This window comes from Arachis stenosperma, chromosome 4 (assembly GCF_014773155.1).
Source record: "Arachis stenosperma cultivar V10309 chromosome 4, arast.V10309.gnm1.PFL2, whole genome shotgun sequence".
Lineage (NCBI taxonomy): Eukaryota > Viridiplantae > Streptophyta > Magnoliopsida > Fabales > Fabaceae > Arachis > Arachis stenosperma.
In genome coordinates, this window is record NC_080380.1 from 66919927 (window position 1) to 66992015 (window position 72089).

The 72089-nt window shown below is 38.0% G+C and overlaps 1 protein-coding gene and 1 non-coding gene across 6 annotated transcripts; both read right to left on the bottom strand.

Moving 5' to 3' along the window:
- Positions 1–15606: 15606 nt before the first annotated feature.
- Positions 15607–24387, bottom strand: LOC130974059 (uncharacterized). Of its 5 annotated transcripts, XM_057898804.1 has the most exons (10): positions 24177–24387; positions 22890–23757; positions 20551–22808; positions 20388–20474; positions 19412–19564; positions 18701–18864; positions 18466–18613; positions 17537–17659; positions 17356–17443; positions 15608–16427 (listed from the first exon to the last, which is right to left on the bottom strand). In XM_057898804.1, exons 2-10 carry the CDS (start codon positions 23338–23340, stop codon positions 16252–16254), a joined length of 3648 nt encoding a protein of 1215 aa, XP_057754787.1. In that variant the 5' UTR covers positions 23341–23757; positions 24177–24387; the 3' UTR covers positions 15608–16251. The 5 variants fall into 5 exon arrangements, with proteins under 5 accessions (XP_057754788.1, XP_057754787.1, XP_057754786.1 ...); XM_057898803.1 differs by having other exon boundaries at positions 20551–23321; positions 24177–24362; XM_057898802.1 differs by having other exon boundaries at positions 15609–16427; positions 20551–23757.
- Positions 24388–36224: 11837 nt separating this feature from the next.
- LOC130977317 (small nucleolar RNA R71) lies at positions 36225–36328 on the bottom strand. Its single transcript, XR_009085015.1, has one exon. It is a non-coding gene; the product is annotated as a small nucleolar RNA R71 (small nucleolar RNA).
- Between the last annotated feature and the right edge of the window lie 35761 nt (positions 36329–72089).

The following is a 72089-nucleotide window of genomic DNA, read 5'->3' on the forward strand; positions in this document are numbered from 1 at the left end:
AGAAAAATAAGGAAAAGATATTTTTTATTTTTTTTGAATTTTTAATGATGAGAGAGAAAAACAACAAAAATGACTCACAACATGAAAATTATGAATCAAAACTCATGATGCATGCAACAACACTATGAATGTCAAGATGAACACCAAGAACACTTTGAAGATCATGATGAACATCAAGAACATAATTTTGAAAAATTTTTTATGCAAAGAAAACATGCAAGACACCAAACTTAGAAATCTTTAATGCATGGACTCTAACCAACGAAAAATGCATAAGAAAAACAACAAACAGCACAAAACAAGAAATCATCAAGATCAAACAAGAGGATTTATCAAGAACAACTTGAAGATCATGAAGAACACTATGAATGCATGAATTTTCGAAAAATGCAAGAAAAAATTTTTTAAAGCATGCAATTGACACCAAACTTAAAAATTGACTCAAGACTCAAACAAGAAACACAAAATATTTTTGTTTTTTTTTATGATTTTATGATTTTTTTGTATTTTTATTAATTTTTTTCGAAAACAAATTTTGGAAAAACGAAAAATAAAAGAAAAATTTTGAAAAAAAGATTTTTGAAAAGAAAATTACCTAATCTGAGCAACAAGATGAAACGTCAGTTGTCCATACTCGAACAATCCCCGGCAACGGCGCCAAAAACTTGGTGGACGAAATTGTGATCCATGCTCTTTGTACTTGTATGAAATTTAATAATTGGCTCTATTTGAATTCACAACTCCGTTCAACTTAACCAGCAAGTGTACTGGGTCGTCCAAGTAATAAACCTTACATGAGTAAGGGTCGATCCCACAGAGATTGTTGGTATGAAGCAAGCTATGGTTACCTTGTAAATCTCAGTTAGGCAGATTAAATTGGTTTATGGGTTTTCGAAAGTAATAAATAAACAGAAAATAAAATAAGATAGAAATACTTATGTAAATCAATAGTGGGAATTTCAGATAGGCGTATGGAGATGCTGTGCTCCTCTTGAAACTCTACTTCACTACTCACTCTTCCAATCCTCCTTATTTCTTTCCATGGCAAGCTGTACGTAGGGCATCACCATCATCAATGGCTACTTCCAATCCTCTCGGGAAAATGGTCCTATGCGCTGTCACTGCACGGCTAATCGTCTGGAGGCATCACCCTTGTTGATAGCTACATCCCATCCTCGCAGTGAAAATGGTCCAAATGCTCTGTCACAGCACGGCTAATCATCTGTCGGTTCTCAATCAGGTTGGAATAGAATCCATTGATTCTTTTGCGTCTGTCACTAACGCCCAGCCTTCAGGAGTTTGAAGCTCGTCACAGTCATTCAATACCGGAATCCTACTCGGAATACCACAGACAAGGTTAGACTTTCCGGATTCCCAGGATCCTACTCGAAATACCACAGACAAGGTTAGACTTTCCGGATCCTCATGAATGCCGCCATCTATCTAGCTTATACCACGAAGATTCTGTTGGGGAATCTAAGAGATATGCGCCCGGCCTAGAGTAGAACGGAAGTGGTTGTCAATCACGCGCGTTCATAGGTGAGAATGATGATGAGTGTCATGGATCATCACATTCATCAAAGTGTTGTGCAACGTATATCTTGGAATAAGAATAAAAGAGAATTGAATAGAAAGTAATAGTGATTGTATTGAAACTTGAGGTACAGCAGAGCTCCACACCCTTAATCTATGGTGTGCAGAAACTCCACTGTTGAAAATACATAAGTGAAATGTTCAGGCATGGCCGAATGGCCAGCCCCCATGATCTGAGAACTAATCGTCCCAAGATGTCTAATACACTAGTAAAAAGTCCTATTTATAATAACTAGCTACTAGGGTTTACATGAGTAAGTAATTGATGCATAAATCCACTTGGTGTATGCTTGGGCTGAGCTTGATCTATCCACGAGCTGAGGCTTCTCTTGGAGTTGAACTCCAAGTTATAACGTGTTTTGGGCGATCAACTCCGGATCATGACATTTTTCTGGCGTTTAACTCAAGACAGCAGCATGTACTTGGCGTTCAATGCCAAGTTACGTCGTCAATTTCCGAATAAAGTATTGACTATTATATATTGCTGGAAAGCTCTGGATGTCTACTTTCCAACGCCGTTGAGAGCGCGCCAATTGGAGTTCTGTAGCTCCAGAAAATCCATTTCGAGTGCAGGGAGGTCAGATTCCAACAGCATCAGCAGTCCTTTTGTCAGCCTTTTTCAGAGTTTTGCTCAAGTCCCTCAATTTCAGCCAGAAATTACCTAAAATCACAGAAAAACACACAAACTCATAGTAAAGTCCAGAAATGTGAATTTAACATAAAAACTAATGAAAACATCCCTAAAAGTAGCTTGAACTTACTAAAAACTACCTAAAAACAATGCCAAAAAGCGTATAAATTATCCGCTCATCAATCATTCTGTTTTAAATCCAAATGCTTTCAAAAAAAAATATACCTCGCAATTTAACTACGCTTTTAACAACGAATCAGGCTCATATGATAAATAATAGATAATAATTAAGAGGACAAATTGGTAGCGCTCAGTTTTCGGTATGATCTAGACATATTGAAAATTGGGTCGTTACACCCCCCACCCTCCGGGGACGAAGGAATCAGCACCACCATCAAGTCCAACAAATCGGATACAACCGTTCTGACCAGCACAGAAGATCTCATCCGAGATCGACCTACAGTTTCAGGTAACCCTCGGAACAAGTTCCATAGTTGACATTTCCCAAATTTCTGAATTCTGCTTAAGTTTTTATCTGTTTACTTTATGTTTGAGAATAATTGATAATGTTAGGATAGTTTATGTTTTATTTTGCTTGAAGTCTTTTGTGAGTCCTTTAATATGCAAGAAAGAAAATGCAATGATAACTGTAGTCTTTATTTACATCAATAAAGCAGAGTTTGTCTCCATAAGAGTTGTTGTGAGTGTGTAAGAAGAAGAGTAAATGAGACTAAGACCAAGAAAGCTTATTCAAAAGAACTAAGGAACAAAAGACTAAGTGAAGAACCTTGAATGAAGTAAAAAGAAAATGAGTCATGAAAGGTAACTAGTCCTAGAAGGCATGACAAGTAGAAGTTGAGGGGTGTTCCTTGAATATCTATAGAACCAAGAAGTTGTAAGCAACAAAGACCCAAGGCTCTGAGCATCAACTACTAGGGAGGGAAGAGAAACATTGAAAAACTCAAAAAAAAAGAGAGAGAGAGAGAGTTAGAAACCCTAGTAGATGCTTATGGTGAAGATGTGTCAGGAAGAGGCCTGGGCAAGTAAATTCTCAGGGGTGTTTCAACACCTAGCACCCTAAAGCCAACTGGCTTGGGAGTGTTAATTGAAAGCCTAACTAAAGGGTTGTCTTGAGACAAAACACTTAGAGTCGTGGTCAATAAACAAAAAAGAAGCACAAAAGGAGAAAATGAGATAACTCTTACTACTTCAAGGTGACAATCAATGAAAAGAACCCCTAAGACACATACTTGGAAAAACCCTTACAGATCTAGGAGCCCTTTGTGACATTCAAAGCATTCATGCATGTGTTGAGCACTTAGTCCAATTCTTAGTTATATTGCATTCATTCAAGGTCAAGTCTCAATTCACCAAAAAGACCACTCACATTGATTTGCTTGTGACAAGCAAAGCTTAAGTTTGGTGTTATGATGACTTACATCATCTACCCTTTTTCTTGCATAAAAAGGACCATAGAAGAGGCATAATCTCATTTGATCATTGCAATTCATGCCTTAATTGATGAATATCATAGTACATTGCATTGAAATGAGTTTGTGTTGGATTTCAGGTGGAGAAGACATCAAAAATGGGAAAGAAAACAACAAAACAAGTGGGGCGTGTGAAGCAGGCGTGCCACTTGGAAAAAACGCCACAAAAATGTATTGGCGTGGCACGCCAGAAGCTGAGCGTGGCACGCTGGTACAACATTCCAGATAGCAAAAAAATGAAGACCATCAAAGGGGCGTGGCACGACAGAGGCAGGGCGTGGCATGCCAATTCGTTACTAGAAGAACCATCACTATGGTGTGCCACTTTGTGTCAAAGGCGTGGCACGCCAGTCCCAGCGTTCACTTGGGCGTGCCACTTGAGGACCAAGGCGTGGCACGCCAAGCCTATAAGACCAACAATTGAATGGGCGTGCCACTTGAACAACAAGGCGTGGCATGCAAGCACCTAAGAAGGCCAAATAAAGCTGGGCGTGCCACTTGATATCGAAGGCGTGGCACGCCAGCTCAATCATCCCACTTTGGCGTGCCACTTGAACATCCAGGCGTGGCACGCCAACCTCTGGGACCATGGCAAATGAAGGGCGTGACACGCCAGTCTCATGGTGTGGCACGCTGGTAGTGTTTTCCAGAGAAGAAGTTAAAGGGCCAGTGAACTCAGGCGTGCCACTTGGGAGATGAGGCATGGCACGCCAGCAAAAAGATGAAACAAATGAAGGGCGTGACACGCCAGTCTCATGGCGTGGCACGCTGGTAGTATTTTCCAGAGAGGAAGAAGAGGAGCCAATGAACTCAGGCGTGCCACTTGGATGAAGAAGCGTGGTACGCCAGCAAGATGGTGAAGCTTTAAGAAGGGCGTGGCACACCAGACCCTGGGCGTGGCATGCTAGTACAAATTTCCAGAAGCATGGAGATAAGGAAGATGACCTTGGGCATGCCACTTGGTGTCGAAGGCGTGGCACGCCAGGTTACTTGGCCATTTAAAATGTCCTGGGCGTGCCACTTTGGCTCGAAGGCGTGGCACGCCAGGGGTTAAACAGAGGATGGCGTGCCACTTGAATGGAGAGGCCTGGCATGCCAAATCAGAAACAGAGGGGGCGTGACACGCCAGAGAAGCGCCAGTCACACGCCAGCTGGAAGATCACGTTTGTTGAGTTTCTTTTCCCTCCAAATTGTAATTTTCTTTTCACTTTTGTAATTTTCCTTTATTTTCTAGATCTAGGAGTAGTATAAATACCCTTGGAAGTATTGGAAAAGGGGTTAGCAAGTCACAGAGTTTAGTTTTGGATTTCACTTCTTACTTTTTACACTTCATCTCTTCCATCTTTTGTACTTTCTCTCTAAGCTATGAGTAGCTAAATTCCCTCTCATTGAAAGAGGGAGCTCTATTGTACTCGATTGATTAATGATAGTGAATTTCTTCTTCTCTTTGATTTGCTAGAAGGAATTTCAATTTTCATGCTTAGTGTTCAATTAACTTGGAAAAGAGATTGAATGCAAAAATGGGTTTCATGGGAACCTTGGAAAAGAAAACATGAAACCATGCTAGAAATCCCTTCTCACACTTGAGTAGAATCTGGGTTTTGGTGTTTGGATATGGTGACATACAATCCTCCCTCTACTTGGACCTATGATGATGTGTGGTATAATAAGGGACCAAACATATCTCTCTTCATGAGCAATTAGACCAAGGAATTGGCTATTGATCAAGATCTGAGAGATTGAGTCACCAAGGGATTGGGGCTCAATCAATCATGATTGCTAAGAGGTCAATGAGTTGCATGATTGAAGAGGAGATGAGCTGGATTTAATCCAAAGAGATAAATATCTCCTGATCTCAATGAATTCCCCCATTCTTATCTCTCCCATTCTTTTATAGCTTTATTTACATTATACAAAATCTCATTCCCCTTTACATTCCTGTTATTTTCATTTCTGCATTTTATTGCTTTCTTTTATTCCTTTGCCATTTATGTTTCTGCCATTTATAATTCTGCACTTACAACTTATTTTGTTGAGCTTGACTAATTCACCAATTGATTAAAATTGCTCAAATCTACCAATCTCTGTGGATACAATCCCACTCCACTGTAGGTTAATACTTGACGATAATTTTGGTGCGCTTGCCAAGAGCGGATTCATCAATATTATTGGGAAAGTGTAGTGAATTCCGCCGATCAAGCACCAAATTTATCAATCAAACATCTAAGACGCAGTTCATATAATTCATTTTAGTTAAATTCTTATATTTTAATAAAATTCAGACATAACCTCCCCTAAAAGTGGACTTAATCACTCTTTAAGGGTTCCCTCTATCTCAACAATCCACCAATCTTCTTTTTAACAATTACCTCCAACAACTTTTCAAAAATCAACTTATCATTTTTCAATTTAAAAAATAATTCCAAATCCATCACCATTCATAGCCACAAACTCAACAATTTCTCATTGCAATCAGCTAACGATCAAAATTTTCAACATTTTCAAACAATCAGGAAATTAATCACATATTCATCAAATTTAGTCACTTTCATTGTCACAAACTCAACTCAATCTCATCATTCAGTCATTTCAGAAAATCATAAATTATTCGCAATTATTCGATAAACTTTATTAGCATTCATGATTTAAAATATTTAGTTCGAAAATGAATCCCCTAACTCAACATGTCAAATTCAACAGAAATTAAGCCTGACCCCCCTCGTCCTAACTCGCAGCAGCAATAGTCTTGAACTGATCAAACAGCAGCGGCATCAGCCACACCGACTACCCTGAGACATTAACACCCAAAACCCTCAAGAAGGATATAACCAAGGTTCAGAAAACCGGACCGGTCATCGAACCGCTCTAGTCACTGGTTCACTGGTTCATTGGTCTAACCGGTTCAATCGTGGTCCAACCGGAAAAACCGTTTTAGAATAAGATAATAAATAAATTATAAATATACATCCTAAAATATAATTATAATCTAATATAAATCTTAAAATATCTTCTACCATATGATCTTATCAAAATACAAACTCAAATTTTTTTAACACTCTTAAAACATGTTTCCGAGCACTTTCGTCATCATCAGCTTCAGCTTTACACTCATCACTCAGTTAAACAATTCACAACCTAATCCTCTATGATTTCTTTTGGAAAAATAAAATTCCGTTCAAGAAGAAAACCATAGCAGTAAGTAATTAAGAATATTTGTCAGACTTAGCACCAAGACATAAAACAAGTATACATATAGGACAGTACCAAACAATCCAATTCTCAATTCCATGAATCATAAACAAAAGGGTGTCTAAAATATCCACATAATCAATCAAATTCAACATTAAAAAATATCAAAAATTAAATTTTGCAATTGAAAAAAATGAAGTAAAGATAGGATTTTATACTAACAAATTCCCCTTAATCTTGAACCATGTCTCAACAAATACTTTGTGGGCAGCAGCAAGATCATATTTACAAGCACAACCCAATTCAATTGGAATATCAAACTCAGAACTATCACTCTCCAAACCCATGTGATAAATTCTACAATTTCTCTCCACTTTCTGATTAGTATTACTAATAATATTATTAACAATATTAACATTGCCAACTGATTAGTGGATATTGGAACTTTAAACACTCTTTAACTACAAGCTATAGCATGATCCAAATAAAAAATTAACCAATTTAATGAATACACAACTCCAAACACAGCAAGTAATCTGCTTCATACACACCTCAAAAGTGGTCCTGAATCATTTGCAATAACAGTGAATTATGCTTCATAAACAACTCAAATTGTCAAAATCAGAAACATGAAGCACACTATTTAGAATCTACAGAGTCATACCAATTTCAATAAATACATAATTGGCACAATTTATCAAGCATGGAAAAACTAAGTTCTCAAAGAAAAATTTTAATTGAAAACAAAAAAACAGCACCACAGTCAACAGAGCACAGCAGCAAAGAAGACATAAAACAGTACAGTACATCACAATAGAACAATAGCAGTGAACAGAGCTAATCAATAATCAATTAATCGTTCAATAATCCATATAATTGCTGAACAAAAAATAAAACAAAAAAAAAGAACAAGCACTAGCAGTGAGTAGAGAAGCCATTGCCTTCTTCGATTTGCGCAATCTGGGTAGAGTATGAGAGAAAGTGGTTAAGCATGATGGACGACGGCGACTAGGCAACAAGCACGACGATGGACGGTAGTAGAAGTGCAGATGAGCAGAGGTAGACCAGACGACGAACGCTAAGCTCGACAAAGAAGCTGCGATTGGAGTGAATAGGGGCTGGAGAGCTCAAGAACGACGACGGTGCGACGGACGGCGACACTATCTCCCTCCTTGCCGCGGCGGTGGAGGCTACTGTAAACTAGGGTTTCTTTTTAGGAGAAGAGAGCTTCGTTTGAGTGAGTGAAAGTTGAGAGGAGTTGGAGTAAACAGGAGTTGGAGAGCTCAAGAACGACGACGGCAGTGTCTCCCTCATTGCGGCGGCGGTGGAGGCTACTCCTAGTCTGCTAAGGTTTTTGTTTTGGGGGAAGAGAGCTGCTTGAGAAAGTGAGAGTTGAGAGGAGGCACTAAACGTCTGAAGGCTTCCCATTTTTTCTTTTATCCAAAACGCGAAACGACACCGTTTTAGGAGAACGGCCGGCTCCCAGTTCGGTCCAATCGACCGGTTCTTGGCCAGTTCACCGGTTTCTAAACGGTTTTATAACTGGCGGTTTTATAAGTTAAACCAAACCGTAAAAGCATTCGGTTCACGGTTAAACTGGTCAGACCAGCCGGTCCGGTCTGGTTTTCAAAACATTGGATATAACACAACAATAATGATAATGATTTTAGATCAGGAACCCACTGCAGTTATGAAAAAAATAGAACAATGGAGCAGCAGCAGCTCCGGTAACGGTGGAACCAATGGAGAGCAAGCTGACAGAGGTTCCGGCAGTGACGTTCGGCGACAACAACAGCATTTTTTGACAATAGAGAGCCCGACAAGCTTGCAAAAACGTGACGCAGAGACGAAGCTGGGTCAGCTTCCTCGTCGGACCTCCCACAGCAGCGTTGGCAAAGAATGGTTCCATCAATAGCGTATAGTTCGACGAGAAATGGCCCATACTGATGGTGGCAATGGTGGCAAGAGAAACACCCACCAACGCGTCCTTTAGCTCCTCGTTCGTCTTTTTCTGGGCTTCCCCCACTGCGACGGCCACGCTAACCGCGACGAGCCCTAGCAGCACAGCGGCGGAAGAGCCCTCATCTCCCTCTCGCATCACTCTGTCTCTCTCCTTCTCTTCCCCTAGTATCACTCTCTCTTCTGATCGGTCTCCCTCTCTTCCTTGCGAGCAGCAACGGCGACGGTGGCTCCTAACCCCGCCGGCGCCGTCCTCTCCTGCCTTTCCTTCTTCTTGCACTCTCCTCCGTCTCCCTCCCTTTATTCAGTGTGCATGTGTTTGGGGATAGAAATTAGGGCAAATAATTAGGGATTCTAGTATTAAGGGATTTTACAAAGAAAAAGTGTAATGGACTAGCAACTTTTGTGTTTTGTGGCCAGCACTTAACGATTAAAAGAAAAGTGAGTGATTTTCTACTATTGGATGTAATCTCACACCATTAAAAACATTATTGATGGTCAATTGATGGTTACAAAACACAAAAATTGCTAGCTCCCTAACACTCATCTTTTATAAAAAGATAAGGGTAGAATAACAAATTTTTTATTATTTAAATTAAATTAAAAACTTTTTATTATTTCTTAATTATTAAAATTTTAATTTTAATTATAACAAAAATTAAATAAAATTTCTAAGTAATTTAAACTCTAATTATTATAAAATTAACATATGATTTTTAATTATTTTTAAACTCAAAGTATTATAAAATTTAATTTAATTACTCTTAGTAAAATAATTTTTTTTAAATAAAAATTTTAACAAATATAATAAATTATAAATAACACATTATTTACTTTTTTTTTTAATTAAGGATGTTATAAGAGGCGCACGCCTATTTTTATTTTTAAATTTAAATTATTTTTATTTAAGTTTAATAATTAAATTTTTTTAATTTAAAAAATTAATTTTTAGTCAGTATTTAGAACCTGATTATTAGTAAAATTATATTTTAATTTTTTAAAAGGAATATAAAATAATATCTCTAATTTTTAACATTTATAATTTAACGTTTAATTTTGTATAAAAAAATAATTAATTAATCAAATAATATTTTAAAAATCAGATTTTTTAAACAAAAGTAAAATTATCTAGTAAAAAATTATATAAATAATTTTTTTCATCTTTAAAGATTTTAATATTTTAAAATAATTTTTTTAGTTACAAAATAATTTTTGTATTTTGTGACAAACAAATAATTTGTTACAAACAATATTAAATTTTGTGACAAATTAATTTTTTGTTACAAAATATTTTGAACTTTTGCAACAACTCATTTTTTATTACAAAACATTATAAAATTTTGCAACAATATACCGGTTCATTACAAAGGCCAACATAATTTATAATTAAAAAATCAGGTTGTTACAAAATATCAAAATATTTTGTAACAAATTGTATTGTTGTTACAAAATATTGTTTTTCTGTAACAATCATTATTTTTTGTTATAAAAAAAATAATTTTTGTAACAATTTTAAATTTAACACAAAATTTTGTTACAAATATTCTATTTTCTTGTAGTTAGATGTTGCTTGCCTCAATTCAATAATTCTCGTGAGAATGATATTCACTCACAGTGGTATTACTTGAAGTGATTTGGTGCACTTGCCAATTTACGAGCGTATCGGTTTTGCCTCATCATCAGCGCCAAGCACCCAACCATGGTGCTTAGGACCTTTGAAGAAAAACAAAGGCTAGTGCTCTACGCCCATGCCCAGAAACACAACAAAATCATGGCTTCTAGCGTCATGGACAAGTGCCCAGCAGCCATTGCTTTTATAAAGTTTCATGAATCTAATTAGGATTTTCAATTAAACACTATATTGCTCAATCTTTTAATCTTTGTGGGACCGATACCTACTTACCATGATATTACTTGAAGTGATCTGGTGTATTTGCCAAATTCATCCATCAAAACTAAGACCGTTAAATATTCTTGTCTCAAGCTTTGTCAACCTAAGAAGTAATTTAAATATTCTCCTAAATTTTTCAAGTATGTCTCACTTTAGAACACAACCTAACTTAAGAACATTAGATATTCTATCAATAAGAATTTTCAAGACTAAAAATCAGTACTGAAAAACAACAACAACAACAACAAAATCTTGTCCCACTAGGTGGGGTCAGCTACATGAATCAAACGACGCCATTGTGCTCTGTCATGTATCATGTCTACAGAGAGACCGTTTACATGTGGATCTCGTTTGACCACCTCATGGATGGTCTTCTTAGGTCTTCCTCTGCCTTTCGCTCATTGTTCATCTTCCATCTCATCCACCCTCCTGACTCGATGTTCTATCTGTCTTCTTCCCACATGTCCAAACCACTTGAGACGCGATTCAACCATCTTTTCCACAATGGGTGCTACTCTAATTCTCTCCCTTATATCTTCATTCCTTATTTTATCCAATCGCGTATGACCACTCATCCATCTCAACATCTTCATCTTTGCCACACTCAGCTTATGTTCGTGGTCCCCTTTAGCCACCCAACACTCCGTACCATACAGCATAGCCGGTCTTATAACGGTGCGATAGAATTTACTTTTAAGTTTTAAAGGAACTTTTTGTCGCATATAAAACCAGATGCACTCCGCCATTTTGACCAACCTGTTTGGATCCTATGATTTACATCATGTTCAATCTCTCTATTATCCTATATGATGCACCCAAGATACTTAAAACTTTTAACTTTTCCTATGATGTTTTCTTCAATCTTCACCTCTATATTGGAGTTTTTCCTTCTCAGACTGAACTTACATTCCATATATTCCGTCTTGCTACGGCTTATGCGCAGACCATACACTTCTAAAGCTTCTCTCCATAACTCCAACTTCTTATTTAGGTCTTCCCTTGACTCTCCTATAAGGACGATATCATCGGCAAAAAGCATGCACCATGGCACAGGCTCTTGGATGTGCTCTGTGAGTACTTCCAAGACTAATGTCAAAAGGTATGGACTTAAGGATGATCCCTGGTGTAATCCTATACCAATAGGGAATTCCTCCGTCACACCACCTTGAGGCTTCACACTAGTTGTGGCCCCATCATACATGTCTTTAATTGCTCGAATATATGTAATCCTTACTCTTCTCTTTTCTAAAACCTTCCATAAGACCTCCCTTGGTACCCTATCATACGCTTTTTGCAAATCAATAAACACCCTACGTAGATCCCTTTTATTACTACGATACCTCTCCATCATCTTTCTTAATAGGTATATCGCTTCAGTGGTAGATCTTCCTGGCATAAATCCAAATTGGTTCTCTGTTACTTGTGTCTCTTTTCTCAACCTCCGTTCTATCACCCTTTCCCATAACATCATAGTATGACTCATAAGCTTAATCCCTCTATAGTTTTCGCAACTTTGTATATCCCCTTTATTCTTGTAGATAGGTACCAAGGTGCTCTTTCTCCACTCATCAGGCATCTTCTTTGACCTTAAAATCTCATTAAAAAGCTTGGTTAACCAGTTGATGCCTTTTTCTCCAAGACCCTTCCAAACCTCAATCGGGATATTATCAGGTCCTACTGTCCTGCCATTTTTCATCTGCTTTAGAGCCTCTTTTACCTTGAAGTCTCGAATCCTTCGATAGTAGTCAAAGTTTTGATCTTCTTCCCTTGTGCATAATCGACCAAGGCTCGGAAGAGTCTTCTGTCCCTCATTAAATAACTCGTAGAAGTAGTTCTTCCACCTTTCATTAATCTTATCCTCTTGAGCCAACACATCTCCATCCTTATCCTTTATGCACTTAACCTGATCCAAATCTCTCGTTCTTCTTTCCCGGCTCTTTGTGATTCTATATATACCTTTTTCTCCTTCTTTCATGCCCAACGACTGGTAGAGACCCTCATATGCTCTTGTTTTTGCTTCACTTACAGCCACTTTTGTCTCTTTCTTAGCCGCCTTATATTTTTCCCAGTTATCTGCATTGCGGCATAAAGACCACTCTTTAAAGCATTCCTTTTTATCTTTATCTTTTCTTGTATACTCGCATTCCACCACCAGGACTCCTTGTCTCTTGGTCCTATTCCTTTAGATTCACCAAAACTTTCTTTTGCTGTTCTTCTAATAACTTCTGCCATCTCCCTCCACATCTCTTACGCACTTCCATTCCCATCCCACTTTGCCTCTTCTCCTACCCGTCTTAGGAAGCTTCTTTGTTCCTCACCTTTCATCCGCCACCACCTAGTCCTTGGGTTTTTCGTATGATGTCTTTTCCTCAACTTTTGCTCAACACGAAAATCCATGACGAGCACCCTATGTTGTGTTGTCAAACTCTCTCCTGGGATAATTTTACAGTTAATGCAAAATTTTCGGTCGACTCTCATCAACAAGAAGAAGTCGATTTGAGAGCTTGTCATGCCACTCTTATAGGTTATAAGATGTTCGTCTCTCTTTTTAAAACATGTATTTGCGATGAGAAGATCAAAGGTTGAGGAAAAGTCCAAAATAGTTTAACCCTCGGCATTAATCACCCCGAAACCATGGCCTCCGTAAATACTCCCATATCCAGTCACTTCTCTCCCAACATGGCCATTTAAATCTCCTCCTAAGAAAATCTTATCTCCCAAAGGTATGCCTTGAACCAAACTCTCTAGATCGTCCCAAAACCTTATCTTGTGTTGTTCGTCCGAACCCACTTGCGGTGCATAGGCACTAATCACATGGAAAGCACCTCCCTAGCCTCCACCACAAGTTTGATAGAGATGATCCGATCTCCCACCCTCTTGACATCCACTACGTCCTTCTTCCACTGCTTATCCACAATTATTCCAACCCCATTCCTATTCTTCACCTTTCCTGTATACCAAAGTTTGAAACCAGAAGTATCCAACTCCTTAGCCTTTGCACCAAACATTTCGTTTCTTGTAGGTACATAATGTTAATCTTCCTCCTTGTCATGGTGTCCACCACTTCCATGGACTTTCCTGTTAGAGTGCCTATGTTATAGATCAGTATTGAAAAACTTACAAAAAAAAAAAAAAAACTATAGATTTGAACGACTCATGGTGTGAACGACCTAGAAAGACATTCTTAACTTCTACCGTTGAAGTAACGAATTTTTTTCGGTTCTTTGACACCGTTCAAAAATGTTATAAATGAATATAGATTAGTTTCAATTTACAATGACATAATCTGATATATAAGGTATAAAACAATAATGTGCTTAGATTCCAGCATGAAGAAATGAAATTTCTTCTAAATTAGAAGAAAGAAAGTAGAAATATAGAACCTTGAAAATATAGCTCTTTGTTGAAAACCCTCCTTCTGTATTCGTCTCCATGTTCCTAAAAGAGAGGTGAAAATCAAATCATTTTGACTTGTGTTAGTGCCTTTTGCTAAAAAGTGACTCTATTACTTCGTTGCAGATGACAGTAAAAGCCTCTCAAAAAGTTTGACTTCTTAAGCTCACTCATTTTCAAACATTAGAAATTAAGACACGTTTCTAAGGTAAGTGATTTTCCTGCTTTCATCGGTTTCGCTAGTGAAAGTGGGACCTATGAATTTTTGAATTCACTCAACTTAGCTTATGAGATTGCATATATTGATATTTTGACTTTTTCATGTTCAGAAATTACCTAGTTTGCTTTTATTACTTAAGGAAAAGTTCTTTAGTTCATTATCGCACATGAGCAAATGTCAGACAATACGTTAATGAGATTATTAAAGTATATGTAGATTTGTTAATCATCAAAATACATTATGAGAAATTGTAGAGATAACAAATCAAACAAACCAATCACTAATTCAAGTGATGATCTCTTTAGCCTTGTAGGTTCACAACTTGTCTTAATCCAATCCCTAATAAATCAAACAACCAAATTTTCAATCAAACTCAACCAAGGGTTTTGCTAGAAATTCTGATAAATGGAAAGAAAAGGTTTTTTCTGACCTTGTACCATAACCCAATAGAAAGTTCGTAGAAGTCACACTAAAGATGCCTTCACGAATCAAAATTCATAGATTTAGGTTCTTAAAACCTTAAACTTGAATATAATGAAAAATGAGAAAGGAACAAAGTTTTCTCGAGTTCTTGCTTTGGATATTGGTATGTAAGAGTTCTAGTTTGATCAAAATGTGAATTTGAAAGAGAAAGTAAATAATGAATTTGCTTTTTTTCTTCGTCCTTTGGGTTAAAGAAAGGTTTTCCATTTCACCTCTTTGGCCCTAACTAAGAAATATCTATTTTGTTTTTGCTCAAAATACCTTTTTAACTCATTTTATCTTTATTTATTTTGTCATAGCTTGTACTGAACTAGGCAAAGCAAAGCATGTTCAATTACCTACAGTAGAAACTCATTTTTTTTTATAAATAACTCTCGTTTCAAACAATTTATCAAATTTAAAATATATTAGCGAATTCCTTAATTGTGAATTTTAAATTTTCAGTCAATTAAATTAAACCAGATAGTTTACACTGTTTCAATCCAATTTAAAATTAAGAAATTAAGTAAATAATTTTCTAGATCTTACATCGCTAGCAAGTAGTGAGATTGCAGTGGATGCAAGATGAAAAGAGGATGAAGAGAGGGTAAGAGAAAATGTAAATGTGAAGATAAAAATAAAATTTCAAAATAACTGACTGAAATTGGCTAATTTTCTAATTAAACTCTCATGTAAAAGAGTAAAACAGTAAATAACATTAAAGTTCACCATGTAAAAGGCATGCAAAAGGACACTAACACTATAGGCTAAAACTTAAAAAAATTAAAAATATAAATATAAAATAAAATTTACAACGTTGTGTCCAAAAAAGATAAGGGGCAGGATTAGAGAGGATAATTACATTAATAAAATCATACACACTGTAGTCTGTTTATATTATATACATCAAAGAAGCTTTTCTTTTGTGCCACTCTTTTTTGGGCAATTCTATGGTGCCTATGAATTTTTGCCTAAATTTTGCCTAACTTACTTTTTTAGTAAGTTTTGCTTTTTTAAAAATTATTTATTTTTATATCTTTTAAATTAAATAATAACTTTTAACCCATTTTAGTAAATAGACACCACTTTTTAAGCACCATAGCATTCACCCTTTTTTTTCCCTTTTCTGGCAGAATGTCCAATCATGCACCAAGCATAAAATTGGTAGATCAAAACAACTGTACCATGCTCTCAACCTAAGCTTTTACAGAAAAGAATAAACAAATGAATATATCACAACTATAAAAAATAACAAGATACAATAGCCAAATTATCCTGATAACCCGCACGCCAATCTCAGTCGTAGTCTTCTTGAGTGCTTCTTTAAAGGTTGTGTATAAGATGAAGGTCCCGGGCAATTGAAATTAACTGCAAAATTTATGTCTTGGTCTCATGAAGCACTGGTAGGTCTTACCTGCTGTGTTTAACCAGTTCCCTTTACTTGAAGTCCTATAGACATGGATCGTAACCTGCTGGTTATCTCCGTGAATGATGGTCGGCTGTTGGGATCAGCTGACCAGCACTCTTCCATTAGCTTCCTCCATTCAGGATCACAGCGTTCCGGAATAGGTGGTCGAAGAGTGTTCTTTACAATCCCCCCTAAATGGACAAATATTCATCATCAGGAAAGCTTGTCAGTAATTGAAGTAATTAAGCTGTTGGTATTCTTCAAGGTTGGTACACATTAAGGGCAAGTAATGTACAGTGTTTATTCTGAATTCTGGAATGAGTTTCAGGATATCCTAATGCTGTGTATATAACTTTAGCACGTTCCAAATTGAGTAGTATGGGATGATATACAATATACATTGATGATAACTATATTTACAGAGATTGATTCTTTTCCCACAACAGCTAGCTTATACATTGAGGTTCCCCACTTTTCTCACGTTCTTAACAATGTACTAGAGCCCAGTTGTGAACGACTTGGAGAGGGCTACGTATTTAAGGAGAATTATTATTTGGTTCTTTCCCCATAATAACTAGTTTTTAAGGTTTGGTTTCTGACTTTCCTTAGGTGCTTAACAGCTCAAAATTCAGGCTAACATTAATCCTTAATTTCTAATTCACAAAATGATAAACGATTTGTCCTTGAATAATTATGCTACTTGCATTTTGGAACAACTTGTTTGTTTTATTTTGTCTTTTCATCGAAACAAAACTCTTGGTATAAAACTAAGAGCAGTGAGTCAACTCAGCTACAATGATCAATCACAAATGTTTAATGCTACAATCTAAAAGAATTGAAGCACTAGATAGCTTAAGAAAGAAGCACAAGCCTCTAAACTCATACCCCTTACACAGATCTGTCACAGCTATGACCAAATGCAGAAAAAATGCTACTCCTTAGAGTAAGGTTTCATTTCTCTTTATGATGTTTTATTCCTTCCAGGAAATTTTTTCTAATACTTTACTCGCAAGATTTTAGATTCCAATTTGTTTGTTATGATTCCAAGTTTCACTTCTGTAACTATTTCTCAGATAAAAGTGAGACATAATTAGAGATTTTTCTTTGAGATTTTCTTACCAATAATGGCACCACAATGCATGTCTGCATATGGTTCCTCCCCTGTGAATAACTCCCACAATGAGATGCCAAAGGAGAAAACATCAACCTGTCAAAATCATTATTCCACAACTTAAATACCAGACAAAAGATTCATAGATCCCCATAAATTACTGAAATTCATTTGAAATGTCCTAGTTACCTTCTCAGAAACCCGGCTACTGCTGCCATTCAACAGCTCTGGTGCCATCCATGGAAGGGTTCCTCGTACACCCCCAGACACAAGGGTATTTCGTTTGATCCTTGATAATCCAAAATCTCCAACCTGGGAAAGAAAAATTGTTTAGATTCATGGTTACTCAGTGGAAATAATAAAGTAAGGAACTAGACAAAAGAGTAAAATAATATATTACTCTTGTGTAGAACAATATATCTTAGCATAGAATAGTGGGATGAAGTGATGAAGGGTTGGGGATTGGGAATGGGGTAGAGTTAGAGTTGTGTTTACGTTAGGAGGGATAGTTTGGGAATTCTGGTAGTTTTTTAAGTGTTTGGATAGTTTTGTCTATTGGAACCCATTTTTCATGAGTACAATATCAGTTTTGTTTTCTCGTTAGATTTGCTAGCGTTTTGAACATTTGTGGGTACAAATGACAGTTTATTCCTCGGCATATTTCAACAAAAATAATAAATATGTTGCGAAAGAAAAAAAGAATACTAGAAAAAAAAAAATTCTTGAGAACTGAGAATACTTCATTAATCTGCATCAAGTGTAGAACTGAGTTGAGCTTAGCATCTCCAAAATACTAGAAGAATATTAACGAAGGCAATTAAATAGAATTATTTCAAATCTAACACACTCCTAGTACAACTATTTTAGTTTGAGAATTGGCCAAATGATAAAAACTACAGGCATTCAAAAGAAATTAACTGGAATCATGGCTTCATGATTTAGAATGGGCCAGAGGCTATAATATAAGTCGATAGTGTTTTTATTGAGATAAGGAAACGGAAGAGAAAGGATTCTAGGATTTAAAAAACAATGAAATTTGTAAGTGGATAAATTAAAGAGTAAAATATTAATTGGACAAAAATTGATAATTCGAAAGATAAGTGCTAGTCCATTCTTACTTTGCATACGGGTCGCTGTGGATCCCTTAGATTCACAAGCAAGTTGTCACATTTCAAATCAAAATGGACAATGTTTTTCGAGTGCAAATATTCCATACCAAAAGCTGCATCCATGGCAATTATCAGCTTTCTATGACGATCTAGTAATCTGCATAAAAAGTAGGAGAGTAGGAGATTCACTATATGCATACACGAGTTAATAAATTTGGTATTAACAGAAATGGACCAAGACTACCTTTCTTTCTTGATGAGGACATGCCTAAGAGAACCATTAACCATGAACTCTGTTACTGTTGCTAAGGTTCCGCCAACCCCATCTGGTACTATTCCATAAAATGCCACCACATTTGGATGGTGAAGATTTGAGAGGATTTGTGCCTCTCTCCAGAAGTCTTTTGCCTAATCAAGTGAAAAAACATAGCCAGGTTCATATACATAGAATATTTTCATAATTTTATAATCTGCCAATAGTTTTCTTATGTTTTAATTGATCGAAATTTGGGGATAGGCATGGTTGAGCACATAGCAGTAGTACATAAGACATCTCCTTTTCTTACGGCCAAAATGTAAAACCTTAGGTTTAAATTTATCAAAATTTGGGGATAGGCACGGTTGAGCACATAGCTTACAAGTTAGCCTTTCCTATGTCTCATTTGAGTTTGGGATTACGTATTCAACTCTCATTCCCCCTCCCCTAATTACCCATTAGGAGTAATCCTAGCTTTACTATCTTTGCTTTAAAAAGGATCAGCGATAGACATAGATAGATGGGAGACGGAACAAGCCAGGATGCAAGATGTGAAGAAATATTAATTCAACTTAGTTTCATCCTTCTACTTATTTACATGAGGAAAGGTTAAACCCGTGGTTGTATAACAAGATGCAAGAGATGTATGTTATTAATAAACTACAACTTGTTGAGAACAAAACTGCCCTAATGACTCACCAACCGTTCTTGCTCAGAAGATCTCCCTGCAAAGCAGCTCTTTTTAATTCTCTTTATAGCAACATCTGTTCCCCGCCATTTTCCATGATAAACAGTTCCATAAGTACCAGATCCTAACTCCGAAAGGTCTTCGAGATCAGCATTCCTTATTATCTGAATGAAATAATATATGATCAAATGCAGAAAAGAACGTAAATATAATATGAAGAAAATGGCCAAGCAAATGCAATAAGCTTCCTTCAGGGCAATTTAGCAGTAGAGTGCACTTTAATCAAATAAGTAACAACCCTTTAATCAAATAAGTAACAATGGCGTTTTGATTTATAATTTAATAATAACAGATAGAGACAGTTGCACTAACTGTGCATTTAATTATCTTCTAATCATTATGGCACTGACTGGCAAAGCATATAGTTCAATAGAATATAGAGAAATACAGCCACAAACTGGTTAAAATGACCATGAAATAACTACAGAACTTGTAAATGTTAGAAATATGGAACACGATGTAACAAAAAATAAAAAAAGAAAGAAATAATGATGCACTTTAATTCATAAAGAAGACCATGAAATCTTTCTACCACACCATTCTAGTACCTTTTATTTTGCTGCATGACCTAGATTAAAACCTTACCCCAACCTCACTGCCAGCAAAACTGGAAGCCTTAAATAATTGATCAGGTCTTCCCAATGCAACCAATTCATGAGTATCCAAAATTATTTCATGTTGCCACTTATCAAATCAATTAAGGGATAAGAAATTCTAAATTGCCACATTTATAACATAGCATTTCATCAACAAATTATGACGAAAAAAATCTTTTCATACTTGACAAGAATGAGTTTAAATCAGAAACTAAAACATTCAGTCTTTTAAAGGATGCTGAATAAGAAATGAATGGTAATGTCCAAATTAAAAGTTTTTGAATCATGAAAAATGTAAACCAAGAGAGTTAACAAATAAGTGAGGGTCAACCTGCAAACCATATATGCTGGCTTCCATTTCTGCTATCATTGCATCAGAAAGGAAGTCATGCTTGTCTGTTTGATTGTCTTTAAAATCCTATCAGTGAGAATAAGAGATTGAGAAATTGTAAAGAAATTAACATAGACTCTAATGTGAGTTCAGTATATCCTACCTCCAGTTCAGACTCTGGGAGGATGCTTTCTGCTTCTGTATGAGCAAGGGATCCAACATCACTTCCTCTATCATCCACAGAATTTGGGCTCAGTACCAATGAAGACTCAACATTTGGAGGAGAAACACTAATCACATTGTCTACTACTACAAATGGCTGTACCCGGCTTGCCTCGTGACACCATTGTATATTCTTTGACGGATCTGACAGATCAATGATTTGATCTGTACTGCTCACCGAGTCATCAAAGAAAGAAGGTGCCTTTCTAAAAGAACTATTCTCGCCTGCAGTATTCACATTCATTGGCAAGTTGAACTTTGGACCATAACCAACAGGAGGTGAAGCAGGGTGCAATCTAGCAGCGCTTAGTGTTGAATTTTCATGAAATCCTGAAGCCAGTTGGTTCTCAGAAAGCTGAATTGGTGCACATTTAAGAGAGTCTGGGTTAATGGATAGCTCAAAGAAATTATTGCCCAGATTACTTTTGCCAGAAGAGCTTTCTTCGTCTTTTAATGGGGCATTTAAATCTAATATCCTGGTCAATGAAAAGTCAATATCTTGTTTCCCGTTCAAACCTTCAGCTAATGCACATTTCTTGCTATCATCAGTCCTTTGGCTCATATCAAGAAGATCAGATGGGATCTTGTCCACGATATTATTTGGAGAAAGTTCCGCCATACCCAATGATGCAGGAATTCTATCCTCAGATGTAACCTCCCAATTCTTTTGCACATTAACCTGAGAATTTGAGTTACTAGGAAGGAAGGAGTCCAAAAGATGCAATTCACTCATGTTTCCCATGTCAATGATGGCTGGTTTCTCAACATAAACATTTCCATTATTACTCGGAAAGCAATTAAACTCTTCAATTATCTTCATCTTTTCTAATTTAACAGAGTTATCTTGAATATCATTTGCTACAAAGCTATAGTCAGTTAATCTGGACTGTGCTTTAGGGTACCTATTTTCAGTTGAAATGCTACCATTATAAACATCAAAGTTCATTCCTAATGAATCTGAATATGGAGAAGACGATGTCATTTCTTGCCTTTTGGACAGCTCGGCGGAGTCACCTTTTGGTATCTTACTTTGTAGTTGGGTATGGTGGAGAATAGGATCACGTTGAAGCTCCAAAGGATTCCCTTGTGAGATATTAGAAAGAAGGATTGAAGATAATTGAGTATTTTCAAGGTTCAAGGAAAAAGATTGGCCAATTCTTTCTTGTAAGCAGTAACCAGACCTAACAGCACTCTCATGCAATTGTGAATCAGAAAAAGCATGTGGCAGCCCATAGGGGGAACCAGAAATTCCATCAGATTCAGCTTGTTGACAAATTGGATCTTCCAAGCATGAAAGAGGATTTCCAAGGTAGTTTCCCTTTTCCCTTTGAAACAGCCTTTCACCAAATAATTTATCCTCGCAACCATGAGTCACAAATCCCTTGCCAAGATTGTAGTTGCCGAAATGCTGTCCATTGAGTATCTTGGACTGACCAGCAGCTGCATGCTGAGGGTATTGCCAATCAGCAATGACGGTGCCAGAGTTCTCAGGGGGTAGCAGAGCAGTAACAAATGACACATTGCTCTCGGTACTTCCCTGAAACCGTTCATTACCAAGAAATGGAACATAACCTGCACTAGAACCTGATACCTGTATACGAATAGGAGAAACTGATTTGTTCAGAACCCCATCTCCATTTAAAGAATTAGCAGCACCCTTGTTCTCAAAGGCAGAAGAGGGATTTGGAGAAATTTTCTGAAAAACTGGAGCGAACTGACTTGCTTCATTGGTCAAACTCATCCCACCATTGTTGTTCCTTGGACTGGGATCTGCTATGCCATTCACGGCAACAACATATTGGTAGTCAGGATCACTTTGCTGAATCATGCTCACTTCAGTTAACGGCGTCTCTTCAGATTCAGTCAAAGGAACCAAAAAAATTCTAAGTCTTTGAGAACCTTCACGCCTTTCAAACCCATGGTATTCCTCTGTCATATTTTGAAGATCCTCCTCCGAGGAAACAGATATTAGAGCATCCAGATCCTCCCCAGGAAGCTGGTATTTGATTGTGTGAGGTTGCCTACAAATACTCGAGGTCTTCTTTACAAGCTCTTCCCATGATAAATCCTTTCTTGTAGATATTATGCGGGTCTCTCCCCCTACATATCTGAGTTTCCCGTCACTAGGCCTGGGTAATATTTTTCCACCAGAGCTGCATAGAAGCTTCATTTTCCATGGCAAAGAATCATCCAAAGTTCCTGAAACAGAAAATCCATTAGAATGAGAAGACTCACATCTGAGAAGGGGTGATACAACTGGTCTGGCACCAGGATGATCACCAGTCGATGATTGAACTCTGTTCCTCGTATCACGATCTCCAGGTACCGTTTTTCTTAAACTGACTCCAGGAACCCCATTTTTCATCTCCTGATCCTGCTTGTTTAGAGAGGGAATTTCATCCATCTCAGCAGCATTCTCAGAGTCCATTCTCCTCAAGCCTAAAATATTACTAAGTTCTTCATATCTCACATGGCCATTCTCCCTATTCAACATAAATCTATGCTCAGAACTTCGAGATATATCAGGTGAATGAGGAACTCTTCCTGCAGAAACTCCATCATGACTGATATTCTCTGAAAATCCTCTTCCAGTGGCTAGAACAATATTATTATACACAATCTGTCCTGTATCTGAACCACAACCTAACTCAGGCTGGATGTGTTGAGGAAGCACACCAAGGTCCTTTGCAGTGTTGGCACCTAATTTGTTACCTGTCTTATTTTGTGCCATATCAAAAGTTCAGCTGCTCAAGCTACTAAATCTTTTTACAAAATACTGGTATAGTAATAACGCAAGAAGTGTGACCGATTCACTGATACACCAATTCATCTCCAAAATTTCCATACCTGATGACACCCAAATTCTCAAGAGAAGTGGGACCACCAGCAGTCAAACTCAGAATCAATCTAGACACCAGAACAAAACATAAAACTAATTCCAACTTTATCTAGCTATCCTACTTCACATACACATATGCACAAAGAAACTAACCCTGGAAATATTTACAAGTGCAAATTGTAACTATGACTGATTTATGGCATTTACAACAGAGTTGAGAGTCACAAAACCGCCAATATGATACGAAACTTGTGATAACTAATAATTGAAGTGAACTGACTTCCGCAACACTTCCATCAGCATTTCAGGCTGTGTATGAAGAATTAAATGTAAGAGTTATCAACCAAAATATTCCAGAGTGAAACTAAGCAATAAATATTCCCAAGCTGTTCATACATGAATTCAACACAGATATCGTCAATCACTCAAAATCCGAAATTCTCCAGATTTCAAAAGATGGTAACCAAGGAAACAGTAAGCATTTTCAAGCTGTTCATGCGAAAAATTTAACATCGGTATCGATCAAAATACAGAGTTCCCATAATAAAAAAAGTTTGTCGCCCTTGTCATATCAAGAAAACGTACTTAAGACTGAAAGCAAGAATTTTCAAGTTGTTCACGCAATTGCAATACGGATATGTGAAATCCAGACACTGGAGTTGGGTCAATTGATATAAATTGAGTTAAGTTTAAGGTTGACGAAAAGGAAAAGGGTTAACGTAGCTTACCCATCAAGGATCAATCTGGAGCTTCGGATTGCAACATTGGCGAATTGGCGAGATTGAAGTAGCAAAATAACACACGAAGGCCTTAGCCATGGAAAAGCAAAGTTGGATCTCACACAACACGAACAAGCGCGCGCGCGCTCTCTCTCTCTCTCTGTGCAATATTCTTGTTGCTTCCAATGCTCCTACCTGGACACATTCCTTTTAGTTTTAAATTTTTTGGAAGCTTGATAAGCCGTGCCATAAAATTAGAATATTTAATTGAAAAATATTAAAAGGCAAGAATTTATTAATTCAGAAAAGCTTGTATGCTATACAAGTTCATTAACCAATAAACTCTTAAAACGCACTGCAACCCTACGTCTAATACACGCGCTATATAACTACCAAATTTAAAAAATTTGTTTCCTTTCTTCGTTCTTCTTCTCGTTCTTCTTCTTCTGGTTCTTCTTCTTCTCGTTCTTCTCTCCTTATTTCTAGATTTGTTTCGTTCTTCGTTATTCTCCTCGTTCTTCTTCTTCTTCTCGTTCTTCTTCTTCTCGTTTTTCTCTCTTTTAACTCCAGCTTTGTTTTCTATCGATTTTTGTTTACTGAAATCATAGTTTGGATTCGTTTTGAAGATAATGGTTTATTCAACGTCAGATTCTCAGCTGAATCAGGGCGAAGTGGATTATGAATTTGAATCTAACGAAGTTCCTGAGGTTTGATTTACATACGTTTACTCTGAATTTTGTTGTAGTAATTTGTATAGCATTGTGTAGCTGAATAATTCGTGAACATTGACTGTGAGACTAACGCGTCAACATAAATCTGTGGATTGAATGTAATGTATTAGTTTTGATTGATTATCTGGAATTTATAGCAGACGCTCGGGTGTAGATCAGAGCTTTTTTTGGGTGTATTTGTTTCGGTAGTGTGGGTGTATTTACATTTATGGCTTTTTCTGTTATTTTAGCTGAGTTGTTGTCGTTCGGGTGTATTATATCAGGCATGATTGGGTGTGTTTTTAGTTTTTTGTGACGGTGTATTCTGCAGCATGTGTGTTTACAACTTATGGCTTTTATTGTCATTTTAGTTGAGTTGGTGCAGTTCGGGTGTATTATATTTGCAATAGTTGGGTGCATTTATAGTTTTTGACATGGTGTATTCTGCAGGCTCTCTCTGTTGTTGATGACCAGTTTATTCCGAAGGTTGGAATGACCTTTACCACCCTTGAAGATGCTGGAAAATTTTACAGGAACTACGCCAAGGTTGCAGGTTTTTCTACAAGAGTTCGGAGCACAAATAGGAAGGGAAACGAGATTAAAAATCAATTGATTACATGTAGCAGAGAGGAAAAATGGAAATCTAAAATATCTCCGACCGAGAAGATGAATCCGACAGCCGGTTTAAACTGTCCTGCAAGAATTTATATACACATATTGAAGGATGTCGGTGCTTGGATCATTTCAAAGGTTGTGCTGGATCATTCACACCCCTGCTATCCAAGTAAAGCAGAGATGCTCAAACAGCACATGGAACTAAGCATGTCCATTCGTCGTATAATAGAGAATAACGAGGAGGCCGGTATCAGACCAAGCAAAACCTACCAATCATTTGTTGCGGCTGCTGGTGGTCATTGCGAGTTAAATTTTATCGAAAAGGACGTGAGGAATTACATTAGCAGGGAAGTGCGGAATGTTTCCGAACAAGAAGATGCAAAGGAATTCGGGAAATATTTGTTAAGAATGAAATAGAAGAATCAGAATTTCTTTTTTGAGCTTGAACTCGAGGAGGATCAATCAATTAAGTTGGCTTTTTGGGCCGATGCAGAAGTAGAGCTGCCTTTGAGTATTTCGGAGACGTCATTTCATTTGACACCACCTACAATACAAACAGGTAACAAACTGCTCATGTTTATGATGCTAAATTAATATATTTTTATAAATCCGCAGCAGAGGTGTATATTGGCTGTTTTTTGGGTGTATACGAAGCATATGTTTGGGTGTACCTAATGATTTTGCATTCTACACTATGGTAATTTGTTTTCAGGTATAATTTGGTCTGTGGTTCTTTTGTCGGGGTGAATCACCACGGTCAGTCAACACTTCTCGAATGCTCTTTGATGAAAAACGAAGAAATTGAATCATTCAAATGGTTATTTCAATGTTGGCTTCGTTGCATGGGAGGAAACGCTCCGAAAGGGTTTCTCACCGATCAATGCACATCAATGAAAAGGGCTTAGAGGCCTGTATACCAACAACAATTCACCGTTGGTGTATTTGGCACATCATGAAGAAGATTCCAAGCAAATTAAATGGGTACAAGGGACATGCAGATATTGAACGAGAAATGAGCCAAATTGTTTTTAACTCTCATAGCAAAGACTCATTCGATAGGAATTGGAATGATTTTTCTGCTGAATTTTGGTCTTCTGGACAACAAGTGGCTTTCAGGTAATGTTTGTTTAAAATCTGCAGCAGAGGTGTAAATTGCATGTTTTTTCGGGTGTATTTATAGTCTATGTTTGGGTGTATTATGCAGATTTGTATGAAGACCGTCATATATGGGTTCCTATCTATCTGGATCACCACTTCTGGGCAGGGATGAGAAGCACACAAAGGAGCGAGAGCATGCATTCATTTTTTAACAAGTTTATCACCCGGAACAGCTCGCTTATGCAGTTCATCAAACAATACGATAATTGCCTTGGAAGCAGGGAGCAAGCAGAGAGAGAATCAGATGCTGCAGATTTTCATACGGTCATACCGTGTGCAACCAAATCCTCCATTGAAGCTCAGTTTCAAGATGTGTACACTCATCAAAAGTTTAGGGAAGTCCAAGCGCAATTCAGAGGAAAGGCGAATTGCATCACCAGATTAACGAATTCCGCTCTAAGCTATTCAGTATACGAAGTCGGAGAACAAGTTTCCAGCTCAATATTCAACAAGTTTGTGGTTACTTACGACTCAGTTGCAGCCGAGGTAAAATGTCAATGCTTATTATTCGAGTCCAGAGGGATACTGTGTCGTCACGCACTAAGCGTGTTAAGCTTTAAACAAGTAAGCCAAGTGTCACCTAGATATATACTGGAACGATGGAGCAAGAAGGTAAAGAGGCAACACACACACATCAAGAGCAGCCACGACGAGCCACTGATGGAGCCAAGAAGCAAGAGGTTTGACCAATTGGTTTTTTGTTCGCAAAATATTTGCGAATTTGCATCCGAATCGGAGGAGCTGACTGCATTTCTGCACCGTGTGTACGATAATGTCATGGCTGAGATGGAATCATTAAAAGCCAAAAGGAAGGTGACATCTTCTTTATCCCACGAAGACGCCAACTTGGAATCCGTTAACGAGCTTCAAAGCCCGCCAAGGATCCGAACAAGAGGACGTCCAAAAAATAGGCTAGGTTCAAAGTTGGACAAACAGATTGCAAATGCCACAAAGAAGAAGAAAACGAAAGTTTTAAGCGAGGTAAAAGTAATGTTCTTTAAATTTGTGGTGATTGAGTTTATTTTTCTCGTTAATAGTTTAGCTAATATGTGAGTGTTATATTCAGATAAACCTGTTTGATGCTGTATCAGTGGTGCATTCAAATAACAGCCAATATCAAGGACATGTTATGAATTATCAGTTTACGGTACCAGCAGCAGTGGATAACTCTTTGGGTGTATAGTTTTACAGAATATGGGTGTAAAAGCACTGTTTCTCTTGGGTGTATTTTTGTGAATTCACATTTTACATTTTAAGTGTTTAGGGTTCAGGGTTTTAGTCTCAAAGCATCATGGGGGGATAGATTTCAGGGTGTATATTCAACTTTATTTGGGTTTAAAAAATTGCAGGTTATGAGTGTATATTTGATTTGATGTTTTTCTTCATATTTTGGTACCTGTAATTCATACATTTTGAATACAGCACAGACAGTTTAACAGCACATACAGTTTGGGTGTATATTTTAAGTAATCTTGGGTGTATATTAATACCCCCGTTGGGTGTAAAATTTATAATCTGTCTTTAGATCTGCCTTGATGTTTTCCTTCATATTTAACCACCTGTAATACAGCTTTTGAATACAGCACAGAGAGTTTAACAGCACATATAGTTTAACTATGGAAAAAAAATTCATTGAATAGAAGTTGTTTATAAATGGCAATTTTTTACAGCATTTGTTCAATTTACAAACTAGCTAGCAGTTGGATTACTCATTTTCTATATCAGTAGAATTTATCTGACAAAACGGACTCAATAATATGGAGGATGGCTTCGACAATCTTATTGCATTACTCGCTCTAATTGCTTCATCTCTCTCTTTACTCATTTCACTGAATAGTATCCGCGAAGCATACTCCACTCTATAGTGGTCCACCTCGTCCTATAATTAAAAAGTATATTCTGTTTAAACAGCAATATTAATTCATTAAAGTAATACAGAGTTATATAGTTCTAAAGACAGTTACCTGTTTCCAATTATCCCATTCATACTTCCCCTTTTTAATGTTTTCCGGCTCAATTAACTCAAGCCACTTCATAACGTAGATAGCACAGTCATATCTGAAAATGAAGAAAATAAATTACAAATCTCATTTAGGAAAGTTTAATGTTCAGAGTCACAAATTTATACGTTGATTTTTGGCCTGATATTTTGACGTATGATGCTTTAATTTCCTTCTCCTTCTCGCCTTTCTTCAGAGGTTCCCTGCCAACATATGCTCTCATTCTTGAAATTACATATCCCTTAAATACCAAAACAAATCAGTAATACACCCGAATGAAATACAACCAAATGAATGCACAAGATACAACCAACTGAATAAACAATATACACCCAACTTGATCAACAAAATACACCTAAATGGTTAAACAAAATACACCCAAAGGAGAACACAGAGCCAACTTACAGTGAATTTATTAAGCTGCTTTCTCTGATCGCTTGGAGCTTTCTTGTGTAGCGGGTCAAGTATATGAAATCTCCACTTTCTTGTATCAATCGCCCATAACCACCAATGCTCAGTGTGGCAAACAGGTGCAAAAATCTGAAGGATTGCCATATTTCAACAGTGTGTTATTTTATTTGGCATATAATTAAAGAACGGTTCTAACAAATTTTACTAATGAAAACTTACATATGGATGCGAAGTTAATTTTTTTGCATCTATGAAGGGAATAAAACTTGGGTAATCTTCCACCCTAAATTCTTTATTGGTTCTAGGTGATATGAATTCCCCGTTTGGGTGCTTCGAAATGGCCGTGTTCTGCAACAATTGTGAGACAACAAATATAATACTGAAAATACACCCAAGTGAATACTATAAATACACCCAAATGAATACACAATTTACACCCAAGTGAACTTAAAAAATACACCCAAATGAATACAGAAAATATACCCAAAATGTGTAGAAGTAACACTTACCACAATATCGGGGGAGAGACAGTATACTTGTTCTTGAAACCTTTTATCATTTGTCTGGTTGAGGATGAGGCACATGGCAGATACAATCTAGAAATATATGTCGAAATCAATTTATATTAATAAACATTGCAGTAAACTTTGGTGTAAAAACATTAGTGTTATTCTAATATTACCTCAGCTTCTATATAAGTTGCTGGCTGGAGTGATGCAATGTGCATTTTTGTCAAAATGTATTTATCTTGGGCCATCAAAGTGCACATGTTTTCATACTCGTTAGTTCTGCCATCTGCGTATGTCTTCACTCGCGTCCCCCAGATGTAGCACTTCTGTTTCATATCATCCGTATTCTCATTTATCCCCGCAGGAGTTTCAAACCTCCTAGAACTTTCTCCCCCAGTCTACCTTTGAATTTGTGGACTTTTACTTTCTTCTTTCGCTGCATTTCTTGCTATTTTTTGTACCAAATCGTCTAATTGTTCTAGCAAATTTGCAGTTATTGGAGATTTTGCCCTTTCTGTCTCTTGCGTTGATGCTCCCTCTTGGCTTGAATCAGTCAAGCCAAGGCTGAATGATGGCACTGGATCTGTTTTAGGAACATAGGATGCTGTCCGTGCCATCATCATCAAGGCAGCAACGTCTTCTGCGGCTGGATGACTGCGTCATCATGTATAACGTATTATAAGAGTAAGAATATACGGATCATAAGCAAAGATTGATTTTAGTCTGATGAACTTACATTTTAGATGGAGCTGGGGGAAGCATGGGTGTGGTTTCTTGAAGTTGTTGGGGGGGATCAGGAGTGCTGCACAGTTACACAAAATTAATCATGGCGTAAAAAAAACTACTCAGGGAACAATATACACCCAAACTGTTACCAAATATACACCCGAACTGTAACCCAATATACACCCAAACTCTAAACAAATATTCACCTTATACTATTTCTTACGTTTCTGTAGTTCCTTCAATCTGTAGCAGAGGGGTTGGTTCAAAATCTGACTCAGGTGTTTCTTGAAGTTCCGGCACAGTGGTTGTTTGGGACGCCGGCACAAAAACTTGAATCGGGACTCTAAACAAGAAGAAAAATGAAAGGTTAACAACGCCTTTGGAAATAATAAGGTAATAAGGTTGAAATATTCTTGAAAAACTCACATTACAAGCGCATCCGACGTTGTCTGTTCCCTCACAACCATCATATTCGAATCAGCCGACTCACTGGCTGACTGTTGAACCGGACTCAACCTAAAATACACCCAAAGAAAGTCAAAAAATACACCCGAACAATTCAAAAAGAAGACAGGCTTTATTTTTTGAGAACTTACATACTTGCAGTTTTTGCTTTTTTTTCCTGCTTTTTTTTTCTTGAATAAAATAATAAAGGACTTTTTTTTTCTAAAAAAAATATATACAGAATTAGAAGTAGAAGGTAATAGAAGAACAAAAGTAACGATTATTTGAAAGAGAAATTACATGCTCTCTGACGGCTGGTTTACACTACTCTGTTCTGTGCGTCCTTGAGAGGAAGGATCATCACTTTCCAAGTTCACAGCCAGTATTCTAAACAGATTTCATGTTATTCAGACAAAATAAGAGACAGGTATAAAATACACCCAAATGAATGCACAATATACAACCAACTGAATGGACTAGTTACTTTTAGGGATGTTTTCATTAGTTTTTATGCTAAATTCATATTTCTGGACTTTACTATGAGTTTGTGTATTTTTCAGTGATTTTAGGTAATTTCTGGCTGAAATTGAGGGACCTGAGCAAAACTCTGATAAGGAGGCTGACAAAGAACTGCTGATGTTGTTGGAATCTGACCTCCCTTCACTCAAAATGAATTTTCTGGAGCTACAAAACTCCAAATGGCGCGCTCTGAACGGCATTGGAAAGTAGACATCCAGAGCTTTCCAGCAATATATAATAGTCTATATTTTTATTCGTGATTAGACGACGTAAACTGGCGCTCAACGCCAGTTCTATGCTACATTCTGAAGTCAAACGCCAGAAACACGTCACGAACCAGAGTTGAACGCCAAAAACACGTTACAACTTGGCGTTCAACTCCAAAAAAAGCCTCAGATCGTGTAAAATTCAAGCTCAGCCCAAGCACACACCTAGTGGGCCCCGGAAGTGGATTTCTGCATCAATTACTTACTTCTGTAAACCCTAGTAGCTAGTCTAGTATAAATAGGACTTTTTACTATTGTATTAGGGGACTAGTCTTTGATGGTATTTTTGATCTTTTAACCACGTTACATCTTTGGTCTCAATTTTATTTTATTATTCATCTAAGGAGACTATTGATCACGTTTTAGGGGCTGGCCATTCGGCCATGCCTGGACCTTCATCACTTATGTATTTTCAACAGTGGAGTTTCTGCACACCATAGATTAAGGGTGTGGAGCTCTGCTGTACCTCAAGTTTCAATGCAATTACTACTATTTTCTATTCAATTCCGCTTGTTCTTATTCTAAGATATTCGTTTCACTTCAACATGATGAATGTGATGATCCGTGACACTCATCATCATTCTCACTTATGAACGCGTGACTGACAACCACTTCCGTTCTACCTTAGACCGGGCGCATATCTCTTGGATTCCTTAATCAGAATCTTTGTGGTATAAGCTAGAATTGATAGCGACATTCATAGGAATCCGAAAAGTCTAACCTTGTCTGTGGTATTCCGAGTAGGATTCCGGGATTGAATAACTGTGACGAGCTTCAAACTCGTGATTGTTGGGCGTGATGACAAACGCAAAAGAATCAAGAGATTCTATTCCAACATGATCGAGAACCGACAGATGATTAGCTGTGCCGTGACAGAGCATTTGGACCTTTTTCACTGAGAGGATGGGATGTAGCCATTGACAACAGTGATGCCCTACATACAGCTTGCCATGGAAAGGAATAAGAAGGATTGAAGGAAGACAGTAGGAAAGCAGAGATTCAGAAGGAACACAACACCTCCATGCACTTATCTGAAATTCCCACTATTGAATTACATGAGTAACTCTATCTTTATTTTTTGTTTTATTTATTTACTATTTGAAAACTCCACAACATTTATTATCCGCCTAACTGAGATTTAAGAGCTGACCATAGCTTGCTTCATACCAACAATCTCCGTGGGATCGACCCTTACTCACGTAAGGTATTACTTGGACGACCCAGTGCACTTGCTGGTTAGTTGTGCGGAGTTGTGACTAAGTGTGATTCACGTTTGAGAGCGCTACCAAGTCTTTGGAGCCATTGTTGATGATCACAATTTCATGCAGCAAGTTTTTGGTGGTGCCGTTGCCGGGGATTGTTCGAGTTTGGATAACTGACGGTTCATCTTGTTGCTCAGATTAGGTAATTTTCTTTTTTTTTTTATTTTGTTTTCTTTTCAAAAAGTTTTCAAAAATATTTTTCAAAGATTTTCTCCCTCTATTTTCGAAAAATCCTTCAGAGTTTTTAAGAATGAATTCTAGAGTTTCAAAATGGTATGCTGAAGCTTGGCTGACCATTAAGCTTTAGACTAACCTGGTATGATTCTTGGGATTTTGATTGAGGACTTTGAATTCATTACTTTCTTTGTCCTATATGTTTTTCAAAAAATATAAAGTAAAATCCAAAAAAATAATAAAATTATAAAAATCAAAAATATTTTTGTGTTTCTTATTTGAGTCTTGTGTCATGTTTTAAGTTTGGTGTCAATTGCATATTCATTTTATTCTTGCAATTTTTGAAAATTCATGCATTCATAGTGTTCTTCATGATGTTCAAGTTGTTCTTGGTAAGTCTTCTTGTTTGATCTTGATGTTTTCTTGTTTTGTGTCTTTTGTTGTTTTTCATCTGCAACTTTGCATTCATATTGTCTAAGCATTAAAGATTTCTGGTGGACGAAATTGTGATCCTCTTTGAATTTGCATGAGATTTAAAAATTGGCTCTATTGGAATTTATGATCACAACTTCATTCAACTTAACCAGCAAGTGTACTGGGTCATCTAAGTAATACCTTACGTGAGTAAGGGTCGATCCCACAGAGATTGTTGGTATGAAGCAAGCTATGGTCACCTTGTAAATCTCAGTTAGGCAGATTAAATGGTTATGGGTTTCGAAAATTAATAATAAATAGAAAATAAAAAGGGATAGAAATACTTATGTGAATCAATAGTGGGAATTTCAGATAGGCGTGTGGAGATGCTAGAATCCTTTCGAATCTCTACTTTCTTATTGCTTTCATCCAATCCTTCTTACTCCTTTCCATGGCAAGCTGTATGTAGGGCATCACCATCATCAATGGCTACTTTTAATCCTCTCGGGAAAATGGTCCTATGCGCTGTCACTGCACGGCTAATCGTCTAGAGGCATCACCCTTGTTGATGGCTACATCCCATCCTCTCAGTGAAAATGGTCCAAATGCTCTGTCACAGCACGGCTAATCATCTGTCGGTTCTCAATCAGGTTGGAATAGAATCCCTTGATTCTTTTGCATTTGTCATCACGCCCAGCCTTCAGGAGTTTGAAGCTCGTCACAGTCATTCAATACCGGAATCCTACTTGGAATACCACAAACAAGGTTAGACCTTCCGGATTCCCGGGATCCTACTCGGAATACCACAGACAAGGTTAGACTTTCCGGATCCCCATGAATGCCGCCATCTATCTAGCTTATACCACAAAGATTCTGTTGGGGAATCTAAGAGATATGCGCCCGGCCTAAGGTAGAACGGAAGTGGTTGTCAGTCACGCGCGTTCATAGGTGAGAATGATGATGAGTGTCGCTGATCATCACATTCATCAAAGTGTTGTGCAACGTATATATTGGAATAAGAATAAAAGAGAATTGAGTAGAAAGTAATAGTAATTGTATTGAAACTTGAGGTACAGCAGAGCTCCACACCCTTAATCTATGGTGTGCAGAAACTCCACCGTTGAAAATACATAAGTGAAAGGTTCAGGCATGGCCGAATGGCCAGCCCCCTGAATGATCAAAAGACTGAATGATCAAAGACTAAACAGTCAAAAGATTAAACTGTCAAAAGATGTCTAATACAATAGTAAATTATCCTATTTATACTAGACTAGCTACTAGGGTTTACATGAGTAAGTAATTGATGCATAAATCCACTTCTGGGGCCCACTTGGTGTATGCTTGGGCTGAGCTTGATCTATCCACGAGTTGAGGTTTCTCTTGGAGTTGAACTCCAAGTTATAACGTGTTTTGGGCGTTCAACTCCGGATCATGACGTGTTTCTGGCGTTTAACTCCAGACAACAGCATGTACTTGGCGTTGAACGCCAAGTTACGTCATCAATTTCCGAATAAAATATGGACTATTATATATTGCTGGAAAGCTCTGGATGTCTACTTTCCAACGCCGTTGAGAGCACGCCATTTGGAGTTCTATAGCTCCAGAAAATCTATTTCGAGTGTAGGGAGGTCAGATTCCAACAGCATCAGTAGTCCTTTTGTCAGCCTTTTTCAGAGTTTTGCTCAAGTCCCTCAATTTCAGCCAGAAATTACGTGAAATCACAGAAAAACATACAAACTCTTAGTAAAGTCCAGAAATGTGAATTTAACATAAAAACTAATGAAAACATTCCTAAAAGTAGCTTGAACTTACTAAAAACTACCTACAAACAATGCCAAAAAGCGTATAAATTATCCGCTTATCAATTTCTAAGTTTGGTATCTTGCATGTTTTCTTTGCATAAATTTTTTTTTTAAAATATGTTCTTGATGTTCATCATGATCTTCAAAGTGTTCTTGGTGTTCATCTTGACATTCATAGTGTTCTTGCATGCATCATTGGTTTTGATCCAAAATTTTCATGTTTTGGGTCATATTTGTGTTTTTCTCTCTCATCATTAAAAATTCAAAAATAAAAAAATATCTTTTCCTTGTTTTCTCATAAATTTCGAAATTCCCTCTCCTCTTCTTCTATTTATTTATTTATTTACTAACACTTCTCTTCACCTCTCTTCATCTCAAATCACTGCCCTTATCCTCACCCTTCTGTTTGGATTGTCTTTTCTTTATTCCCCTTCTTCTTCTACTAACAATAAGGAACCTCTTTACTGTGACATAGAGAATTCCTCTTCCTTTTCTGTTCTCTTCTTTCTCATATGAGCAGGAACAAGGAAAAAGGCATTCTTGTTGAAGCTGATCCAGAACCTGAAAGAACTCTGAAGAGGAAACTAAGAAGCTAAATTACAACAATCCAGAGACAACCTTGCTGAAATTTTCGAACAAGAAAAGGAGACGGCAGCCAAACCCAACAACAATAATGCAAGAAGGATGCTTGGTGATTATACTGCACCTACTTTCAAGTTTGATGGAAGAAGCATCTCAATTCCTGCCATTGGAGCAAACAATTTTGAGCTGAAACCTCAATTAGTTGCTTTAATGCAACAGAACTGCAAGTTTTATGGACTTCCATCAGAAGATCCCTACCAGTTCTTAACTGAGTTCTTGTAGATCTGTGAGACTGTTAAGACTAATGGAGTAGATCCTGAAGTCTACAGGCTCATGTTTTTCCCTTTTGTTGTAAGAGACAAAGCTAGAGCATGGTTGGACTCTCAACCTAAAGATAGCCTGGACTCCTGGGATAAGCTGGTCACAGCCTTCTTGGCTAAGTTCTTTCCTCCTCAAAAGCTGAGCAAGCTTAGAGTGGATGTTCAGACCTTCAAACAAAAAGATGGTGAATCCCTCTATGAAGCTTGGGAAAGATACAAGCAGATGACCAAAAGATGTCCTTCTGACATGTTTTCAGAATGGACCATGATAGATATATTCTATTAGGGTCTATCTGAGTTCTCTAAGATGTTACTGGACCATTCTGCAGGTGGATCCATTCACCTAAAGAAAACGCCTGCAGAGGCTCAAGAACTTATTAACATGGTTGCAAATAACCAGTTCATGTACACTTCTGAGAGGAATTCCGTGAATAATGGGACGCCTCAAAGGAAGGGAGTTCTTGAAATTGATGCTCTGAATGCCATATTGGCTCAGAAAAAAATGTTGACTCAGCAAGTCAACATGATTTCTCAAGGTCTGAATGGATGGCAAAACGCATCCAACAGTACTAAAGAGGCATCTTCTGAAGAAGAAGCTTGTGATCCTGAGAACCCTACAATAGCAGAGGTAAATTATATGGGTGAACCTTATGGAAACACCTATAATTCATTATGGAGAAATCATCCAAATTTCTCATGGAAGGATCAACAAAAGCCTTAACAATGCATTAATAATGGTGGAAGAAATAGGCTCAGCAATATCAAGCCTTATCCATTATCTTCTCAGCAATAGACAGAGAATTATGAACAGAGTACCTCTAACTTAGCAAACTTAGTCTCTGATCTGTCTAAGGCCACTTTAAGTTTCATGAGTGAAACAAGGTCCTCCATTAGAAATCTAGAGGCACAAATGGGCCAACTGAGTAAGAAAATCACTGAAACTCCTCCTAGTACTCTCCCAAGCAATACTGAAGAAAATCCAAAAAGAGAGTGCAAGGCCATTGATATAATCAATATGGCCGAACCTAGAGGGGAAGGAGAGGACATGAATCCCAATGAGGAAGACCTCATGGGACGTTTCTCAAGTAAGAAGGAGTTCCCTATTGAGGACCCACAGGAATCTGAAGCCCATATAGAGACCATAGAGATTCCATTAAACCTCCTTCTGCCATTCATGATCTCTGAAGACTATTCTTCCTCTGAAGAGGATGAAGATGTAACTAGAGAGCAAGTTGCTCAATATCTAGGAGCTATCATGAAACTGAATGCCAAGATATTTGGTAATGAGACTTAGGAAGGTGAACCTCCCTTGCTCATTAGTGAACTAGATACCTGGGTTCAGCAAACTTTACCTCAAAAGAGACAAGATCCTGGCAAATTCGTAATACCCTGTACCATAGGCACCATGACCTTTGAGAAAGCTCTGTGTGACCTACGGTCAGGCATAAATCTTATGCCACTCTCTGTAATAGAGAAGCTGGGGATCATTGAGGTACATCCTGCCTTATTCTCATTATAAATGGCAGACAAGTCAGTAAGACAAGCTTATGGAATTGTAGAGGACGTGTTGGCAAGGGTTGAAGGCCTTTACATCCCTGCTGATTTTATAATCTTAGACACTAGGAAGGAGGAGGATGAATGCATCATCCTTGGAAGACCTTTCCTAGCCACAATAGGAGTTGTGATAGATGTTAACAGAGGAGAATTAGTCCTTCAATTGAATGCGGACTACCTTGTATTTAAGACTCAAGGATCTTCTTCTTTAACAATGGAGAGGAAGCATGAAAAGCTTCTCTCAGTACAAAGTCAAACAAAGCCACCACAATCAAACTCTAAGTTTGGTGTTGAGAGGCCATAGCCAAACTCTAAGTTTAGTGTTGAATCCCCACATCCAAACTCTAAGTTTGGTGTTGGGAGTCTACAACATTGACCTGATCACCTGTGAGGCTCCATGAGAGCCCACTGTCAAGCTATTGACATTAAAGAAGTGCTTATTGGGAGGCAACCCAATTTTTATTTATCTAATTTTATTTTACTTTCATTGTTCTTTTATGTTTTATTAGGTTCATGATCATGTGGAGTCACGAAAAAAATACTAAAATTAAAAACAGAATCAAAAACAGCAGAAGAAAAATCACACCCTGGAGGAAGGACTTACTGGCCTTTAAACGCCAGTAAGGAGCATCTGGCTGGCATTCAACGCCAGAACAGAGCATGGATCTGGCGCTGAACGCCAGAAACATGCAGCAATCTGGCATTTAAACGCCAGGATTGCACACTGAGGAAAGCTGGCGTTCAACGCCAGAAACATGCTGCAGATGGGCGTTGAATGCCAAGAACAAGCATAGAGCTGGCGTTTAACGCCAGAAACAAGCACCAATCTGGCGTTAAATGCCAGGATTGCATGCAGAGGACATTTTACACGCCTCATTGGTGCAGGGATGAAAATCCTTGACACCTCAGGATCTGTGGACCCCACAGGATCCCCATCTACCTCAACTCACCTTCTCTCTTCTTCACCAATCACCTCAATCTCTCTTCCCCATCACCTCTTTATCACTCACATCCATCCATCTCTTCCCCACCCAATCCCACCCATATGGCCGAAACATACACATCTCTCCCTCTCCTCCATATTTTCTTCTCCTTCCATTCTTTCTTCTTTGCTCGAGGGCGAGCAACATTCTAAGTTTGGTGTGGTAAAATGGTGCACGAAATTGTGATCATCAATGGCGCCATCAACATGGTACACTCAATTGCAATCTCAACTCTTTATCACAACTTCGCACAACTAACCAGCAAGTGCACTGGGTCGTCCAAGTAATAAACCTTACGCGAGTAAGGGTCGATCCCACGGAGATTGTTGGTATGAAGCAAGCTATGGTCATCTTGTAAATCTCAGTCAGGCAGATTCAAATAGTTATGGATGATTTATGAATAAAGCATAAAATAAAGATAGAGATACTTATGTAATTCATTGGTGAGAATTTCGGATAAGCGTATGGAGATGCTTTGTCCCTTCCGTCTCTCTGCTTTCCTACTGTCTTCATCCAATCCTTCTTACTCCTTTCCATGGCAAGCTGTATGTTGGGCATCACCATTGTCAATGGCTACAGTCCCGTCCTCTTAGTGAAAATGTTCAACGCGCTCTGTCACAGCATGGCTATTCAGCTGTCGGTTCTCGATCAGGTTGGAATAGAATCTAGTGATTCTTTTGCGTCTGTCACTAACGCCCAGCCTTCAGGAGTTTGAAGCTCGTCACAGTCATTCAATCCTTGAATCCTACTCAGAATACCACAGACAAGGTTTAGACCTTCTGGATTCTCTTGAATGCCGCCATCAATTCTAGCTTATACCACGAAGATTTTGATTAAGGAATCCAAGAGATAAACATTCAAGCCTTGTTTGCTTGTAGAATGGAAGTGGTTGTCAGACACGCGTTCATAAGTGAGAATGATGATGAGCGTCACATAATCATCACATTCATCATGTTCTTGGGTGCGAATGAATATCTTAGAACAAGAATAAGCTGAATTGAATAGAAGAACAATAGTAATTGCATTAATGCTCGAGGTACAGCAGAGCTCTACACCTTAATCTATGGTGTGTAGAAACTCCACCGTTGAAAATACATAAGAACAAGGTCTAGGCATGGCTGAATGGCCAGCCCCCAATGATCTAAGAACTAGACATCCAAAGATGATCCTAAGATCTAAAGTGATCAAAAGTACAATAGTGAAAGGTCCTATTTGTAGAGAACTAGTAGCTTAGGGTTTACAAAGATGAGTAAATGACATAAAAATCCACTTCCGGGCCCACTTGGTGTGTGCTTGGGCTGAGCATTGAAGCTTTCATGTGTAGAGACTTTTCTTGGAGTTAAACGCCAGCTTTTGTGCCAGTTTGGGTGTTTAACTCCCATTCTTGTGCCAGTTCCGGCGTTAAACGCCAAAATTCTTGAGCTGACTTGGAACGCCTATTTGGGCCATCAAATCTCAGGCAAAGTATGGACTATTATACATTGCGGGAAAGCCCAGGATATCTTCTTTCCAACGCAATTGAGAGCGCGCCAATTGGGCTTCTGTAGCTCCAGAAAATCCACTTCAAGTGCAGGGAGGTCAGAATCCAACAGCATCTGCAGTCCTTTTCAGCCTCTGAATCAGATTTTTGCTTAGGTCCCTCAATTTCAGCCAGAAAATACCTGGAATCATAGAAAAACACACAAACTCATAGTAAAGTCCAGAAAAGTGAATTTTAACTAAAAACTAATAAAAATATAATAAAAACTAACTAAAACATACTAAAAACATACTGAAAACAATGCCAAAAAGCGTATAAATTATCCGCTCATCACAACACCAAACTTAAATTGTTGCTTGTCCCCAAGCAACTGAAAATCAAATAAGATAAAGAGAAGAGAATATGCAATGAATTCCAAAAACATCTATGAAGATCAGTATTAATTAGATGAGCGGGGCTTTTAGCTTTTGCCTCTAAACAGTTTTGGCATCTCACTTTATCCTTTGAAATTCAGAATGATTGACTTCTATAGGAACTCAGAATCCAGATAGTGTTATTGATTCTCCTAGTTAAGTATGATGATTCTTGAACACAGCTATTCTATGAGTCTTGGCCGTGGCCCAAAGCACTCTGTCTTCCAGTATTACCACCGGATACATACATGCCACAGACACATAATTAGGTGAACCTTTTCAGATTGTGACTCAGCTTTGCTAGAGTCCCCAATTAGAGGTGTCCAGGGTTCTTAAGCACACTCTTTTTGCCTTGGATCACGACTTCATTATTTTTTTTTCTATTTCTTTCTCCCTTTTTTTCATTTTTTTTTGTATTCACTGCTTTTTCTTGCTTCAAGAATCATTTTTATGATTTTTCAGATCCTCAGTAACATGTCTCCTTTTTCATCATTCTTTCAAGAGCCAACATTCATGAACAATAAATTCAAAAGACATATGCACTGTTCAAGCATACATTCAGAAGTCAAAGTATTGCCACCACATCAAAATAATTAATCTGTTATAAAATTCAAAATTCATGCAATTCTTCTCTTTTTCAATTGAGAACATTTTTCATTTAAGAAAGGTGATGGATTCATAGGACATTCATAACTTTAAGACACAAACAAAGATAAACATAAGCATGAAAATTCGAAAAACAGGAAAATAAAGAACAAGGAAATTAAAGAACGGGTCCACCTTAGTGATGGCGGCTTGTTCTTCCTCTTGAAGATCTTATGGAGTGCTTGAGCTCCTCAATGTCTCTTCCTTGCCTTTATTGCTCCTCTCTCATGATTCTTTGATCTTCTCTAATTTCATGGAGGAGGATGGAATGTTCTTGGTGCTCCACCATTAGTTGTCCCATGTTGGAACTCAATTCTCCTAGGGAGGTGTTGATTTGCTCCCAATAGTTTTGTGGAGGAAAGTGCATCCCTTGAGGCATCTCAGGGATTTCATGATGAGTGGGATGTCTCCCTCTATGTCAATTCCAACTGAATAACAGATGTGACAAATGAGATGAGGAAAGGCTAACCTTGCCAAGGTAGAGGACTTGTCCGCCACCTTATAAAGTTCTTGGGCTATAACCTCATGAACTTCTACTTCCTTTCCAATCATGATGCTATGAATCATGATAGCCCGGTCTATAGTAACTTCGGACCAGTTGCTAGTGGGAATGATTGAGCGTTGGATAAACTCCAACCATCCCCTAGCCACGGGCTTGAGGTCATGCCTTCTCAGTTGAACCGGCTTCCCTCTTGAATCTCTCTTCCATTGAGTGCCCTCTACACAAATGTCTATGAGGACTTGGTCCAACCTTTGATCAAAGTTGACCCTTCTAGTGTAAGGGTGTTCATCTCCTTGCATCATGGGCAAGTTGAATGCCAACCTTACATTTTTCGGATTAAAATCTAAGCATTTCCCCCGAACCATTGTAAGCCAATTCTTTGGATCCGGGTTCACACTTTGATCATGGTTCTTGGTGATCCATGCATTGGCATAGAACTCTTGAACCATTAAGATTCTGACTTGTTGAATGGGGTTGGTAAGAACTTCCCAACCTCTTCTTCGGATCTCATGTCGGATCTCCGGATATTCACTCTTTTTGAGTTTGAAAGGGACCTCGGGGATCACCTTCTTCATGGCCACAACTTCATAGAAGTGGTCTTGATGCACCATTGAGATGAATCTCTCCATCTCCCATGACTCAGAGGTGGAAGTTTTTGCCTTCCCTTTCCTCTTTCTAGAGGTTTCTCCAGCCTTAGGTGCCATAAATGGTTATGGAAAAACAAAAAGCAATGCTTTTACCACACCAAACTTAGAAGGTTTGCTCGTCCTCGAGCAAAAGAAGAAAGAAGAGAGTCGAAGAAGAAGAAATAGAGGAGATGGAGGTGGCTTTGATTTTCGGCCAAGGGGAAGAAGTAGTGTGTAGGTTGTGTGAAAATGAAGGAGTGAGGATGGGTTTATATAGGAGTGGAGAGGAGGTGTATGGTTCGGCCATTATGGGTGGGTTTGGGAGGAAAAGTGGTTTGAATTTGAATGGTAGGGTAGGTGGGGTTTTATGAAGGATGGATGTGAGTGGTGAAGAGAATGGTAGGATTTGATAGGTGAGGGGTTTTTGGGGAAGAGGTGTTGAGGTGATTGGTGAATGGAAAAGAAGAAGAGAGAGAGAGGTGGGGTAGGTGGGGATCCTGTGCGGTCCACAGATCCTGAGGTGTCAAGGATAATTCATCCCTGCACCAAGTGGCGACCAAAAAGGCTCATTCTGCCAATCCTGGCGTTAAATGCCGGGCTGGTGCCCATTTCTGGCATTTAACGCCAGCTTCTTGCCCATTCCTGGCGTTAAACGCCAGTCTGGTGCCCCTTTATGGCGTTAAACGCCCAGAATGGTGCCAGACTGGGCGTTAAACGCCCAATTGCTGCCCTTACTGGCGTTTAAACGCCAGCAAGGTTTTCCTCCAAGGTGTGCTATTTTTCTTTCTATTTTTTATTCTGTTTTTGCTTTTTCAATTGATTTTGTGACTTTCCATGATCATCAACCTATAGAAAACATAAAATAACAAAGGAAATTAGATAAACATAACATTGGGTTGCCTCCCAACAAGCTCTTCTTTAATGTCAGTAGCTTGACAGTGGGCTCTCATGGAGCCTCACAGATACTCAGAGCAATGTTGGAACCTCCCAACACCAAACTTAGAGTTTGAATGTGGGGGTTCAACACCAAACTTAGAATTTGGTTGTGGCCTCCCAACACCGAACTTAGAGTTTGATTGTGGGGGCTCTGTTTGACTCTGTTTTGAGAGAAGCTCTTCATGCTTCCTCTCCATGGGTACAGAGGGATATCCTTGAGCCTTAAACACAAAGGATTCTTCATTCACTTGAATGATCAATTCTCCTCTATCCACATCAATCACATTCTTTGCTGTGGCTAGGAAGGGTCTGCCAAGGATGATGGATTCATCCATGCACTTCCCAGTCTCTAGGACTATGAAATCAGCAGGGATGTAATGGTCTTCAACCTTTACCAGAACATCTTCTACAAGTCCATAAGCTTGTTTTCTTGAATTGTCTGCCATCTCTAGTGAGATTCTTGCAGCTTGTACCTCAAAGATCCCTAGCTTCTCCATTACAGAGAGAGGCATGAGGTTTATGCTTGACCCTAGGTCACACAAAGCATTCTCAAAGGTCATGGTGCCTATGGTACAAGGTATTGAGAACTTCCCAAGGTCCTGTCTCTTTTGAGGTAATCTCTGCCTAGTCAAGTCATCCAGTTCTTTGGTGAGCAAAGGGGGTTCATCCTCCCAAGTCTCATTACCAAATAACTTGTCATTTAGCTCCATGATTGCTCCAAGGTACTTGGCAACTTGCTCTTCAGTGACATCTTCATCCTCTTCAGAGGAAGAATACTCATCAGAGCTCATGAATGGCAGAAGTAAATCTAATGGAATCTCTATGGTCTCATTATGAGCCTTAGATTCCCATGGTTCCTCATTAGGGAACTCATTGGAGGCTAGTGGACGTCCATTGAGGTCTTCCTCAGTGGTGATCACTACCTCTTCCTCCTCTCCAAATTCGGCCATGTGGGTCATGTTAATGGCCTTGCATTCTCCTTTTGGATTTTCTTCTGTATTGCTTGGAAAAGTACTAAGAGGGAGTTCAGTAATTTTCTTGCTCAGCTATCCCACTTGTGCCTCCAAATTCCTAATGGAGGACCTTATTTCAGTCATGAAACTTTGAGTGGTTTTGATTAGATCAGAGACTATTGCTAAGTCAGAGTGGCTCTGCTTAGAATTCTCTGTCTGTTGCTGAGAAGATGATGGAAAAGGCTTGCCATTGCTAAACCTATTTCTTCCACCATTATTGTTGTTGAAACCTTGTTGAGGTCTCTGTTGATCCTTCCATGAGAGATTTGGATGATTTCTCCATGAAGGATTATAGGTGTTTCCATAGGGTTCTCCCATGTAATTCACCTCTTCTATTGAAGGGTTCTCATGATCATAAGCTTCTTCTTCAGATGAAGCGTCCTTAGTACTGCCTGGTGCAGCTTGCATTCCAGACAGACTTTAAGAAATCATATTGACTTGCTGAGTCAATATTTTGTTCTGAGCCAATATGGCATTTAGAGTATCAATCTCAAGAACTCCTTTCTTATGATTCGTCCCATTGTTCATAGGATTCCTTTCAGAAGTGTACATGAATTGGTTATTTGCAACCATTTCAATGAGTTCTTGAGCTTCTGCAGGCGTCTTCTTCAGATGAATAGATCCTCCAGCAGAGCTGTCCAATGACATCTTGGACAGTTCAGACAGACCATCATAGAAGATACCTATGATGCTCCATTCAGAAAGCATGTCAGAAGGACGCTTTCTGATCAATTGTTTGCATCTTTCCCAAGCTTCATTGAGGGATTCACCTTCCTTCTGTCTGAAGGTTTGGACTTCCACTCTAAGCTTACTCAATTTTTGAGGTGGAAAGAACTTTGCCAAGAAGGCATTGACTAGCTTTTCCCAAGAGTTCAGGCTTTTTTTAGGTTGTGAGTCCAACCATATCCTAGCTTTGTCTCTTACAGCAAAAGGGAATAGCATAAGTTTGTAGACCTCAGGGTCAACCCCATTAGTCTTGACAGTGTCACAGATTTGCAAGAATTCAGCTAAAAACTGATGAGGATCTTCCAATAGAAGTCCATGGAACTTGCAATTCTGTTGCATTAGAGAAACTAATTGAGGCTTAAGCTCAAAGTTGTTTGCTCCAATGGCAGGGATAGAGATGCTTCTCCCATAGAAGTCGGGAGTAGGTGCAGTAAAGTCACCCAGCACCTTCCTTGCATTGTTGGCATTGTTGTTGTTTTCGGCTGCCATGTCTTCTTCTTTGAAGATTTCTGTTAGGTCCTCTACAGAGAGTTGTGCTTTAGCTTCTCTTAGCTTTCGCTTCAAGGTCCTTTCAGGTTCAGGGTCAGCCTCAACAAGAATACTTTTGTCTTTGTTCCTGCTCATATGAAAGAGAAGAGAACAAGAAAATATGGAATCCTCTATGTCACAGTATAGAGATTCCTTGAGGTGTCAGAGGAAAAGAAAAATAGAAGGAAGGGGTAGAAGAATTCGAACTTATCAAGTAAGATAGAGTTCGAATTGTGCATTGAGGAGGAGTGTTAGTCCAAAAATAGAAGGATGTGAGAAGAAAGAAAGAAATTTTCAAAAATAAATTAAAAAGATTTTAAAAACATTTTGAAAGATTGAAGAATGATTTTCGAAAAATATGATTGGGAAAGAAATAAAGTGATTTTTGAAAAAGATTTTGAAATCAGAAATCAAAAAGATATGATTGAAAACTATTTTGAAAAAGATGTGATTAAAAAGATATGATTGAAAAGATATAGTTTTAAAAAGATATGATTGAGAAGATATTATTTGAAAAACAATTTTAAAAAGATTTGATTTTGAAAATTAATGACTTGGCTAACAAGAAATTAAAAAGATATGATTCAGACATTAAACCTTTCTCAACAGAAAAGGCAACATACTTGAAATGTTGAATCAAATCATTAATTGTTAGCAAGTATTTTTGAAAATGGAAAGAAATTGATTTTGAAAATATATGATTGAAAAGATATGATTTGAAAAAGATTTGATTTTGAAAAATTTTGAAAACTTGAAAAAAATTTGAATTAAAAACAAAAATCTTCCCTCTTGTGCCATCTTGGCGTTAAACGCCCAGAATGGTATCTATTCTGGCGTTTAACGCCCAAAACACTACCCTTTTGGGCGTTAAACGCTCAGCCAAGTGCCCTTGCTGGCGTTTAAACGCCAGTTTTCCTTCCTCACTGGGCGTTTTGAACGCTCAGCTTTTTCTGTGTAATTCCTTTGCTGTATGTTCTGAATCTTCAATTCTCTGTATTATTGACTTGAAAAGACACAAAGAAATTTTTTTTTGAATTTTTAATGATGAGGAATAATCAAAATGCAACTAAAATCAAATAAACAATGCATGCAAGACACCAAACTTAGAAGTTTGTATACTATTGACACTAACAAAATGAGAATGCATATGAGAAACAACAAAACATTCAAGACAAGAGAATTTAGAGATCATAACAAGGAAATCATCAAGAACAACTTGAAGATCAATTAAGACACATGAATGAATTCGAAAAATGCAAGAAGAACAGAAACATGCAATTGACACCAAACTTAAAATGAGACACTAGACTCAACAAGAAACATAAAATATTTTTGGTTTTTATGATTTTGTAATTTTTTTGGATTTTTTCAAAAATTGAAAGAAAATAAGGATATCAAAATTCTTAATGAGAATTCCAGGAATCATGCAATGTTAGTATAAAGCTTTAGTCTAAAGGAATTAGACATGGCTAGCCAAGCTTCAGCAGAACATTACATTCAAGAGCTAAATTGATGAGAATTAATTAGCTTTGGTGATGATAAGAACATCACCTTGAAACACTAGAATTCATTCTTAAGAACTCTGAAGAAAAATACCTAAGCTAAGCAACAAGATGAACTGTCAGTTGTCCAAACTCAAACCATCCCCAGCAACGGCGCCAAAAACTTGGTGTTGTTGCTGGATCAAAACTTGGCACTGTTATTGCAGGGAACAAATGTGAAACTATAGTTAGGACATTTAATTCCCCGGCAATGGCGCCAAAAACTTGGTGCACGAAATTGTGATCATCAATGGCGCCATCAACATGGTACGCTCAATTGCAATCTCAACTCTTTATAACAACTTCGCACAACTAACCAGCAAGTGCACTGGGTCGTCCAAGTAATAAACCTTACGCGAGTAAGGGTCGATCCCACGGAGATTGTTGGTATGAAGCAAGCTATGGTCATCTTGTAAATCTCAGTCAGGCAGATTCAAATGGTTATGGATGATTTATGAATAAAGCATAAAATAAAGATAGAGATACTTATGTAATTCATTGGTGAGAATTTCAGATAAGCGTATGGAGATGCTTTGTCCCTTCCGTCTCTCTGCTTTCCTACTGTCTTCATCCAATCCTTCTTACTCCTTTCCATGGCAAGCTGTATGTTGGGCATCACCGTTGTCAATGGCTACAGTCCTGTCCTCTCAGGGAAAATGTTCAACGCGCTCTGTCATAGCACGGCTATTCAGCTGTCGATTCTCGATCATGTTGGAATAGAATCCAGTGATTCTTTTGTGTCTATCACTAACACCCAGCCTTCAGGAGTTTGAAGCTCGTCACAGTCATTCAATCCTTGAATCCTACTCAGAATACTTGGTGCACAAAATTGTGATTCATATGTTATTGCATTTTGTAAAATTCATTGCTTTTTCTTTCCCTGGCAATAGCGCCAAAAACTTGGTGTCAATGCCATGGTTCACAACTTTGCACAACTAACCAGCAAGTGCACTGGGTCGTCCAAGTAATACCTTACGTGAGTAAGGGTCGATCCCACGGAGATTGTTGGTATGAAGCAAGCTATGGTCATCTTGTAAATCTCAGTCAGGCTTATCCATGTGGTTATGGGAGATTAGATAATTAAAAGATAAATAAAATAGGATAGAAATACTTATGTAAATTAATGGTGGGAATTTCAGATAAGTGCATGGAGATGAATTGTCCCTTTTGGATCTCTGCTTTCCTACTGCCTTCCTTCAATCCTTCTTACTCCTTTCCATGGCAAGCTGTATGTTGGGCATCACCGTTGTCAATGGCTACATCTCATCCTCTCAGTGAAAAAGGTCCAAATGCTATGTCACAGCACGACTAATCATCTGTCGGTTCTCAATCAGGTTGGAATAGAATCTCTTGATTCTTTTGCGTCTGTCACTAATGCCCAGCCTTTAGGAGTTTGAAGCTCGTCACAGTCATTCAATCCCAGAATCCTACTCGGAATACCACAGAAAAGGTTTAGACTTTCCAGATTCTCATGAATGCCGCCATCAATCTAGCTTACACCACGAAGATTCTGTTTAAGGAATCTAAGAGATACGCGCCCGGCCTAAGGTAGAACGGAAGTGGTTGTCAATCACGCGCGTTCATAGGTGAGAATGATGATGAGTGTCACGGATCATCACATTCATCAAGTTGAAGTGCAACGAGTATCTTAGAACAGGAATAAATGGAATTGAATAGAAAATAGTAGTAATTACATTAAAACTTGAGGTACAGCAGAGCTCCACACCCTTAATCTATGGTGTGTAGAAACTCCACCGTTGAAAATACATAAGTGATGAAGGTTCAGGCATGGCCGAATGGCCAGCCTCCTGAATGATCAAAAGACTGAATGGCCAAAAGATGACTAATACACTAGTAAAAAGTCCTATTTATAATAAACTAGCTACTAGGGTTTACGGAAGTAAGTAATTGATGCATAAATCCACTTCCATGGCCCACTTGGTGTATGTTTGGGCTGAGCTTGATCTATCCACGAGCTGAGGCTTCTTTTGGAGTTGAACGCCAAGTTGTAACATGTTTTGGGCGTTCAACTCTGGGTCGTGACGTGTTTCTGGCGTTTGACTCCAGATAGCAACATGGAACCAGCGTTGAGCATCAGTTTACGTCATCAATTCCCGAATAAAGTATGAACTATTATATATTGATGGAAAGCTCTGGATGTCTACTTTTTAACGCCGTTGAGAGCGCGCCATTTGGAGTTTTGTAGCTCCAGAAAATCTATTTTGAGTGCAAGGAGGTCAGAATCCAACAGCATCAGCAGTCCTTTGTCAGCCTTGCTTTCAGAGTTTTGCTCAGGTCCCTCAATTTCAGCCAGAATTTATCTGAAATCATAGAAAAACACACAAACTCCTAGTAAAGTCCAGAAATGTGAATTTAACATAAAAACTAATGAAAACATCCCTAAAAGTAACTAGATCATACTAAAAACTACCTAAAAACAATGCCAAAAAGCGTATAAATTATCCGCTCATCACAACACCAAACTTAAATTGTTGCTTGTCCCCAAGCAACTGAAAATCAAATAGGATAAAAAGAAGAGAATATACTATAAATTCCAAAATATCAATGAATATTAATTCTAATTAGATGAGCGGGACTTGTAGCTTTTTGCTTCTGAACAGTTTTGGCATCTCACTTTTTCCTTTGAAGTTTAGAATGATTGGCTTCTCTAGGAACTTAGAATTTTGGATAGTGTTATTGATTCTCCTAGTTAAGTATGTTGATTCTTGAACACAGCTACTTTTATGAGTCTTGGCTGTGGCCCTAAGCACATTGTTTTCCAGTATTACCACTGGATACATAAATGCCACAGACACATGACTGGGTGAACCTTTTCAGATTGTGACTCAGCTTTGCTAAAGTTCCCAGTTAGAGGTGTCCAGAGCTCTTAAGCACACTCTTTTGCTTTGGATCACGACTTTAACCACTCCGTCTCAAGCTTTTCACTTGGACCTGCATGCCACAAACACATGGTTAGGGACAACTTGATTTAGCCGCTTAGGCCTGGATTTTATTTCCTTGGGCCTTCCTATCCATTGATGCTCAAAGCCTTGGATCCCTTTTACCCTTGCCTTTTGGTTTTAAGGGCTATTGGCTTTTTTCTGCTTGCTTTTTCTTTTTCTTCCCAATTTTTTTTTCGCCACTTTTTTTTTTTTTTTACAAGCTTTTGCTTTTTCACTGCTTTTTCTTGCTTCAAGAATCAATTTCATGATTTTTCAGATTGTCAATAACATTTCTCTTTGTTCATCATTCTTTCAAGAGCCAACAATTTTAACATTCATAAACAACAAGATCAAAAATATGCACTGTTTAAGCATTCATTCAGAAAACAAAAAGTATTGTCACCACATCAATATAATTAAATTAAATTCAAGGACAATTTTTGAAATTTATGTATTTCTTGTTCTTTTGAATTAAAAACAATTTTTTATTTAAGAGAGGTGAAGGATTTATATAATTTATTCATAGCTTTAAGACATAGTTACTACATACTAATGATCATGAAGTAGAGACACAAAACATAGATAGACATGAAGGATAAAAACCGAAAAAGCATTGAAAATAAGAACAAGGAATGAGTCCACCTGAGTGAGGGTGGCGCCTTCTTGAAGGTCCAATGGTGCTTTTTGAGCTCCTTTATGTCTCTTCCTTGCTTCTGTTGCATGATCCCTAGTAATTTTGGTGTTCCTATCCTTAGTTGCTTCCAATAATTATGTGGAGGAACATGTATCCCCTGAGGTATCTCAGGGATTTCATGAAGAGGGAATTTCTCATGCTCTCTTGATGTGCAGTCAAATGCTCTTCTACTGAGATATGGACCCTTGAGATGACTCCATCTCCCATGACTCAGAGGTGGAAGCTTTTGTCTTCTCTTAATTTCCTCTTCAGAGTCCTTTCAGGTTCAGAATCAGCTTCAACAAGAATACCTTTTTCCTTGTTTCTGCTCATATAGGGAAGAAGAGAACAAGAAAAGAAAGAAGAATCCTCTATGTCACAGTAAAGATGTTCCTTATTGTTAGTAGAAGAAGAAAGGAATAAAAGTGGAGAATCCAATCACAATGGTGAGGATAGAGGCAGTGATTGGAGATGAAGAGAGGTGAAGAGAAGTGTTAGTAAATAAAAAAAATAGAAGAAGAGGATTTCGAAAATAATTTTGAAAAAAGTAGTTAGTGATTTTCGAAAATTAAAGATAAGATATAATTAAAATTAAAATTTAAAACAATTAATTAATTAAAAAGAATTTTTGAAAAAGGGATGAGATATTTTCGAAAATTAGAGAGGGAAAAGTAGTTAGGTGGTTTTGAAAAAGATAAGAAACAAACAAAAAGTTAATTAGTTGGTTGAAAAAGATATTAAAATCAAATTTGAAAAGATAAGAAGATAAGAAGTTAGATAAGATATTTTAAAATCAAATTTTTGAAAAAGATAAAATTTTGAAAAAGATATGATATAAAAGATAGGATAAGATAGATTTAATTTTTTTTAATTAAAATTAATTACTTAACTAACAAGAAATTAAAAGATAAGATTCTAGAATTTAAAGGTTGAACCTTTCTTAACAAGAAAGTAACAAACTTCAAATTTTTAAATCAATCATATTAATTGTTAGCATAATTTTCGAAAATTTGAAATAAAATTAAGAAAAAGATTTTTGGAAAATAATTTTCAAAATTTTCGAAAAAATAGAAAAAAAAGTGAAAAAGATATGATTTTTGAAAAAATTTTGAAAAGATAAGATTTTTAAAATTGAAAATTTGACTTGACTTACAAGAAATAACTAAATTTAAAATTTTTTGACTAAGTCAACTCAAATTTTTGAAATTTTGGAGAGAAATAAGGAAAAGATAAATTTTTTATTTTTTATTTTTGAATTTTTTTATGATGAGAGAGAAAAACACAAAAGTGACCCAAAACATGAAAATTTTGGATCAAAACACAAGATGCATGCAAGAACACTATGAATGTCAAGATGAACACCAAGAACACTTTGAAGATCATGATGAACATCAAGAACATATTTTTGAAAAAATTTTTTAATGCAAAGAAAATATGCAAGACACCAAACTTAGAAATCTTTAATGCATGGACTCTAACAAACAAAAAAATGCATATGAAAAACAACAAACAACACAAAGCAAGAAAACATCAAGATCAAACAAGAAGACTTGTCAAGAACAACTTGAAGATCATGAAGAATACCATGAATGCATGAATTTTTGAAAAATGCAAGAAAAATTTTTAAAGCATGCAATTGACACCAAACTTAAAAGTTGACTCAAGACTCAAACAAGAAACACAAAATATTTTTGATTTTTATGATTTTATGAATTTTTTTTTGTATTTTTATTATTTTTTTCGAAAAACAATATTAGAAAAACGAAAAATAAAAAAAATTTGAAAAATTTTTTGAAAAGAAAATTACCTAATCTGAGCAACAAGATGAACCGTCAGTTGTCCATACTCGAACAATCCCCGGCAACGGCGCCAAAAACTTGGTGCACGAAATTGTGATTCATATGTTATTGCATTTTGTAAAATTCATTGCTTTTTCTTTTCCTGGCAATGGCGCCAAAAACTTGGTGTCAATGCCATGGTTCACAACTTCGCACAACTAACCAGCAAGTGCACTGGGTCGTCCAAGTAATACCTTACGTGAGTAAGGGTCGATCCCACGGAGATTGTTGGTATGAAGCAAGCTATGGTCATCTTGTAAATCTCAGTCAGGCTTATCCATGTGGTTATGGGAGATTAGATAATTAAAAGATAAATAAAATAGGATAGAAATACTTATGTAAATTAATGGTGGGAATTTCAGATAAGTGCATGGAGATGAATTGTCCCTTTTGGATCTCTGCTTTCCTACTGCCTTCCTTCAATCCTTCTTACTCCTTTCCATGGCAAGCTGTATGTAGGGCATCACTGTTGTCAATGGCTACATCCCATCCTCTCAGTGAAAAAGGTCCAAATGCTCTGTCACAGCACGGCTAATCATCTGTCGGTTCTCAATCAGGTTGGAATAGAATCCCTTGATTCTTTTGCGTCTGTCACTAACGCCCAGCCTTCAGGAGTTTGAAGCTCGTCATAGTCATTCAATCCCAGAATCCTACTCGGAATACCACAGACAAGACTTAGACTTTCCGGATTCTCATGAATGCCGCCATCAATCTAGCTTATACCACGAAGATTCTGTTTAAGGAATCTAAGAGATACGCGCCCGGCCTAAGGTAGAACGGAAGTGGTTGTCAATCACGCGCGTTCATAGGTGAGAATGATGATGAGTGTCACGGATCATCACATTCATCAAGTTGAAGTGCAACGAGTATCTTAGAATAGGAATAAATGGAATTGAATAGAAAATAGTAGTAATTACATTAAAACTTGAGGTACAGCAGAGCTCCACACCCTTAATCTATGGTGTGTAGAAACTTCACCGTTGAAAATACATAAGTGATGAAGGTTCAGGCATGGCCGAATGGCCAGCCCCCTGAATGATCAAAAGACCGAATGGCCAAAAGATGAATAATACACTAGTAAAAAGTCCTATTTATAATAAATTAGCTACTAGGGTTTACAGAAGTAAGTAATTGATGCATAAATCCACTTCCATGGCCCACTTGGTGTATGTTTGGGCTGAGCTTGATATATCCACGAGCTGAGGCTTCTTTTGGAGTTGAACGCCAAGTTGTAACGTGTTTTGGGCGTTCAACTCTGGGTCGTGACGTGTTTCTGGCGTTTGACTCCAGACAGCAACATGGAACCAGCGTTGAGCGTCAGTTTACGTTATCAATTCCCAAATAAAGTATGAACTATTATATATTGCTGGAAAGCTCTGGATGTCTACTTTCCAACGCCGTTGAGAGCGTGCCATTTGGAGTTTTGTAGCTCCAGAAAATCTATTTTGAGTGCAAGGAGGTCAGAATCCAACAACATCACATTCATCAAGTTGAAGTGCAACGAGTATCTTAGAATAGGAATAAATGGAATTGAATAGAAAATAGTAGTAATTACATTAAAACTTGAGGTACAGCAGAGCTCCACACCCTTAATCTATGGTGTGTAGAAACTTCACCCTTGAAAATACATAAGTGATGAAGGTTCAGGCATGGCCGAATGGCCAGCCCCCTGAATGATCAAAAGACCGAATGGCCAAAAGATGACTAATACACTAGTAAAAAGTCCTATTTATAATAAATTAGCTACTAGGGTTTACAGAAGTAAGTAATTGATGCATAAATCCACTTCCATGGCCCACTTGGTGTATGTTTGGGCTGAGCTTGATCTATCCACGAGCTGAGGCTTCTTTTGGAGTTGAACGCCAAGTTGTAACGTGTTTTGGGCGTTCAACTCTGGGTCGTGACGTGTTTCTGGCGTTTGACTCCAGACAGCAACATGGAACCAGCGTTGAGCGTCAGTTTACGTTATCAATTCCCGAATAAAGAATGAACTATTATATATTGCTGGAAAGCTCTGGATGTCTACTTTCCAACGCCGTTGAGAACGCGCCATTTGGAGTTTTGTAGCTCCAGAAAATCTATTTTGAGTGCAAGGAGGTCAGAATCCAACAGCATCAGCAGTCCTTTGTCAGCCTTGCTTTCAGAGTTTTGCTCAGGTCCCTCAATTTCAGCCAAAATTTACCTGAAATCATAGAAAAACTCAAAAACTTATAGTAAAGTCCAGAAATGCGAATTTAACATAAAAACCAATGAAAACATCCCTAAAAGTAACTAGATCATACTAAAAACTACCTAAAAACAATGCCAAAAAGCGTATAAATTATCCGCTCATCAATACCACAGACAAGGTTTAGACCTTCTAGATTCTCTTGAATGCTGATGATTGGATTTTTGACGGTTTAGAATTTTTCAAATGAAATCTCGTTGTAAAGTATAGTTTCTAAACCAAACAATAATCCTTTCATACAAAAAGTTGTTTGTCACTAGTACAAACCCCTAAAATTTATAAACCGAAGTATTGGAACCTCGGGTCGTTCTCCCTAGGAATTGTAATGAAGTGTCTTGTTATTGGTTGTGAGTTATAATTGGGGTTTTTAAGATTTTGGACAAGAAATATAAATGGCAAAGAAAATAAACTAACAACTAACAAAGCTCTTGGCAAGATATGAGAATTAGAAGTCCTATCCTAGTTATCCTCTTCAATTGTGATAACAAATTGTCCATTGCTCCCACTTAGTTAACCTCTAACCATGGAGGAAAGTCAAGTGGATGAATCAATTTGATTCCTCAAGTCCTAATCAACTCCTAAAGGAAAAACTAGCTTTAGAGGCATTCAAATTAATTAGCAACTTCTAATTATCAATCAACAAAGGAATTAGATAACTCAAGAGTCACTAATTACTCTACCTAGGCCAAGAGGAACAAAACCTACACTAAAATCCAACCAAGCATTTCATCAAACACTTGGAAGGCATAAAAGGAAAGCATAGTAAATTGATAACAAGAATAGAATCTAACAACAATTATTGCAAAGAATTAATAACAACAAATCAAAAGGAACACAATTATTATGATTTACCTTGAGTTGAATTGAAAGAGAAAGGAAGGAACAAAAGTAGATCTACAACAAAGTATAAGAACAACATAAAGGAAATTACAACAAAGGAGTAGAAGAATGATGAATGTAACAACAAGGAATTGAGAAGATAGAAGTAGAAGAAGGTAAAGATTAAAACCTAGATCTAAGAACTAAACCTAATCCTAATTCTAATTCTAGAGAGAAGTGAGAGCTTCTCTCTCTAGAAACTACTTCTAAAACTAAACTATGACTAATGGTAACTAACTTGTGTTTCCCTCTTCATTCCTTGGGTTAAATAGCATCAGAAATGAGTTGGATTGGGCCCACAAGGCTTTAGAATTCGCTGGCCACGTTTTGCTTTAAGTGAACTAGGTGGCAGCAACGGCGCGTGCGCGTACTATGCGCGTGCGCGCCACCATACGTGTAGCAACTATGGCAAATCTTATATCTTTCGAAGCCCCGGATGTTAGCTTTCTAACCCAACTGGAACCGCATCATTTGGACCTCTGTAGCTCAAGTTATGATCGTTTAAGTGCGAAGAGGTCGGCTTTACAGCTTTCCGGTTCTTTCATTTCTTCATGAGTTCTCCAACTTTTCATGCTTCTTTCTTCGTTTCCTTGATCCAATCTTTGCCTCCTAAATCTTAAATCACTTAACAAACATATCAAGGCATCTAATAGAATCAAGGAGAATTAGATTTAGCTATTTTAAGTCCTAAAAAGCATGTTTTCACTCTTAAGCACAATTAAGGGAGAAGTTATAAAACCATGCTATTTCATTGAATAAATGTGGGTAAAAGGTCATAAAATCCCCTAAAATTAATACAAGATAAACCCTACAAATGGGGTTTATCAACCTCCCTACACTTAAACCAAGCATGTCCTCATGCTTAAACCAAGAATGAAGTAAGGGATGGCATTTATTCAATGGAAACTAACTAAATACAATCTACCTATATGCAACTATCTACATGAATGCAATTGCTTGGTCAAAATAAATCAATTCCCAAGAAGTATATATGCACAAGGGCTAAGGACTAGCAAGCCTAATCCATAATTGAATTGAGTTATTAAATATTTTTACAAACTTGCATGAAGAGATGATCATAGATGGAAACATGTAATTGAGCATCAAACACTCACCGGATGTGTTTGCACTCTATTCGCTCAAGTGTTTAGGGTTGATTCTCTCAATTCTCCCCTAATCATGCTTTCTAAGATTTGTTCCTCTTCTAACAATCAACATATATTTCATGAATGCATACAAGTATCATGAGGTCTTTTCTTTGGTTGTAATGGGGCTAGGGTCAAGGTAGGATGCATATATGGTCAAGTGAGCTTGAAGTTTGAATCTTTGATAAGCTTAGACTTCCCACCTAACCTATGACATCCTATACAATTAAGTTCTAACCTAACTACCCATTTTTCTCATTTTTTCCACATACTCATGTATCCCTTTTCATTTCACAACACTTATGCATTGATCTTTATTGGACTTTGCTTTACTTGGGGCATTTTGTCCCCTTTTTATTACTTTTCTTGTTCTTCTTTTTCTTTTTTTTTTCTATATTTTTTTTCCATATTGTTTTTTTTCTTTTTCTTTCTTTTTTTCTTTTGTTTTTCTCATTTTTTTTATATACAAGAACATCAATGCATAAGGTTTTACATTTGATCAATACATGAACATGTACCCAATTCCCAATATTTTCAATAACAATACAAAACTAACTTTTTTTTCCCCACCAATGTCTCAAGTTTTCCCACTCTTGAATGATGCTCACACACACTAGCCTAAGCTAATCAGAGATCCAAATTAAGGACATTTATTGTTTTTCGCTTTAAGCTTGTAATGTGCTAAAATTAAGAACAAGTGGGTTAAGCATAGGCTCAAATTGGCTAACAATGGAAGATAAAAGGTAGGCTATTTGGGTAAGTGAGCTGATGAAATGATGGCCTCAATCATATAAATGCATGAATACACAAAATAATGGATATAAAGAATCAAACAATTCAAAGATTACAATCATAGAAAGAGAATAATGCGCACAAGAAGAAAAAATAAGTGGTTATAAGATGTAACCACACCATTAGGCTCAAAACTCACTTGCTTGTGTTCTTAGCTCAAAAACATGATCCACAAGATATATAATTCAAGCAAGTTTTATGAAAAGTTTTCACTCAAATCAATTGAGGTGCCCTATAGATAGAAATCCTTGAAAAATTTTCATTATTTTGACTAAGCTTATTGTGTATACATATGCAAAAATAAGAAAATGCAAGTAAAAATCCTAAAAACCTAAAATGAAATGCAAAAGTGTTGAGATTAGAAATTTGTCACCCAAAATCACCGACCGGTTGGACGACCTCCCCACACTTAAAAATTTGCACCGTCCTCGGTGCACTAAAAGATGAGCAAGGGGGTACGGCAAATCTCTGGATTGCTGTGTTCTTAGTCTTGCTTCCGTTATTGCTTGTGGTGCATTCATCATGAAAGACAAAAATATAACACCATAAGATGAGAAGATATAAAAGCAAGGAAGCATACATTGTTGGAGTGAGGTAAATCACTAGAATTGAGTGAGTGAATTAGTTTGACATTAATGACAAATAGGTGTGTGAATTCTAAATTGCGCGGTTTAGAACACACATTAGTGTAAAGAGCTATGTCACAAAAGAAGCATGCACTTCACTTATCCTAGTATACTTGAGATGCTTTAAATGAACTTGTAAGGTAAAACAAGCATTAAAGAAGCATGGAAGCATTCAAGCTAAAAGACATATGGATGCATATGATCATGAAATACAATGCATTAAGGTAAATGCACAACCTCCATCAAGAAATTGCCCACTCAAAGAGAGAGTTCAAATCACATGGTGGCTAGCTACAACATGCAATTCAAAAGAGTTATAAGCTCGAAGGCAATTCTCAACACTTGGTTTTTTTTCAACAGGTAAGCATGAAGAACTCAAAACCAAGTAGCAAAATATAACCTCAATCATAGAATCTAACAAAGATTATCTAAAAACATTCATGCTAAAATAGCATTTAGGCAATAAGGGGCAACAATGTATAGTAACAAAGTCAATAATCCAACACTTTTGATGAAAAGAGAGAAAATAAAATGAAAACTAAACTAAAACTAACTAATCAACTAACTAACTAACTAATTGATAACTAACTAGAATAAATGGTTATCCATGGTGTTTGGAAGTGTTGGATGAGGGGTAGGAGGAGGGAATGAAGAAAGAAGAAGGAAAAGAAATGGAAAGAGGGGAAGAAGAGAAATGGATGGAAGAAGAGGCATCCATGCGCACGCGCGCATGCCGCGCGCGCGCGGATGGCTTATTTCGAGAGTGACGCATATGCGTCATACACGCGTGCGCGTGAGTGGGGTTATGCTAAAAGCATAACGTTGGCGCGGCGTAGGCACAACTCTTTGGAAAATGTATGGAATGTGGAACTTCTCAATCCACGCGTACGCACGCATGGCGCGCTCGCGTGGATGGTCGAAAACGCTTGATGCACGCGTACGCGTACAGTGCGCGTACGCGTGGATGGTGCTTTGTTTTTAAAAAATTTTTGCTATGTTTTTTTTGTACCAATCCAAGCATTCTAAACCTCCAAGCAACTACCAAAACACCCTAAAACCTTATTTGACATGATAAAATACTAAGTAAACTCAACAAACTAATCAAAACATGAAATTAAACTAGTTCTACCAATATGTACAAAAGAGAAAATGAAAGAATTTTACCATGGTGGGGTGTCTCCCACCTAGCACTTTTATTTATTGTCCTTAAGTTGGACTTATGGGGAACTTCTCTCAAGGTGGCTTGTGCTTGTACTCATCTTGGAACTTCCACCAATGCTTGGACTTCCAATAAGCTCCATCATTCAAGATTAATATCTCCAAGCTTTGATGGAGTTCTTCACAAACCATGGGCTCCCAATGTTGATCCTCATATGTTCCCGGATCCCATATTTTGTCTTCACACCCATCTCTAAGTTGATTATCATTAATCCATGTGGGTGGTGAGCAAGGTGAATTCTCAACAAAGTGACCAAACATCCTTCTAGACCCATGTACTCTAGTTGTACACCAACCTTTGCTATCAAGCTTTGGACATGTGACCATAATGAACCTAGAATGATGCTTCCAACCACTAACTATCTCCTTTTTACTCTTAAAGCCACTAATTTTTCTAAGTTGACCATCCGTCTCAAGCAAACCATATTCAAGGGGAATAACAAAGCTTAAGTATAAGGGATTTACCCACTTGAATGAGAGAATGGATGGTGGTGGCTTGGGGAGAGGTATTCCCAATGTGCTTGCAAGCTCTACTCCCTTGTTTGCTTCCTTGTCAATCTCCACCTCTTCATAAACTTCTTCATTCTCAATCCTTCGTTCATCAACTTCATCTAACTCTTCTCCATCACTCAAGTCATAAATGGGAGGTTGAGAGAAATCTACCTCCTCATCACTTTCAAATTCATTGGGAGAAGGTTCTTCAAATTCAAAGGATTCTTCACCAAGAAGATTGGATGCATGATCTTCATCACCAAGGGAACTCAATTCTCGCTTCATTCTCTCCAAGTCTTCATATAGAATATGCCTCAGAGGTTGTGCACATTCCTCCTCAACATCAAATTTACTCTTCTTGGAGGGATTTTCTTTGATTTTAGCTTCCTATGGAAGTTCCGCATCTCCTAAGTCTTCAACCACTTCTTCCTTTTCTTCAATAATCATAGGCTTCTCCAATTATTCTAATACAAAGTGGCATTCCTCATTTTCCACCGGAGTTTCCAATCTCTCCTTCATGCTATGCTCTTTAATCGATTCTCCACATGTGACCATGGGAGTGCTTTGAGTGCTCAAGCATTGGGAGGCTAAAATGCTTACTTCTTTGGTCAAGGTAGCCATAAATTCTAGTGTCTCCCTTTGCATTTCTCCTTGCCCTTGAAGTATAAGGCTAAGGATTTCATCCATTGAGGATTGGAGTAGATAAGAGGGTTCATTGTCTTGGAGAAAGGGTTCATTATAGGAAGGTGGTTCTTCTTGGTAAGGTGGTGGTGTATATTGAGGTGGTTCTTGGGAGTAGTAATCTTGGAATTGTGGTTCCATGTATGGCTCATATGGTTCAAAAGGAGGTTGATATGGTGGGTAAGGATCATGGTCATATGGACACCCAAAAATGGCAGCAGTAGTCATCAAAAGATTAAAAGAAAAAGAGAGGAAAAGATCCAGCAAATCTGACAAGCCACCACAGACGATCTCCGTGGTAGAATATGATGAACCTCGGGGGGAGATAGCAGGATATGAGGAAGAGGCAGTAGCTGAGATTCTGGCAGCAGAGATAGTGCACGGCAAGCCATATACCTGTCTTGCCAATAAGCCATCTAAGGGCTAAGAAGTTGCAGTTTGTTGAAAATAGGCTTGTGAGTGTGGTCGAGGGTCATGTTGAGGATATGACTCATAGGCATATGGTGGTGGTTGAAAATCACAAGGAGATTCACCATAGCCATTGGATTGATATGCATCATAGAATGGCTCTTCTTCATAGTGCATTGGTGGAGGTTGTTGCCAAGAGGATTGATCATAAGTATATGGCTCCTCCCACCTTTGGTTGTCCCATCCTTGATACACATTCTCATCAAAGTTCCCATTACCTACAACATAGTTGTAACTACACTCATAGCCAAGGTGAGAATTCATGGTAGCAAGAGAAGATAAGGAACAAAAACTAATAAGAAATAATGAAACAAAATACTAAGACTAGCAAAAACTAACAAGCAATCCAAAAATCAAGCTATTCACAATATTCACATATATACAATAACCAATAACACAACACCATTGCAATTCCCCGGCAACGGCACCATTTTGAGGATTGGATTTTTGACGGTTTAGAATTTTCCAAATGAAATCTCGTTGTAAAGTATAGTTTCTAAACCAAACAATAATTCTTTCATACAAAAAGTTGTTTGTCACTAGTACAAACCCCTAAAATTTATAAACCGAAGTATTGGAACCTCGGGTCGTTCTCTCTAGGAATTGTAATGAAGTGTCTTGTTATTGGTTGTGAGTTATAATTGGGGTTTTTAAGATTTTGGACAAGAAATATAAATGGCAAAGAAAATAAACTAACAACTAACAAAGCTCTTGGCAAGATATGAGAATTAGAAGTCCTATCCTAGTTATCCTCTTCAATTGTGATAACAAATTGTCCATTGCTCCCCCTTAGTTAACCTCTAACCATGGAGGAAAGTCAAGTGGATGAATCAATTTGATTCCTCAAGTCCTAATCAACTCCTAAAGGAAAGACTAGCTTTAGAGGCATTCAAATTAATTAGCAACTTCTAATTATCAATCAACAAAGGAATTAGATAACTCAAGAGTCACTAATTACTCTACCTAGGCCAAGAGGAACAAAACCTACACTAAAATCCAACCAAGCATTTCATCAAACACTTGGAAGGCATAAAAGGAAAGCATAGTAAATTGATAACAAGAATAGAATCTAACAACAATTATTGCAAAGAATTAATAACAACAAATCAAAAGGAACACAATTATTATGATTTACCTTGAGTTGAATTGAAAGAGAAAGGAAGGAACAAAAGTAGATCTACAACAAAGTATAAGAACAACATAAAGGAAATTACAACAAAGGAGTAGAAGAATGATGAATGTAACAACAAGGAATTGAGAAGATAGAAGTAGAAGAAGGTAAAGATTAAAACCTAGATCTAAGAACTAAACCTAATCCTAATTCTAATTCTAGAGAGAAGTGAGAGCTTCTCTCTCTAGAAACTACTTCTAACTACTTCTAAAACTAAACTATGACTAATGGTAACTAACTTGTGTTTCCCTCTTCATTCCTTGGGTTAAATAGCATCAGAAATGAGTTGGATTGGGCCCACAAGGCTTTAGAATTCGCTGGCCACGTTTTGCTTTAAGTGAACCAGGTGGCAGCAATGGCACGTGCGCGTACTATGCGCGTGCGCGCTACCATACGTGTAGCAACTATGGCAAATCTTATATCGTTTCGAAGCCCTGGATGTTAGCTTTCTAACCCAACTGGAACCGCATCATTTGGACCTCTGTAGCTCAAGTTATGATCGTTTAAGTGCGAAGAGGTCGGCTTGACAGCTTTCCGGTTCTTTCATTTCTTCATGAGTTCTCCAACTTTTCATGCTTCTTTCTGCGTTCCCTTGATCCAATCTTTGCCTCCTAAATCTTAAATCACTTAACAAACATATCAAGGCATCTAATGAAATCAAGGAGAATTAGATTTAGCTATTTTAAGTCCTAAAAAGCATGTTTTCACTCTTAAGCACAATTAAGGGAGAAGTTATAAAACCATGCTATTTCATTGAATAAATGTGGGTAAAAGGTCATAAAATCCCCTAAAATTAATACAAGATAAACCCTACAAATGGGGTTTATCAAATGCCGCCATCAATTCTAGCTTATACCACGAAGATTCTGATTAAGGAATCCAAGAGATAAACATTCAAGCCTTGTTTGCTTGTAGAACGGAAGTGGTTGTCAGGCACGTGTTCATAAGTGAGAATGATGATGACCGTCACATAATCATCACATTTATCATGTTCTTGGGTGCGAATGAATATCTTAGAACAAGAATAAGCTGAATTGAATAGAAGAACAATAGTAATTGCATTAATACTCGAGGTACAGCAGAGCTCCACACCTTAATCTCTGGTGTGTAGAAACTCCACCGTTGAAAATACATAAGAACAAGGTCTAGGCATGGCCGAATGGCCAGCCCCCAATGATCTAAGAACTAGACGTCCAAAGTTGATCCTAAGATCTAAAGTGATCAAAAGATCTAAAGTACAATAGTGAAAGGTCCTTTTTGTAGAGAACTAGTAGCTTAGGATTTACAAAGATGAGTAAATGACATAAAAATCCACTTCCGGGCCCACTTGGTGTGTGCTTGGGCTGAGCATTGAAGCTTTCATGTGTAGAGACTTTTCTTGGAGTTAAACGCCAGCTTTTTTGCTAGTTTGTGCGTTTAACTCCCATTCTTGTGCCAGTTCTGGCGTTAAACGCAAGAATTTTTGAGCTGAATTAGAACGCCTGTTTGAGCCATCAAATCTCGGGCAAAGTATGGACTATTATATATTGCTGGAAAGACCAGGATGTCTTCTTTTCAACGCAATTGAGAACGCACCAATTGGGCTTCCGTAGCTCCAGAAAATCTACTTCGAGTGCAGGGAGGTCAGAATCCAACAACATCTGCAGTCCTTTTCAGCCTCTGAATCAGATTTTTGCTCAGGTCCCTCAATTTCAGCCAGAAAATACCTGAAATCATAGAAAAACACACAAACTCATAGTAAAGTCCAGAAAAGTGAATTTTAACTAAAAACTAATGAAAATATAATAAAAACTAACTAAAACATACTAAAAACATACTGAAAACAATGCCAAAAAGCGTATAAATTATCCGCTCATCATAAAAGCATAACTTTTTTGTTTTTTCCATAACCATTGATGGCACCTAAGGCCAGAGAAATGTCAAAAAAAAGGGAAAAGAGAAGATAAAAAATTTTTCCACCTCCGAGTCATGGAAGATGGAGAGATTCATCTCAAGGGTCCATAGCTCAGTAGAAGAGTATTTGACTGCACATCAAGAGAGCATGAGGAATTCCCTCATCAAGAAATCCCTGAGATACCTCAGGAGATACATTTTTCTCCGCACAACTATTGGGAGCAACCAAGGATAAGAGCACCAAAATCACTAAGAATCAAGCAACAGAGGCAAGGAAGAGACATCAAGGAGCTCAAATAGCACCATTAGTCCTTCAAAAAGGCGTCACCCTCACTAATGTGGACTCATTCCTTAGCTTCCTTGTTCTTATCTCTGTTTTTCGATTTTTATGCTATATGTATGTTTATGTTTTGTGTCTCTACCTCATTATCATTAGTATTGAGTAACTATGTCTTAAGGCTATAAATAATTCCATAAATCCTTCACCTCTCTTAAATGAAAAATGTTTCTAATTCAAAAGAACAAGAAGTACATGAATTTCAAAATTATCCTTGAATTTAGTTTAATTATATTGATGTGGTGATAATACTTTTTGTTTTCTGAATGAATGCTTGAACAGTGCATAATTTTGATCTTGTTGTTTATGAATGTTAAAATTGTTAGCTCTTGAAAGAATTATGAACAAAGAGAATGTTATTGACAATCTGAAAAATCATGAAAATTGATTCTTGAAGCAAGAAAAAGCAGTGAAAAAGCAAAAGATTGCGAAAAAAAAGAAAAAAGAAAAAAAGGGCAAAAAACATTAGAAAAAAAAGAAAAAACAAGCAGAAAAAGCCAATAGCCCTTAAAAAAAAAAGACAAGGGTAAAAAGGATCCAAGGCTTTGAGCATCAATGGATAGGAGGGCCCAAGGAAATAAAATCCAGGCCTAAGCGGCTAAATCAAAGCTGTCCTAACCATGTGCTTGTGGCATGCATGTCCAAGTGAAAAGCTTGAGACTGAGTGGTTAAAGTCGTGATCCAAAGCAAAAAGAGTGTGCTTAAGAGCTCTGGACACCTCTAACTGGGGACTTTAGCAAAGCTGAGTCACAATCTGAAAAGGTTCACCCAGTCATGTGTCTGTGGCATTTATGTATCCGGTGGTAATACTGGAAAACAAAATACTTAGGGCCACGGCCAAGACTCATAACAGTAGTTGTGTTCAAGAATCAACAAACTTAACTAGGAGAATCAATAACACTATCTGAAATTCTAAGTCCCTAGAGATGCCAATCATTCTAAACTTCAAAGGAAAAAGTGAGATGCTAAAACTGTTCAGAGGCAAAAAGCTACATGTCCCGCTCATCTAATTAGAATTAATATTCATTGATATTTTGGGATTTATAGTATATTCTCTTCTTTTTATCCTAATTGATTTCCAGTTGCTTGGGGACAAGCAACAATTTAAGTTTGGTGTTGTGATGAGCGGATAATTTATACCCTTTTTGGCATTGTTTTTAAGTAGTTTTTAATAGGATATAGTTACTTTTAGGGATGTTTTAATTAGTTTTTATGCTAAATTCACATTTCTGGACTTTACTAAGAGTTTGTGTGTTTTTCTGTGATTTCAGGTAATTTCTGGCTGAAATTGAGGGACCTGAGCAAAACTCTGATAAGGAGGCTGACAAAGGACTGCTGATGCTGTTGGAATCTGACCTTCCTGCACTCGAAATGGAATTTCTGGAACTACAGAACTTCAAATGGCGCGCTCTGAACGGAGTTGGAAAGTACACATCCAGAGCTTTCCAGCAATATATAATAGTCCATATTTTATTCGTGATTAGATGAGGTAAACTGGCGCTCAAGGCCAGTTCTATGCTGCATTCTGGAGTCAAACGCCAGAAACACGTCACGAACCAGAGTTGAACGCCAAAAACACGTTACAACTTGGCGTTCAACTCCAAAAGAAGCCTCAGCTCGTGTAAAGTTCAAGCTCAACCCAAGAACACATAAAGTGGGCTCTGGAAGTGGATTTCTGCATCAATTACTTACTTTTGTAAACCCTAGTAGCTAGTCTAATATAAATAGGACTTTTTACTATTGTATTAGGGGACTAGTCTTGATGGTATTTTTGATCTTTTGACCACGTTACATCTTTGGTCTCAGTTTTATTTTATTATTCATCTAAGGAGACTATTGATCACGTTTTGGGGCTGGCCATTCGGCCATGCCTGGACCTTCATCACTTATGTATTTTCAACGGTGGAGTTTCTGCACACCATAGATTAAGGGTGTGGAGGTCTACTGTACCTCAAGTTTCAATGCAATTACTACTATTTTCTATTCAATTCTGCTTGTTCTTATTCTAAGATATTCGTTGCACTTCAACATGATGAATATGATGATCCGTGACACTCATCATCATTCTCACCTATGAATGCGTGACTGACAACCACTTCCATTCTACCTTAGACCGGGCGCATATCTCTTGGATTCCTTAATTAGAATCTTCGTGGTATAAGCTAGAATTGATGGCGGCATTCATAGGAATCCGGAAAGTCTAACCTTGTCTGTGGTTTTCCAAGTATGATTCCGGGATTGAATGACTGTGATGAGCTTCAAACTCACGATTGTTGGGCATGATGACAAACACAAAAAAATCAAGGGATTCTATTCCAACATGATCGAGAACCGACAGATGATTAGCCGTGCCGTGACAGAGCATTTGGACCTTTTTCACTGAGGGAATGGGATGTAGCCATTGACAATGGTGATGCCTTACATACAGCTTGCCATGGAAAGGAATAAGAAGGATTGAAGGAAGACAGTAGAAAAGCAGAGATTCAGAAGGAACACAGCACCTCCATGCACTTATCTGAAATTCCCACCATTGAATTACATGAGTAACTCTATCTTTATTTTCTATTTTATTTATTTACTATTCGAAAACTCCATAACATTTATTATCCTCCTGACTGAGATTTACAAGATGACCATAGCTTGCTTCATACCAACAATCTCCGCGGGATCGACCCTTACTCACGTAAGGTATTACTTGGACGACCCAGTGCACTTGCTGGTTAGTTATGCGGAGCTGTGACTAAGTGTGATTCACGTTTGAGAGCGCTACTAAGTCTTTGGAGCCATTGTTGATGATCACAATTTTGTGCACCACCGATCCTTGAGGAAAAGGTCCGAGAAGATCGAGTCTCCATTTTGCGAACGGCCAAGGAGAGGTCATGCTGATGAGTTTCTCTGGTGGGGCGATGTGGAAGTTGGCATGTTTCTAACATGATGAACATGTACCTACAAATTCTACAGCTTCTTTTTGTAGAGTTCGCCAATAAAATCCTACCCGAAGTACCTTTTTGGCGAGTGCCTGTGCTTCGAGGTGATTGCCACAAATGCCACTGTATACTTTTTCTAGGACGTCTTTTGTGTTGGAAGTCGGCATGCTCCTTCTTTTGTATAGAGTATTATTTATGATGGTATATGTTCCGAGGGTTACCTGAAACTGTAGGTCGATCTCGGTCGAGATCTTCTGTGTTGGTCGGAGCCGACGTATCTGGCAGGTGTATAGCGGCCGGAGCTGGTGTGTCCGACTTGTAGGACTTGGTGATGGCGCTGATCCTTCGTCCCCGGAGGGTGGAGGGTACCTGCAAGGGACTCCGATGCTTAAGTTAGCAAGGGTATTAAGCAGGTATTGAGTAGAATCAGAGTATGAATTATACCTGGGTGCTCCAGTGTATTTATAATGGTGAGATGTGGCCTTATGTGGATAAGATAAGTTAGTTATCTTATCTTATCTTTATCTTATCTTTAAGTGAGGTCATCTTTATCTTTTAAGGGAACCGCCCTTCTTTCTGTAGGCTTGGGCTGCCTTAGGATTTGGGGCGTGTTCCTCTATTTGGGCCCTTCTTTGGGCTTTTTGGGGACTTGACCGAGTTCTTTGGGAAGAGGTCGGGTTGTCCTGACCTGAAGAGGTCAGTCGCTTTGTCTGTCGAACATCCCGGGTGGGTCAGCTCAACCCAGGGTATGAACAGTGCCCCTGCTTGAACTCAGTCTTCTTTTTGAGGTCGAGTCCTTGACTTCGGTCCTTCTTTAGTGAAGCCGAACTCAAGCATTTTGTCGATTCCTTTGTAGAAGCTTTGAATGTAGAACGTTTTCTTTTAAAAAAAATGCGCGCTTCTATACCGGTGCTTTTTTTGGGAACGTGCGAGGGTTTAATGCTTTTAATTTTGAGCATTAATTGCCCCGTTTCCCCTAGGCTCTTTACTTTGGATTTTGAAAACCTAAAAATGGTTTCTCTCCTTTTGCTCTTTCGTAACTTCTTTTCTTAGTTCTCTCCACTCTCTGTTTTTTGTTTTGCATTTCTGCTTTCCTTTCGTTGCGGCGTCATTTGGTGTTGGAGCTTGGGGTCTTTGTATTTCCTGCGACATTATTCTTGTTCGTGTTCCCAAATTTCGTCTTCCTCCTTTGGTTTTTGTTGAAGCTTGCAGCTCTTTCCAGGTTGGTACTAGCTTATCTCGCTTTTTTGTAGCTTCGTCTTTAATTTTGGTGAAGTTCTGGTTTTGCATGTTTGAAAGGTTGTATCTTTTTTGCGATCTTATATTTACCTGTTTGCTGCGATATGCTTTTCCTGTGATTTTTCTTGGAATTTTGAGGCTTTCTGAGTTTTTACTGTTGCTTCTGGTCATTTTTGATACTAGTACGAAATCCGTATCTGTTTCTCATTTTTGGAGATTGCTTCCTGTCTGATCTTTGAAAAAAGGTTGCTCCTTTAATGGTCTTTTGCTCGATGCTTGGGAGTGTTTTTTGCTTGGTAGGCTTGTAATGATTTGCTGTGTTTTCTTTTGATGAAAAGTGCTTGTTGTTTTGAATTCCTTTTGAGAAATGCTGGGATGTGATCTGTAGAGTATTTTTGGAAACGTTGCTTTGTTGCTGCCTCCAAAGGATGCCCCAGGACTTGGGTTTGAGTCTTGGGGTTTTCTTTTTCGTGGTTTCATCTTCTGAGAAGTGTTGACCGAGTTGTTTTTTCCCTTTGTCCGAGATGTTTGTAGTAACCTTATTTTCTTTTCTTACTTTGTAGGATTAGTTGGCCTCATGTCTTCTCGCAATAATATTGTAGAGATGTCATCCAGAGTTCCCGAGGGGATGTCCGATTGGCTAGACTCCCTTGTTTTGTTGTGTGTTTCTGTTGTAGATGCCGAATTTTGCACAAAATCGAGGAAGCGCCATAGGATTTGTGGTAACAATGCCCGTGAGGAAGATTACGAGCTTGTTGCCCCAGATTCTGACGAGAGAGTTTGCTTTCCGACTTCTGTTGAGGGAGAGCGTCCCTTCTTTTATGCTTACGAATACTTTTTTAGTCAGTTGAATGTTTCTTTTCCTTTTACTGCTTTTGAAACCGACCTGTTATGGTCGTGTAACATTGCTCCATCCCAGCTTCACCCGAATTCCTGGGGTTTTATTAAAATTTTTCAACTTCTTTGACAGGAGTTGGACATAACACCTTCTAAAACTCTTTTCCTTTATCTTTTTGTCTCGGCCAAACCCGGAGGTTCCTCCAAAAAGAAAGCTTCTTGGGTTTCTTTCAGATAGGCCCAGGGGCATAAAGTTTTTGCCATGTATGATGAGTCGTTAAAGATTTTAAGAACTACTTCTTTTGAGTCTGTGCTATTGGGGGGTCCGCCCCTTTTTTCTCGATGAAAATGATGAGCCTGCTTTTCCTCTAGAGTGGCAAAAGAATGTAAGAGTGCCACGTTACACATGGGAAATGCTTAGTGAGGTTGAGCGGGCCTTTGTAGTTGTTCTTGGAGATTTGTGGGGGAAGCCTCCCCATTTGGATACGAAGAGATTTTTTAGCGATCCATCTTTGGTTCGGGCTGTTTTGGGTACTGTCTGCTTTATTTTTATACTTGCTTTCCGAGCTTTTTCTTCTTCTATGTTGTAATTTGTCTTTTGTGGTTGATTTTGTGTTCTTCAGGGATGTCGAAGAATAATCATTCTATGAAGGCCTTCAAGAAGGCGAAGAAGGCAACTGCTGCTTTGAACATTTCGGCCAAGGCAGCCAGAGAGGGATCTTCCCAGGTTCCAGTTAAACCTCCTGTACCTAGTTCTCCCGGGCCAAGGAAAGCAATTCCTATTCCTCGGGTTCGTCTGGTCGATCCTCCACAATCTTCTGCTGCAGCTCCTGGTGCCCCTCCTAGTAAGAAGCAAAAGACATCCGAGCCCTTCAACCTGGATGCCCCAGATTTTGATGCTATCGAGTTTGTTGACCAACAAATTGCCCCCTATGGTGGGCTTTCTATGGATGACGTTTCTCTTCTTCAGCATCTGGATTTTATCACCAAAAGTAGTGTGAAGATGGCTCATATGGGTGCGGCTATATTCCGAACAGTTCAGGGGATTTTTTGATTCATGCCACAAAATCCTTCATGGAAGAGGCCAAGTCGGAATTTGATCGAATCAAGGGTCTGAAGGAAGAATTTGAGGTGAAGTTGGTGAAGTTGGAGAAGGAGCTGGAGGGTGAGAAGGCTAGTTCTATTGCCTTGGCTGCTTCTTTGAAGCTGGCCGAAGACATGGCATTGAAACATAAGGATAGCTATGTCTCGGTTTATAGTGAATTGATGCATCTTCGGGAGGATTTGGAAACTGCTCGGGTTAATTATGGTGAGCTTTAGGGTCACCTTGTGGGTAGCGTAACTGCTGCCTCCGAGAACCTGATGGAGCAGTTCCGGGTTGTTGCTCCTGATGCCGACTTGACTCTCATCAGCTTGGACAATGTTGTGAGGGATGGTAAGATTGTCCCTGATGACCAGGATGATGATGAGACTGATCCTCCCCCGGTGCCTTCTCTTAAGGTGTCGACCTCCTCTGTTCCCCCCGTTACATCTGATCCGGATTGCCAGATTCTACACCGGGATGATGGAACCGTAGATGCTGTGCCCCTTCAGACTCGCCCTCCTTCTCCCTATATTGATGCTGCTGAGAAGGCTCCCGATCTTAGCTGATCTTTTTTTTTCTGCCTATTTGTGTAAATAGCCTGGTTTGTGGGCTTTTGAACTTATTTCTGTGGATGATGTTTTATTGACTTGTCGATACTCTAGTTGCTGTTTTTAGCAACTTTATTTTGAAAACAAAATAGTTTTTCTGAGGCTGATTTTGGTGGCCTCTTTAAAGCTTTATCATACTATGTTTTCATTTGTGCTCTAGCAGGGTGTCTGTCGGAATCTTGCTGCTTGGCTTTTTTAGATTGCTTTCGCATTTTGTTTGTAGCTTGGATCCTTTGAGGCTGTGATTGTATAGGCCCAACTTGTTTCTCGGTTTTCTGTATTTGTGTCCGATTCCTTTGCGTTGGTCCTCTTCTAAGTTATTTTTGTAATCCTCTTTTTTGGACCTTTGTCAGGTCTTTTTCAGGGATTATTTATAACTTGTTTTGTAGGAGGTTGACTTCGATAGGTCGACTTCTTTCTAGGTTATTTTCGTAATCCTCTTTCTTGGACCATTGTAAGGTCTCTTTCAGGGATTACTTTGATAACTTTTTAGTGGTAGGAGTCCGACTTGGTTATGTCGGTCTCCTTTAAGTTATTTTTTTGTAGTCCTCTTTCTTGGATCTTTGTCAGATCTCTTTCAGGGACTACTTGTATAACTTTTTAGTGGTAGGAGTCCGACTTGGTTATGTCGGTCTCCTTTAAGTTATTTTTTTGTAGTCCTCTTTCTTGGATCTTTGTCAGATCTCTTTCAGGGACTACTTGTATAACTTTTTAGTGGTAGGAGTCCGACTTGGTTATGTCGGTCTCCTTTAAGTTATTTTTTGTAGTCCTCTTTCTTGGATCTTTGTCAGATCTCTTTCAGGGACTACTTGTATAAATTTTTAGTGGTAGGAGTCCGACTTGGTTATGTCGGTCTCCTTTAAGTTATTTTTTGTAGTCCTCTTTCTTGGATCTTTGTCAGATCTCTTTCAGGGACTACTTGTATAACTTTTTGTTTTGGACTGACTTTGTTATGTCAGGCCCTTCTAAGTTAAAGTAATCCTCTT

What these genes read in the sequence shown, in the direction of transcription:
- LOC130974059 (XM_057898802.1), bottom strand. Translation starts at nt 23,340, where the DNA reads ATGGCACAAAATAAGACAGGTAACAAATTAGGTGCCAACACTGCAAAG. An exon ending in CCAGCATATATGGTTTGCAG is followed by an intron (nt 19,565 to 20,387) that starts GTTGACCCTCAC and finishes TATTTCATTCAG; the next exon opens with ATAATAAGGAATGCTGATCT. An exon ending in GTAGCCGGGTTTCTGAGAAG is followed by an intron (nt 17,444 to 17,536) that starts GTAACTAGGACA and finishes TGATTTTGACAG; the next exon opens with GTTGATGTTTTCTCCTTTGG.